The 71,299-nt window shown below is 39.4% G+C and overlaps 5 protein-coding genes and 1 long non-coding RNA gene across 13 annotated transcripts; 3 read left to right on the forward strand and 3 right to left on the reverse strand.

Annotated features, from left to right (window-relative positions):
- Positions 1–9,792: 9,792 nt before the first annotated feature.
- On the forward strand, positions 9,793–12,249 carry LOC123514220 (biogenesis of lysosome-related organelles complex 1 subunit 2-like). The gene is made up of 3 exons (XM_045271924.1): positions 9,793–9,945; positions 10,465–10,730; positions 10,917–12,249. Exons 2-3 carry the CDS (start codon positions 10,494–10,496, stop codon positions 11,184–11,186), a joined length of 507 nt encoding a protein of 168 aa, XP_045127859.1. The 5' UTR covers positions 9,793–9,945; positions 10,465–10,493; the 3' UTR covers positions 11,187–12,249.
- On the reverse strand, positions 11,523–19,394 carry LOC123514221. The gene is made up of 2 exons (XR_006677540.1): positions 18,867–19,394; positions 11,523–11,569 (listed from the first exon to the last, which is right to left on the reverse strand). It is a non-coding gene; the product is annotated as an uncharacterized LOC123514221 (long non-coding RNA).
- A 648-nt stretch (positions 19,395–20,042) lies between these two features.
- Positions 20,043–25,784, forward strand: LOC123514224 (ATPase inhibitor mai-2, mitochondrial-like). The gene is made up of 3 exons (XM_045271926.1): positions 20,043–20,201; positions 20,388–20,526; positions 25,390–25,784. Exons 1-3 carry the CDS (start codon positions 20,149–20,151, stop codon positions 25,513–25,515), a joined length of 318 nt encoding a protein of 105 aa, XP_045127861.1. The 5' UTR covers positions 20,043–20,148; the 3' UTR covers positions 25,516–25,784.
- Positions 25,785–27,879: 2,095 nt separating this feature from the next.
- On the reverse strand, positions 27,880–34,105 carry LOC123514223 (60S ribosomal protein L34-like). Its single transcript, XM_045271925.1, has 4 exons — positions 33,974–34,105; positions 33,754–33,821; positions 28,614–28,811; positions 27,880–27,992 (listed from the first exon to the last, which is right to left on the reverse strand). Exons 1-4 carry the CDS (start codon positions 34,079–34,081, stop codon positions 27,908–27,910), a joined length of 459 nt encoding a protein of 152 aa, XP_045127860.1. The 5' UTR covers positions 34,082–34,105; the 3' UTR covers positions 27,880–27,907.
- A 480-nt stretch (positions 34,106–34,585) lies between these two features.
- Positions 34,586–43,497, forward strand: LOC123514225 (alpha-ketoglutarate-dependent dioxygenase alkB homolog 4-like). 7 transcript variants are annotated; one of them, XM_045271927.1, is made up of 5 exons: positions 34,586–35,130; positions 40,210–40,318; positions 40,558–40,658; positions 40,964–41,078; positions 41,372–43,497. In XM_045271927.1, the coding sequence occupies exons 1-5, from the start codon at positions 34,871–34,873 to the stop codon at positions 42,098–42,100; spliced, it is 1,314 nt and encodes a 437-aa protein (XP_045127862.1). In that variant the 5' UTR covers positions 34,586–34,870; the 3' UTR covers positions 42,101–43,497. The 7 variants fall into 7 exon arrangements, with proteins under 7 accessions (XP_045127862.1, XP_045127863.1, XP_045127865.1 ...); XM_045271928.1 differs by having other exon boundaries at positions 34,588–34,967; positions 39,945–40,318; XM_045271930.1 differs by having other exon boundaries at positions 34,588–34,967; positions 39,989–40,318.
- Positions 43,498–49,443: 5,946 nt separating this feature from the next.
- Positions 49,444–59,489, reverse strand: LOC123514227 (transmembrane protein 256 homolog). 2 transcript variants are annotated; one of them, XM_045271935.1, is made up of 5 exons: positions 59,428–59,489; positions 58,807–59,033; positions 52,168–52,321; positions 50,718–50,836; positions 49,444–50,412 (listed from the first exon to the last, which is right to left on the reverse strand). In XM_045271935.1, exons 2-5 carry the CDS (start codon positions 58,912–58,914, stop codon positions 50,269–50,271), a joined length of 525 nt encoding a protein of 174 aa, XP_045127870.1. In that variant the 5' UTR covers positions 58,915–59,033; positions 59,428–59,489; the 3' UTR covers positions 49,444–50,268. The 2 variants fall into 2 exon arrangements, with proteins under 2 accessions (XP_045127870.1, XP_045127871.1); XM_045271936.1 differs by lacking the exon at positions 59,428–59,489 and adding an exon at positions 59,141–59,417.
- Between the last annotated feature and the right edge of the window lie 11,810 nt (positions 59,490–71,299).

The raw sequence follows: 71,299 nt of genomic DNA on the forward strand, positions 1-71,299 counted from the left end.
TTGGTAATATCTCAAGATGATGTTAAGAAGGCACTTGACACATTAGATCTTAATTCCTACGTGGGACCTGACAAGTTGCACCCTCATTTATTAAAGTCATGTTCAAGTAGTTTGTCTTATCCCATTTGGCTTTTATTTAAAAAATCATTGGAAACACTCATTAGTGGTTCCTATCTTCAAAAAGAGTTCTCATTATGTCCCATTGAATTACAGACCAGTGTCTTTAATCTGTATGCTTTCTAAATGTATGGAGCGTGTAATTTCTGAACATATATTTTCTTTTGGAAATGAAAACAATTTGCTAGATGCTAACCAGTATGGCTTCAGAGCTGGGAGGTCCACAGAAGATCAATTGCTCCTTACATACAATGACATTACTAAATGGATTGACCAAGGATGTAATGTAAATTTGATCTTATTCAACTTCTCTAAAGCATTTAATGTAGTTGTACATGAAATTTTATTTCAGAAATTGTTTGATTTAGGGATAAGAGGAAAAATATTGCAATGGATAAGAGAATTCTTAACCAACAGGGAGATGAGAGTTGTTGTTAAACATAAAATAAGCAGATCCCATCCACTTGTAAGTGGAATCCCACAAGGATCTGTTCTGGGTCCATTCCTGTGTTTGCTCTATATTAACTTTTTTAATAATGATGTTAATTGCTCAACCAAAATTTTTGCCGCTGACTTAAAACTATATGTACAGATACAATTATCAAACAGAGAAACAATAAAAGATAGTATTGTAACTTGTCAAAGGAATATTGACACTCTGTATCAAGTGGCTAGATCCTGGGGTTTACAAATGAATCCTACCATATGTGTTGTTCTCTGCTTTCGTTGCAAGTGTATTGATTGGTCAGGACTTGAAGATGTGACTCATTATTATTATGGAAAGGGATGGAAGATTCAGGACAGAGTAGGAGGAGGGGTAGCTATCATGTACAGGAAGGAAAGGAATTTTAGAGTAGAAAAACTAGATGTAGGAAGCTGTGCCATGAGTGAGGATATTCTAGCAGTGAAGGTAGAGTGCACAGGTGAGCATAGGAAGTGTGAAAGTTTTGGTGGTGATTGTAGTGTACATGACAGTAGAGGGTGAGAGAGTAGTGACAGAGAACAGCAGGAAGTATGGTATTCTAAGGAAGATCATGGGAGAATGTGCTGGAGAGAGAGTGATTGTTATGGGAGATATGAATGCACATGTAGGTATACTAGGCAAGCAAATGAACAGGAATTGAGAAATGCTTGACGGCTTTGTAAATGAGATGGAATTGGAGAACCTGAACGAGACCCTGGCTGAAGGACGATTGACTTGGTGTGCGAAGAACCAGGGGTCTGCGATTGATTATATGCTATAGTCTGACCATTTTATGAAGATCACTTAGGCATTGGCTTTTTCGGGGATTTCCCGGCCTGCGGAGCTGCCAAACCTTGTGCTGGGCAAATTAAGGGATTAGAGCCTATGTGTCAATGAGAACCTTGCTTCTCTCTCTCTCTCTCTCTCTCTCTCTCTCTCTCTCTCTCTCTCTCTCTCTCTCCATATAAAATTTACATTTCATGCAAATATATTTCTATCAGAGATCTATACTTACTTATAATTTACTAAAATTTTAGAAAAGAATCTGCCTGTCAGTTTCTCTCTCTCTCTCTCTCTCTCTCTCTCTCTCTCTCTCTCTCTCTCTCTCTCTCTCTCTCTGTTTCATCCTGGTGGTAGGGAGAGGAAGTGACCCATGGATTAACACCGTCACTTTGACCTGTGACCTCACTCGGTCACCCAGAGGGATGTGACATCGCTCGGAGGAAACGTATTGTTGTGTTTGCAAAAACAATGCAAAATATATTTAAAAATAAACACAAATTCCTCTAACTTGCCTTTTTAGAGCATCACAATGTATATGTACTACAACACTATTCAGTTAATAAGTATTAAGTACCTGACTTGAGGTGCGTATTGGTACAAGTGTGACACCGCCGCAGGCTGGGAAATCCCCAAAAAAGCCAACGCCTAAGTGATCTTCATAAAATGGTCAGATTATAATGAATAGGAGAATGTGTGAGATGGTGGACCACATGTGGATTGACGAAGATGGAACGATTGACAGTGTCTCAAGACCATAACATGCTGGTGTTGGAGTGTAAGTTGAATGAGAGACAGAATAGGAATATAAAAGCTAAAAGGAGAAGGTGGAGGCTAAGAGATACAGGATGGGAGAATTTCCAGGTAGACCTCAGTGAGAGATGCTGGGAAGATGAAAGCTTGAATGATATGGATGAATTGAATGATAGATTTGTTGAGAATGTGAGGAACGCAGCTACCAGCCAGATAGGATATGTGAGAACGAGTGCCAGAAAGCATACATGTAAGCCGTGGTGAAACGATGAGGTTAGGGATGCCAGGAGAGAGAGAGAGATTAAATAGGGTGTGTAGACAGTTGAGAAAGAGGAGGTATGACAGTGAAGAGGCAAAAAGTGATTACCAGAATGCATGGACAGCATATGTGAGGCAGCAGCGAGTGACGAAGCGAAAGATAATGAATGCCAAGGGTAGGTGTGAGAGAAGCGTGATTCAGTCCCTCACATAGAAAGGCGTGGAAGGGGGCAAAGAATGGTATAGATTTCTGAGGGGTGAGGGGATGTCTGACCGTGAAAATGTGGAGAGCCTCAAGGTGAATGGGACAGTGGTGACAGATAAAGAAGAGATGAGAAAGGTGATTAAAGAGTTCTGGGAAGAGATTGGAGGTGTAGGTGAGGTATTTGATGTGAAAGAAGGGTGTGTGACACTGGAGAGAAAGGACGCAGATGAATTGAACGAAAGAATCAGCAGAGAGGAAGTGGAGAAATGTGTGAAAAGGCAAAAGAATGGTAAGACAGCAGGGCCAGATGAGATACCATATGAGATGTACAAAAATGGAGAAGTTCTGATTGATAGGATGACTGAGCTTTTTAACCAGGTGTGGGAGGAAGAGAGAGTGCCAAGAGTGTGGAATGAATGTAGGGTGACTCTGTTACAAGAGTAAAGATGAGTTGAAAAACTACAGGTATTAGTGAATACAGTGGGTAAAGTGTTCAGTGGTGTGCTGAATGAGAGATTGTGTAAATGGATTGAAGTAGGCAGTAGTCACCTGCCGCCCGGTGGAATACTCCAGGAGAGGTACTTACGGGGATGTAGGCAGTGCTGCAGACTGAGTGATTCCCCGTGTCCTCTCTTCCCGGTTCCCTTTGTGGTCTCATTTATACAATTGAGCAGCTGCAGCCTGCCCTCTAAAGACAACTTCTACTACTTCCTACACTACACTACAACACCTTACACTTTTACACTCTCTTCAAATCAAAATTTAATAATGGCTTCACCACGCCCTGCCTCGGAGTCCCCTCTGGGAGGGACCATAAATGTCCCCAGGTCGGACTGCCCCTCTGCTGTCGACCTTGGGTGTCTTGACACTTCATCTAATACTTTCACTATCAATTTCTGCAACATTCGTGGCCTTCGTTCTAATTTTCAATCTGTGGAACACCACCTCTCCTCTACTAAACCTCATCTTCTCTTCCTAACCGAAACACAGTTGTCTGTGACTACTGACAGCAGCCCTTTTCTGTTCCCTCCTACTTGCTCTATCCTCATTTTCAATCCAAAGCTGGATGTTGCGCATACGTGCGTAACGACACCACTTGCTCGTGCCCACAATCTTGAATCTTCAGAATTTTCTACCATCTGGCTAAGACTTCAATGTCACTCTCTAACTAAATTCATCTGTGCTGTATACCTCTCACCTAATTCCTCTGACTATGTAAAATTCTTTGACTATTTGACTTCCAAGGTGGAGCACATCTTATCTCACTTTCCTTTGCTGAGATCTCCATTTTAGGGATTTCAATGTTCACCACCAGCTTTGGCTTTCATCTTCTTTCACTGACCAACCTGGTGAACAAACCTTCAACTTTGCTATCCTTCATGACCTAGAGCAGCTAGTGCAGTTCCCTACCCGTATTCCTGACCGCCTTGGAGACACGCCCAACATTCTTGATCTTTTCCTAACCTCCAACCCTTCTGCTTACTCTGTTAAACTTTCCTCTCCGTTGGGCTCCTCCGACCACAATCTAATTTCCGTTACCTGTTCTATCACTCCAGTGCAGCCTCAGGACCCGCCTAAGCGGAGGTGCTTCTGGCATTTTAACTCTGCTAAGTGGGAGGAACTAAGGCAGTACTATTCTGATTTCCTTGGGATGATTATTGTTTTCATGTCAGAGATCCTTCTCTTTGTGCCGAGCGCATAACAGAGGTGATTATCTCTGGCATGGAGCTATACATTCCTCATACTTTCTCTAACCCTAAAGCTAAAAAGCCTTGGTTTAACTCTGCTTGTTCTCGTGCTGTCAATGATAGAGAGGCGGCTCACAAACGGTTCCGTAGCCATCCAACTGCTGAAACTCATGCCCTATATATTTCTGCCCGTAATCATGCCAAATCTATTCTCCAACTTACTAAAAACTCTTTCATCAATAGAAAATGTCAAAGTCTTTCCAATTCTAACTCCTCTCGAGATTTCTGGCATCTAGCCAATAATATCTCTAACAACTTTACTTCTTCGTCTTTCCCTCCTTTACTTCATCCAGATGGCTCTACAGCTGTCTCTTCTTTTCTAAAGCTGAACTCTTCGCTCAAACCTTTGCTACCAACTCAACTTTGGATGATTCTGGGCATATTCCTCCTACTCCTCCACCCTCTGACTACTTCATCCCTAAAATTAAAATTCTTTATAAAGACGTTTTCCTGGCCCTCTCTGGCCTTGATTCTCGGAAGGCTTACGGTCCGGATGGAGTCCCTCCTGTTGTTCTCAAAACTGTGCTTCCGAACTCGCTCACTGCCTGGTCAAACTCTTTCATCTGTGTCTCTCTACTTCTATTTATCCTTCTTGCTGGAAGTTTGCTCACATTCAACCTGTCCCTAAAAAGGTGACCACTCCAATCCTTCTAACTACCGCCCTATAGCTTTGATTTCCTGCCTTTCTAAAGCCTTTGAGTCTATCCTTAATAGGAAGATAATGAGGCATCTATCAGCTCACAACCTTCTCTCTGATTGCCAGTATGGTTTCCGTAAAGGCAGATCTACTGGTGATCTTCTTACTTTCCTAACTGAATCTTGGTCATCCTCTTTTAGGGACTTCGGTGAAACCTTTGCTGTCGGCCTTGACATATCGAAAGCCTTCGATAGAGTCTGGCACAAATCTTTAATTTCTAAACTACCCTCCTACGGATTCTATCCTTCTCTCTGTACCTTCATCTCCAGTTTCCTTTCCGATCGTTCTATTGCTGCTGTAGTAGACGGTCACTGTTCTTCCCTAAAACTATCAACAGTGGTGTTCCACAGGGTTCTGTCCTATCACCCACTCTCTTTCTATTATTCATCAATGATCTCCTAAATCTGACTCAATGCCCTATCCACTCCTATGCTGATGATACCACCTGCATTATTCAACAGCGTTCAACAGACGCCCAACCCAACAACAATTAAATGACTCAAGGCGAGATGCTATAGGACGCCTAACTTCTGATCTTTCACTTGTTTCTGATTGGGGCAGAGAAAACCTGGTTTTGTTCAATGCCTCAAAAACTCAATTTCTACAACTATCTACTCGACATAACCTTCCAGACAACTATCCTCTCTTCTTCAATAACACTCAACTTCCCTCTCCTCTACATTAAACACACTCGGTCTATCCTTCACTAAAAATCTAAACTGGAAATTTCACATCTCTACTCTTGCTAAATCAGCTTCCAAGAAGTTAGGTGTCCTATGGCGTCTTCGTCCATTTTTCTCTCCCTCCCAGCTGCTTGCTCTGTACAGGGGCCTTATCCGCCCGTGTATGGAGTATGGCTCTCATGTCTGGGGGGGATCCACACACAGCTTTACTAAACAAGGTGGAATCTAAAGCTTTTCGTCTTATCAACTCTTCTCCTCTAACTGACTGTCTTGATTCTTTAAGTCACCGCCGCAATGTTGCATCTTTATCTGTCTTCTACCGCTGTTTTCATGCTGTCTGCTCTTCTGAACTTGCTAACTGCATGCCTTCCCCCTCCTGCGGCCTCGCTGCACAAGACTCTCTACTTCTTCTCATCCCTATTCTGTCCATCTTCCTAATGCAAGAGTTAACCAGTATCTTCACTCCTTCATTCCCTACACTGGTAAACTCTGGAACTCTCTACCTGTGTCTGTATTTCCACCTGCCTATGACTTAAACTCTTTCAAAAGAGGAGTGTCAAGACACCTCTTACGTTAACTGGACCCTCCTTTTAGATTTTTTTGTTTTTTCCTCTTAACAGGGCCTGGCAACCAGCGGGATTTTTTTTTTCCAACACTTTGTTTTCCCTTGGCCAGTGCCCTTGTAATGTAAAAAAAAAAAAAAAAAAAAAACTGTAGTGCTGGGTGAAGAATAGAATGGTTTCCGTGTGGATAGGAGAGCTGAAGACAACATGTTTGTGGTGAATGAGCTGAATGAGAGGAAAAGGAAGGAGGGTAGTAAATTATACTTGGGTTTTCTGGATATAGAGAAAGTGTATGACAGGGTGAATAGAAGAATGTTAGGCAGAGTCTTAGAAAAGATTGGACTGAGTTCAAAGATAGTTAGCATAGTGCAAAGTATGTATGTGGACACAAGGGCTAGATATAGACTAGGAAACATAGAAACAGACTAGGTAAAGAGTGAGAGAGGAGTCAGGTAGGGTTGTATTTAGTCACCAACCCTCTTCAGTTTATATACAGAGGAACTGGCTGCCAGAATGAGAAGGATGAATGCAAAAGTAAAGGTGGGGAATGATAGGGTATGTGTGCTCTTGTATGCAGATGATGTGGTAGTCATGAGTGAATCAGCAGAGGAGCTCCAAAGTCTCCTGGATGTTGTAGATGGCTATGGAAAAGACTTTGGGTGAGATTCAGCAGTGAGATGAGCAAGGTGATGGTTGTGAATAGGTCAGATGATGAAAGAAACTTGGTGTGGAAACTGGGAGAAAATGAAGTGCAACAGGCTGAGGAATACAAATATCTGGGGATGTGGATGAGTCCATATGGCTGTGTGAAAGCAAAGAATGAAAAGATGAGCTTGGTGAACCAGTGGGTGGGTCGACTAGGAAGTGCAGCAAGGATGAGAGCCAGCAAGTATGATGTGCTGCGAGAAGTCTGGAAGAGCATGGCTGCTCCAAGCATCATGTATGGTATGGATGTGATGACGTGGAATGAAAGTGAATTAGAGAAGCTAGAAATAAGACAGAACAGAGTAGCAGGAATGGCTCTAAATGCACCAGGGTCTGCAGCAATAGAGGCATTAAGGGGAGACATGGGATGGAGTACCTTCAGAGAGAGGCATGTGAAGGCAACACTGAGATTCAAGGCTAGGCTAGAACGAATGAATGATGCAAGAATAGTTAAGAAGGTGTTTGTTTCTATGGAATGTTAGGAATAGCAGGTGGGGGAAGAAGTGTGTCAGGATGGTAGTGAAGAGTGGTCTGGAAACTAGTTGGGCATTCCAGTGAGTTGAGGGGAAGCATGTTGAGAGTGACTGGAGCATGATTGTTGGAAATGGAGAGGGCCCAGACTGGGATGTAAGGAAGTGGAAAAGAGAGATAGACAGAAGGGTGAAGTGTATTGGATTGAGCGAATGGAGGAATAGGATGGAACAAAAGAGTACTCTGGAGTGGTATAGGGAGAAAGAGGCCCCAATGTATGAAAAGTGGTATGATGGCAGCCTGGGGGGTGATCTCCTCTTCCGAGCTAGGGCACAGTGCATGAATGTGAATGCAAGGAGTTACAGATGGTCAGAGTCCCGCAGCAAAGTGTGCCAGATGTGTGACTCGGGAGAGGATGAGACGGTGGAGCATGTGATGCTGGAGTGTGTGAAGTATGCCAGAGACAGGAATGAGATGATGCAAGTGGTGCTGAGAGAATTGGGGGATGCCAGGGTGGAAAAGACTGGAAGGGAATGGATGGTGTTGCTGCTGGGACTGTGTGGAGACACGAGTGAAAGGATGATAGAAGCTATCAAGGAGTTCCTGGAGAGAATGTGGAGTGCCAGATGCAGGGATTAGTAGTATTAAGGATGGTGTCTGGTTTAGGTTCTTGCCGCTTTTTTTTTTTTTTTCATCCCCTACAGGTGCTGCCAATACTAAGGCCTGCCTCAGGAGAAATCCTGGGACACCTATAGAATCAAGATCAAGATCATACTTAGGGGATGAAATGTTACCAGAAAAGGATATTTCTCAAGATTTAGGTATTTTTGTGGATACATCATTGAAGTTCTACAAACAAATCTCTACAATCACATGTAAAGCCTCTGCTGTGGCAAATAACTTGTTGAAATCCACTGTTAATCGTGATTGCACATTTATGACTACCTTGTATATCTCTGAGATATGCCCTATGTTAAAGTACAACTCAGCAGTGTAGAACCTTGGTTATATCAAAGATGTCAAAGCACTTGAGTCAGTTCAGCGTCGGTGGACTAAATGTATTGATGGCCTTGAGAATTTACCCTATTATGATTGTCTTAAAGCTTTGAATTTAATTTCTGTTAAAGGTCATGACATTATTAAGATGTGGCAAACTGTAAATGGAAAATCCTTCTTATATTTCAATGATTTCTTCTTCCACCCAACTTCGAACACCACCAGAGGCCATCAACACAAGTTGGTCCATGTGCGCACCAACCTATAGTTATTAGGAAACGTTCATTCGCAATACGAAACATTGGCCTCTGGAATTCCCTCCCTGAGTCTGTTGTTACATGTTCCAGTCTTGCGTCATTCAAATCTGCCTTATCATCCCCATCTTGAAAATCTATTTTTTTTTTTTTTTTTTAAATATTAACGAGGTTAATTTAGTTTATTATTTATGATGCACTCCAGCCCGTTTGTATTGTTATTCAAAATGTGGAGTACTTGTATTGTAAGGGCTGGCGCATCAGCCGAGTGCGGCTTCTTGCCCTTTACCTGAGTCGGGAGGAACAGGAAGCCCACCACCTAAGAGAACCAGGTAAGATCGGGTGGGACGTGTATATTTGGGCAGTGCCGAAAACCCTAATGAAATTTCAATTTTATTCCAATTCTTTGTTCTTTTAATAAGGAAAGGTCACGCGCTTTCAAAGCACAACTTGTCATACTGAAGGCCATATATAAGCTCTGACTTGTTTGTTCCCTTTATAAGACATGACAGTCCCCATCTTACCTTCCACAAATTCCTTGTTAGCCCGGCCGCCGGAGCAAGGTCATCGAGGACCACGGCTCATGAGATAGCAGGACTTCATATTGAGAGGTAAATATACATGAAGGAACTCCAGACTTCAACATGGTGGCAATTCTCTCTCTCTCTCTCTTGATCTTGATATTTGAAAAAGGTCAACTATTCTGTTCAGTAGATATACAGACAAAAAATTTAATCGTAAATCAAGATCATTCATATCTCACAATGTAAAATAAAGTAGGAAGGTAGACAACTTCACTTTTCGTATTTCCCTCATTAAAAAGAATACATGATAATAATGAAATTAATGAAATTAAGATGAAATAGAGATTATCTGTATACTTTCACTTTCTGAAATCACTTTATAATAATGAGAGAGAGAGAGAGAGAGAGAGATGCGTGTTTACTTCATTTTTCTTTCTAAAGCCATTGCATTACAAAAGAGAGAATTATCTAATAAGTTTGAACCATCAGTATTCCTTCATGTTCTGCCAATACTTATCTTCATGCTACATGTGCTATCATGTTCAAGAGAATAGCGAAGTCACCCCTAACTTGGCATGATCAAATTCTCTGTGTCGGCACATAAACAGTCAAGTGTCAACAAAACAGGGAGGACCAAGAAGAGAACTTCTCCGTCAGGAGTCAGTGTCCGGGGTAGGACGTCATACTCGAGGCTTTTGGGACAACGTATACTTTCTCTTAATTCCAAGGTGGGTGAAAACAGAGTAAGATGAAGCCCTAACATCCAGCACACGTCCCTGCCCGCCGCCCACCCACACCATTGGGGAGTGGTCGGTGCCCTTTAATGTTGCTCTACCTGCTCCAAGAGGGATGGATTGCTGCGAATCATATTGAGGGTTAAAGGGAGCAATAAGGAAGTATGACTGAAATGGGTCATGGAGTTCGGCATGGTCGTTCCATTTTTTTTTTTTTTTTTTTCATTAAGAATGGGTTAATGAAAGTAACAATTACTAGGTAGTATTAGCACTTATCTTGTTATGCAAAATAATAGCATTTTGAAAGACTTATCAGCTCTCTAATTTTTGATGATTTATGGTATAATAGCTTTTTTTCAAGGAATTATTCAATATTAAGTAGTCCTCAACTTTTATCTTAACTTATAGAGCAATGATTATTGAGTTATCCTGTATAATTGTGTTCTTCAAGCCTTCATGCAAAACTCATCTTTACCACTGGAAGAAAACCTGATATTTGTGTTGAACTTCCAGCTCTGTGAAACTTCTCAAACTATAAGGCAATGGAGACTAATCAGAAAGAGCCAGAAGGCAGGGAGCCTGCTGCCAACAACCAACCCCCAGATGCTTTACCTAGGAACCTTCTGGATGATGAGGAAAGACTCAGCAGCTTTGGCTCTCCCAAGCACGGCCCAACACTGTCCACGAGCACCAGCAGCTTTGAGGCACTAGACCCACATGACCCAAATCTGAGTCACCTTGCCTCACTCATGTTCTCCCACACTTCAAACTACCTTCAGGTTTGTTTCAAAATAAAATGTGATAAAAACTTCCCAGCCCTCAGCCATGGTCATGTAAATCATTCAGTATCTAGTGTCAGTATTTCAAGGAAGCATTTTACTTGATTCTGATGCAGAGCACTTGAGACAAATACCTTATAAAGTGTTGCAATGAATCAGGTCGTTCATTTTGTACAAATCCTTCAGGGGGAGTTGTCTGCTGTGCTGGAAGATTACACTCTACTGGAGCAGATGAACCGTGCAACTATCACCAAGTATTCTGATATGAGGCAGATTGGTGGAAGTGTCAGCCGAGCACTAAAGGATCTGAATGAGAAGTATTTGGCACTTCAGCCTTACCTGGAGCAGATTGACCAGATTGAGGACAGTGTTACCAAGTTAGAAGCTGCAGCCTATAAACTTGATGCTTATTCTAAAAGACTTGAAACAAGGTTTAAATCCCTGGAAAAAAAGTAAAGTTCCTTCCTATGTATAATTTTACAATCAGAGATTATTATAATTATAACTTTTTTTTTCCTTAAGACATCCACGTTTTATCTTTAAATATTGTTGATGTGTGATGTGTGTATAAGACAAATTTAATATATAAAAGTGGATGCACTGATCCAGTATTCTAATATTGATGTATATAATATTAACACAAGTGAGTGGATGCATCAGACCGACAATGGTAGAGGGTGCTTTCCTTGCTTCCTGCCCACCACCACAGCAAGATCCATAATCTCTTACCTGAATATCACTTGCTCACAGCTTCCCTCTGCCAGTGGACAATCCAGAGCATAAGATTCAGAAGGGGAGAGCAGTTGTCATCCATAGATCTTGCTTTGAATCTCACTTGTCTATAGAGAAAAAGATTTGTGTATAAGTTATCTACCAAAGTATATACTACCATGTTTTCAACTGAATGTTCTATTACATATTTCTAACATTATATGTTAAACAGGCAACTTTATTGTGGGGGCGGGAAAGATGGGGTGACTGTCTCTGAGGATAATAGAGGAATAACATGCAGCATTCCTATTACCTCATTAGCTGTAGATCTGTTCTTGTTTTTCCCTTCAGTGGTAAAGTCATAATGTCTAAATTAAATAGGTTGCAAGGATGGTTATATAGACAGTGATTCTTCTGAAATAATGTAGTACCTGATCTCTCTCTCTCTCTCTCTCTCTCTCTCTCTCTCTCTCTCTCTCTCTCTCTCTCTCTCTCTCTCTCTCTCTCTCTCATCTTCATCCTATGCAGCCATCATTATTTCTTGTGCATTTATTGACAGTAATGTGATAATAATCTTGTGGCATGTCTCATCACAAAATTCATTGCTCTCACCTTTATATTTATATTGGTAGTTATCTGGAGATGGAAGATTTTGATAAGAGAGAATGGTCTCAATTGTAACTGTTGTGAATGTGAAAGAAAGCATATTAAAGGTTTTGAAAAATTTTATGACTGGAAAAGGCAGAGTGTAATGTTGAAATTAGTAAGTAAAGCAATGTCAAAAAATATTAATATTATAAGTATACAGCATTGTCTTTAGTATTTCACCAACTGCTCAAAATGTTAATGAAGACAGAATTAATGTTATAAAGATAGTTGTGGAAATCATGGAGTGGAGTGGTTGCAGTAAAATTACAGTTACATGATGCATATTCATATAAATACCAAAAGGAATAAATGTTCTCTTTAGAATATTTATCAGCTAACAACCACAAATAGTTGGGGATGCTTGAGGCACTCTTGGCATCATCAGTGGATGCGAAAGTATACTGCAATTGTTGCTTCAGATAAGTACCCAAAAAGTATCCCCTTTAGCCCATAAATTCCCGTGAAAAGCCCACATGGTATAAATAATAATAAAAAAAAAAAAAGTGGCAATCATGGCAACAGCTAGTCAGCTTTTTTTTTTTTTTTGGGGATGTGGGGAATGGGAGGGACTGCTTGACAACTGATAGCTTGTCATATAAGCCATTATTTTTATACTTTATGGTATATTCTTGATAAGTTTGTTTTTTTCATGTTTATTTAATTTTGTAGTACTACACTGCAAACTGAATGTGTACACAGGTAAGTGCTTTGTAATAGTTATTATAATTTTACTTGCAACTTTATTATTTGATGGGAGAAGAAAGTGGAGAAAAATATCACAGCAAGTAAAGCTTGCCATTCCCAAAGCTAATCCTGGCATACGTTAAACCTATCAGGACGCGAAAATTGCCCTGAGAGGTTTTTATAAACGTAATTCGTTTTAACCAAGGAAGTTATATTGAATGAGACACCGCGCATATCCCGCTATACAAAAAAAAAAAAACAGTAGGTGGAGCTTACTATCGTAACTTACACCCAAAATATTGCCCTTTCTCGTGTTAAGCAATGGGAAATTGCCATTTTCTTTTTCAATACTAGAGAAAAACTAAGAAAGAACTGATGGTTTAACATATGTAAACCACATTATAGTTTCCTAAATGTCATGTATACCTGTTATTAATGGTGTTAATGCGAAATTGCTACAGTATTGAAAGAAATACAGCAGGACGTTTCCGGGAGAAATTATGGCAAAAAGATTACTTTTTTTCTCGTTTAATGCATGACAGGGAACAAATAGTGAAGTAGAATTTCAGTGATTAATGTTTTTTTTTCCATCGCACAGTGACATGGAATCACACATCATTCTAAATAATATATATATATATATATATATATATATATATATATATATATATATATATATATATATATATATATATATATATATCTTTTATTCAGAATGATGTGTGATTTCATGTCACTGTGCGATGGAAACATTAATCACTGAAATTATATATATATATATATATATATATATATATATATATATATATATATATATATATATATATATATATATATATATATATATATATATATATATATATATATATATATATATATATATATATATATATATATATATATATATATATATATATATATATATATATATATATATATATATATATATATATTTTTTTTTTTTTTTTTTTTTTTATTCAGAATGGTGTGTGATTTCATGTCACTGTGCGATGGAAAAAAAACATTAATCACTGAAATTATATATATATATATATATATATATATATATATATATATATATATATATATATATATATATATATATATATATATATATATGAAAAAGAGAGAGAGAGGGAGAGTACTTTGACGAATTGCTATACCAAGAAAAAATCAACTTTCAGGCCAAGTTTCAATTGATATGCAGTTTATTTATCCTTAATTTAAATGCACATATATAAGTACATGTTTACATCTACACGCACATGTATATTCACATGTGTACAGTACATGAAACTTGTTCAGTCATACGTTTGCCCCAAAGAAAGCTTCCCACCTCTCACCCAAATCAATCAAAGTTGGAAATTACTGTACTATCTCATTTATGTGCATGATTTACCGTCTAAATCTTCGTGGCACATATTATGGTAGGTAGCCTCGAAACATGGACATAAGACTTTCGAAAATAAGGAGCGTAACTCGGGCGTTCCCGTGCATTTTCAATGGGCTGTCGGCAATGTTTTGGGTGTAAAGGCGCGGTCACACGAGCGTTTTTTCCCGCAACTTTACGCCAGCAACTACCGAAGTGACTGAAAGTTGCGTCTTTTTAACGAAACGATCATGTTCGTCTGACGGCTTGCCCATTTGCCTCGCCGCTCCGGGACTCGAACCCGGCCCTCTCGATTGTGAGTAGAGCGTGCTAACCACTACACTACGCGTGTGTTTACTGTTTAGTGTTTCTATAGTGGATTTGAAATTATTGACTTTCGCACGGTGGTCGCTGACTCGTTGAGTCACTATGCATGGCAGGAAATGGTAGTGGACTGTGGTCTCAAAGCAAATGTATGATAATAATCGGATATCCCATATGTTTGGGTGTCTATTACTGGGACACCGAACTACCCTATAGGTAACACATGCAACCACACGTAACGAGTGCAGCTGGATACAGCTAGTTAACATTAGGCGTTTTCAGTAGCACTTTGCAAAAGGCGAACGGTTCTAAAAGCGTTCGCCCCAAAGGCGAACGCTTTTCAAAATATGATCATATAGGCGTTTTCAGTAGCACCTTGCCAAAAGCGAACGGTCCTAAAAGCGTTCGCCTTTGGCGCCCCAAAGGCGAACGCTTTTCAAGATATGTTCGCTTGTGTTAGCTCTCAGAGTCACGTGATAGCGAACACTTACGGTGATTGGCTGTGAGACGAGTTACCAACTCTGTAAGTTTTAAATCAATAAAATATGCTATTATGAGGAGCATGAAGATATGATAAGTATTATCATGTAAAGGAAATACATTTAGTAACGGTTTACTGATATTGAAATTCATAAGAATTCTCCTTGCAGTTTGAATTAAATGAAAACAGTCTTGCACTCTCGAGACATCTGGGACTACGCACTCTGGATTGACCACGGTTCACACTTGTTCACGCTACTCATTTCAAAGCTTGTGACTCCGACTTGGATTTTCAGTTATATGAGAATCTTGTATGTTACGCATTATCTAAGCACATTAATTGTAAAATATAAATATTATGTGATATTTGCACTGTTACTTGATAATGACATAAGGTTATAGCAATATTGCGGAAGATTTGGGTATATTTTTTAATGGTGGTGCTCTGAAAACTTTGGGCGAACGAACACACAACATCATATGGCCTCTTTGACAGTGCAATAATTTGAGGGGATCCACAACAAAAATGTTTCTGCCAATGACAAGCAGTCACTAGTGGTGTAGCGGCTTATTTGGCATATTGTGTATCAATGGATACTGGGTATATTACCTGTAATACCTTATAAAGTAGGAAAATGTGACAGGGGAAGTGATACCTGGGATCTTAAGGGCTCTATTCACCTCTATTATTTGGTCTCAACACCGCCATAGGCGCTCACGTATTATAAAACAATTTAGTTAATCTAATCTTTTTTAAAGGTCCGTTTCACGTACAAACACGAAACTCACATTATGTAGAAGGCTTGGTGACCTTGCCGTAAACATAAAAAAAATAATTGAGCCGCAAGCGTCTAGTTTGGCCGTCAGTTTCTAAGTCCAGCGAGCTCAGCACCAGTCAAGAGTAAACACTGAAATGATTTTCAATTGTTTATAACAGATTTGTGGGTATAAACAGGGATTTGTGGGTAGCGGCATATAAGGATTTCATGGTGTATTTATAGAGCTAATCCCTCCAATCACGCGCTGCCATTCGAGAGGCATAAGGTTATCATTTTTTAGGTTCCTTGTTAGCACTAGGTTAACACCCTAACGGGGGGTTCACTGGGGGCTGCGCCTCCCCTCCGTATAGGATAGCTTAGGTTAGGTTATGATAGGTTAATGCCTTAGCGTGGTTGGGGGAGGATCCAGGGGAGACACAGCCCCCACAATTAGGTTAGGTTAGCTTAAATTAGGTTAATGCCCTAGCGGAGGGGTCCACGGGGGCTAAGTTACATTAGGTTAGTTTAATGCCCTAGCAGGCGGGGTCCAGTTAGGTTATATTAGAAATTAGGTTATGTTAGGTTAGATTAGGTTATACTTGGTAGGATTAGGTTGGAAAAACTTGAAATATTATTGAAAATTTCCGCAATTTTTCTTTTTTGTTAATGCTCATATTGCGTTTTTTTTTTTTTTTCACCAAAACCCGATTCCCCACAGGCCCCCAAGCTTGTTTTGGGGGATGGATGGGAAGGGAGGGACAGACTTGTTATAAAGAATTACCAACAGTTTTTTTTACACTTAACAGATTTACCTGTGACGTCTGTGACAAGATGTTTTTGAACAAGGTAGACGCAGATCTGTGCTACAAAAATCATTTGGACATGTGCATTCAGCCTCTGTCGCATGTACCAGGGCCGTCAGAAAATATTCCCTGCAGAAATTAAATGTGTAATGTTTTATTTGAGCCTTGCCTTCAATTATCCCATTCCCATAATAATATCTTAATATTACGGTGGAATGAGGCTATACGTCTCAGCTTGGCGTGATCCTGCGGGCAGCGGGCTGCGACTAAAGAGTACAATAGTTTTTCCGTCGGGCGACGACGGACATTAATTGTAAAATATAAATATGATAGGATATTTGCACTGTTGGTTGATAATGACATAAGGTTATAGCAATATTGCGGAAGATTTGGGTATATTTTTTTAATGGTGGTGCTCTGAAAACTTTGGGCGAACGAACACACAACTTCATGGCCTCTTTGACAGTGCAATAATTTGAGGGAATCCACAGCAAAAATGTCTCTGCCAATGTAACTACTGAATAACAAGCAGTCACTAGTGATGTAACGGCTTATCTGGCATATTGTGTATTAATGGATACTGGGTACATTACCTGTACTACCTTATAAAGTAGGAAAATGTGACAGGGGAAGTGATACCTGGGATCTTAAGGGCTCTATTCACCTCTATTATTTGGTCTCAACGCAGCCATAGGCGCTCACGTATTATAAAACAATTTAGTTAATCTTTTAAAAGGTCCGTTTCACGTATAAACACGAAACTCACATATGTAGAAGGCTTGGTGACCTTGCCGTAAACATAAAAAAAAATAATAATAATAATTGAGCCGCAAGCGTCTAGTTTGGCCGTCATAGCACTTGAGAGTTCCGGGAAGTCAAGAGTAAACACTGAAATGATTTTGATCTGTTTATAACAGATTTGTGGGTATAAACATGGATTTGTGGGTAGCGGCATATAAGGATTTCATGGTGTATCTATAAAGCTAATCCCTCCAATCACGCGCTGCCACTTGAGAGGCATAACGTTATAATTTTTAGGTTCCTTGTTAACACTAGGTTAACACCCTAATGGGAGGTTCACTGGGGGCTCCCCCCCTCCGTATAGGTTAGCTTAGGTTAGGTTATGATAGGTTAATGCCCTAGTGTGCGGGGGTGGCGGTCCAGAGGAGACTCAGCCCCCACAATTAGGTTACATTAAGTTAGGTTATGTTAAATTAGGTTAATGCCCTAGTGGAGGGGTCAAGAGGGGGGGGCTAAGTTACATTAGGTTAGTTTAATGCCCTAGCAGGCGGGGTCCAGTTAGGTTACATTAGAAATTAGGTTATGATAGGTTAGATTAGGTTATGCTTGGTTAGGTTAGGTTGGAAAAACTTGAAATATTATGGAAAATTTCCGTAGTTTTTTATGCTCATATTGCGTTTATTTTCCCCACCAAAACCCCGATTCCCCACAGGCCCCCAAGCTTGTTTGGGGGATGGAGGGGAAGGGAGGGACAGACTTGTTATAAAGAATTACCAACAGTGTTTTTACACTTAACAGATTTACCTGTGACGTCTGTGACAAGATGTTTTTGAACAAGGTAGACGCAGATCTGTGCTACAAAAATCATTTGGACATGTGCATCCAGCCTCTGCCGCGTGTACCAGGGCCGTCAGAAAATATTCCCTACAAAAATTAAATGTGTAGTGTTTTATTTGAGCCTTGCCTTCAATTATCCCATTCCCATAATAATATCTTTATATTACGGTGGAATGAGGCTGTACGCAGGGAGTCTTTGCAGTACGTCTCAGCTTGGCGTGATCCTGCGACTAAAGAGTACAATAGTTTTTCCGGCGAGCGACGAGGGAGATTCGTCGTTTTCAGTAGCAGCGTTCGCGAAGTGAACGGTCCGTTCGCCTTTTGCAGTGCTACTGAAAACGCCTATTATCACTAAATTTTCGATCATGATTTACGGATTCGATCATATGTATTCACGCGTGCGCATGTGTATACCCCTAAGTAAATTCAGCCACATTGATTACAATGTGTGCTACACTGCACAACGGCAAGTATAGATCGGGATTATACCAGGCCGCTCCCAAATGATGTTGATCGATGATGATGGTATGTCAGTGAAGACATCATTAATCACACATCTACCAGTAAACGGAACAAACAGTACTAGGTTTAATGGATCATTGATTCCATCAGTATCAGAACTTCCTGCAGTTTGGTACATAATTAACAAGGACCTGCACGTTGAGATTTCAACAATCTTTAATATTCCAATACCAATATAAGGCTATTACGTACAAACACCGTACAACTGAGTCTTTACATACACAGACACGAACTAAACAGTAATTAAGCAAATACATACCTTATACGTTACACATATCACGTAATATGATGCGCCTGCCGGTTATAAGAGGCCTTGACACGTACGTGTCTTCACTTTTCAGTACAGTCCTGCAGGGCACACACTTGCCCACTATCATGTCATGGAGTGTCCCAGTCACTGTCCCTTGCTGGTGCGTTTCCGCCCACAGGGGAACTGGGACCTGCCACCAATGATAAGCTGGTTCTTCAACAATGACATCATCCCTGCCATCCTCAAGGATTTCCCACTTTTTGCTCCACCTTTGTAAATAATGTAAATATACTTAGGGTTATCTATTTTTGTACTGCAATACATTAGTTTTCTATGAACATTTGTTTGGAGGATGGGTGGCCGGCTCCTTCCATCTCCTTTGTTGTATTTTTTTTTTCAACAATAACTTTATCAAATCAAATCAAAACTTTTCAGTACACACCACGTACAGTACAAGCAACGTACCATTGGTACAGGCCGCGGGTCCGCAGCTTGTGGTACAATTTACCAAGGAATTTTTGGTATTTGGGGAAATTTCCCCAGGTCTGGGAATGCGTTGCTATTTTTAATATATATATATATATATATATATATATATATATATATATATATATATATATATATATATATATATATAACATTTTGAAAAAACATTCTTCCCACAAATATAGCAGGATGAAAAGTTCTTCCAGTGTGGTAAAGTGTAAGTAAGTAAAGTAAGTAAGTTTATTTGGATTCTTCATGTGCATTACAGGCATAGTATAAAACAGTGCTGTGCAAAGTAATTAATTCACAGTATATATGCTGCCTACCTACGTGACAATTAAGTCCGCGCAACACTGCGTGGAATACATACGCTAAACTCGAGAATCTCAGCAGACGTACTTTCCCAGCTACTGCATGACACAAAAAGCAGAAAACATAATTATACATCACTCTGTGGGACCATTTGGTACGATGATACACTACCACTTCGTTTATTATTATTATTATTATTATTATTATTATTAGGTAGGTATTACTTGTTTTTACATATAAATAAAAGTTATAATACAGATGTGCCTATATATTCTAATTTCAAAAAAAGAACATAACCAAAACAATATAAAACGTATATGAAGGATTTAGATTAAGTCTAGGGAAATATTAACGTAAGCTAGGGAATTCTCACGTATCTACTTTGGGAGGCTGGGAGCACGACTGCTCGCAGTCGCAGACCGCAGCACCAAGCAAGTCAGTCAGCTGACGTCACCACACCTACAGCATTATTTCCAGAGTAACCCGAGGTATTATGTCCGCACTTAAGCCAAGTACCGTTCTACGTCTCCGTTCTCCCTTGGCATTGTGAGTATTAAAGAACATATATATATATATATATATATATATGTCTGTAACAATAGGCGGTATAGTATTTATCTTTAGCGAAATCTGCAAAGTCATGATAACAAAATGGGTGGGTCTAAAATCACCCGGCTTCCTTTCTTGTAGCAAAGGGTGTATAGGGTAACGCTACCTTGTGTTGCCCTGCAGGTGTGTAAGGACCATGTCAAAGGGCGAACCAGGCTCAGGGGCTGGACAGGGTGGTGGTACCGGCGGCACCATCAGGGACGCCGGCGGCTCCTTCGGCAAGAGGGAGGCAGCGATGGAGGACCAGTATTTTAAGAAGCTTGTGAGTACAGGGGATGTAACGATGGGGAAGGACAAACCAAGAAAATGCTTTGTAGCTGAAGAAAAGATCATGAATGGCGCATAAAATATAAATAAATTAATTAAAAGTTCACAGGGGATGCGTCATCACCCCCTAATAACAGAATGAAAGGTTGTTCTAGAACAAGTCGGTGATATGCGGATAAAAAAAACCCAGATCGCAAAGTAATTCTTAATGTATTAAAATCTGTCCATAAACATACTTTCGTCCATTATGTCCGAGAATGCCTACTTCAAGTAACGAGTAACCAAATTTTTCCTGATAATAATTCATAGTTGCTAATCACAAACCAGCAAATTATACCCTGCAGGTGCCGTAGTCTCACACCGTGCCCCCTGTCATTCGTCTTACATTCCTCATGTTGCTGTGTGACATCCTGCTACATTGACCAATGACCTTGTTGGTAGTGTGTGGACAGCATGTTATATCCATGACAGTTGTGTCGTAATTTAGCAGTATGTTGGAGCCTTGCCAGTTGCCACATCACTCAATACAGTAGTGCTGTCCACTTATTTGATGTCAATCTCTCTCTCTCTCTCTCTCTCTCTCAAAACCAATTTTTTTTTTTTCCATTGTCATCAGGACTAGTCCTGTTGACAATATGCCTAGGGACTTATTAGGAATCAGCAGAGACCTTCACTCCAAATATTCAGCATTGCCAGAGTACTACAATACCCATCCTAATCACAAATGGAAAATGGCTAAATTAGCCTTGCATTCAGCTGGATACATTGCCTAATGCTAATTGATGATTATTAATGAGTAATGTTCTTTCCAAATTCTACTTTGTTGTTTTCTATTTTGACTTTTTTTTTTTTTTTTTTTTTAACCCTACCACATTGTACTTCACTCTTCCCTTTGTATGGAATCATGGTAAAATTCTAGTTTCTGCCCATACTCCCCCTTCCACCCCCTAACAATCTTGGGGACAGGTAGGAATGCGGGGTTTTGGGTGGGGTACATGAAATGCGTCGGAAATGCGTATTTTTTGTGTAAAATGGAAAAATTCCCATTAAAAAGTCTACGGAATTTTCATTACAAGTTTCCTAATTTTACTAATTTCGGTAATTCGGTAAATCTATAGAACAGCAACTCCTTACATATTCTTTTCTATTACCCCCTTCCCCCCAACAAGCTTGGGGGCACGTGGGGAATCGGGGGTTTTGGCGGGGGGGAGCCAAAAGAGGCGAGATATGGCAATCCAAAAAACAATCTACAGACAAAAACCTAACCTAACATAACGTAACTTAACCGGGGGGAGCTGTGCCCCCCCGGATGCCCTCTACAACATTAACCTAACCCTAACATAAACCTAACCTAACGTAACCTAACCTAGCCGGTCGGGGCTGCACCCCCTCCGGGACCCCCCCCCTGCAACACTAACCTAACCCTAACATAAACCTAATCTACCTTAACCTAACCTAGCCAGGGGGGCTGCACCTCCCCCGGACACCCCCTGCAACACTAACCTAACCTTAACATAAACCTAACCTAACGTATCCTTGCTTTGGGGCAGCTTCCCTCCCCACACAATGGTTCTCTTATAGCTTCACACAATATGCCCTACCTCTACCAATACCCCTCCTCACAATACCTTAACGTAAGGATGAAGGTCCTGGCTGGTCCTCTTCTCGATTCTACACTGATTTGCATCGCAGGAGCGATGATTTCCCAGTAATCAAATTCGCAACCTTTACAACTAACATCACTGGTGGCCATGGCTCAACTGCGCACCGGTCTCTGTGCACCTGTCTGCCCAGCTGTGCCCCGCCTTCGAATACATATAGCAAATTCCCATTGGCACAGCTTGTGGTTTTAAGAGGTGGTGGCATGTCATTGGACAAAAGAACTATAGACACCAGTTACCCAAAAACCCCAGCTATAAACAAATGCAAGTCAGTGTACTGCTCATTTCCGAGTGTGATGGAGCTCCGTGGCTTGTTGTTGGCTTCATCAACGTCATGAAACTTGTAATGCAAATCCCATAGACCTTTTAATGGGATTTTTTTTTCCATTTTACGCAAAAAATACGCATTTCCGACGTATTTCATGTACCCCACCCAAAACCCTGCATTCCCACCTGTCCCCAAGCTTGCTGAGGGATGGAGGGGGGAGTATGGGCAGAAACTAGAATTATACCAGAATCCTTCTTGTCTAATTTCCATAAGTACTTCTGGAAGCTTTCTTTCTTTTTTTTTTTTTTTTTTTTTTTTTTCAAATTCTTCAAATTAATCATTTTAGGAGAATAAACTTTGAACAGCTTCAGTGCAATACCATAACCATAATTCACTTGCAGTTGCAATAAGTTTTATCTATTTTTACAAGATCTGTATCATGGGAGGTTTTAATTATCATATATAGTGGACCCTCAGACTTCAAGCTGAATTCATTCTAGAAGGCTGTAACATGTCCAAATTGTTCCAAATCCAAAACCGTTTTTCCCCATAGGAAACAATGTAATTAATTTTTATCCATTCCAGAAGCCCAGATTTTTACTGAAATAAATAAGAATTAAATTATGTAAAATCTATATTATTTACCTTCTGGTGGTGAGCTTCATGGCGAGTGTCACTAAACCAGATACAGTGGTACCTTTGAGTATGAACAACTTGGAGTACGACGTACTTTGCTTTGGAGTGCGAACAATAACAAACGCGATCAACAGATTGCGTGCAGCGCTGTGCGATCAGCTGACTGCATGCTGGGGCACCACGCTGCCTCAGTGCCTCAGGAGTGTTGTTTGAAGTTGTTTGCTTGTTGTTTTGTAGTGCCGGGATAATAATATTAATTTTTTTTTTTTATTAAGATCATTGCCTAGCGTAGCAACACACATGGTCACGAGACATACAGACAGACGTATGGAAGATTCTGGAGGATCCGAGGGGAAGAGAGAGTAGCCAGCTCATGAATTAAAAGCCTTAACCCTTATAGCCCGTCAAGCACGATTGTGACTCTTACGTTAGAGCCTGTCAGGCATGATCGTGGCGCTTTTCAGAAGCCACACTCCTTTATGCTGCACAGTTTGTGTATGCTTGAGGCTATCTGTCATATATCGAGGCCTGTCATTGGCCCATTTTCAAGATGGTGGACGCTTAGCCAATCATATATCAGCTTTTACAATGATATGTTTGTGTAGGTGTGAGGGTGCCAAGCATGAGGATGGTGAGAGCACTTATGTCAGTATGCTGTATTTTATCATTTTTTATGTATTTCTTGGTGAGATATAAGATATACGTGTATTTCTATGGATAAGTAAACTGTTCAGAAACATATTATGATACATGGCAATATTGGAATAATTATTTTTTTATTTCATTATTGGTTTAGATAAGAGTGCATAGTGCTGGCTTGGTGGAGTCGTCTGAGGAGGATGTGTTGACGCTTGTTTCTAACCACAAAGAAGTGGAATTTTCATATTACAATTTGCTTACTTCCCTGATTTATTTTCCATAATGAATGCAATATATCACATGAGGAGGATGTGGTGATGCTTGTTTCTGACCACGAGAAGTTGAATTTTCATTATATTACATTTTGCTTACTTTCCTGCTTTATTTTCCTATCTTTTATAGTTATAGCATAATAGTAGTAGTAGTAGTAGTATATATAGTAATAGTATGCAAAAAGTAAGAAATTAGGTGAAAAAAAATTTTTCGGTCTTGGAATGAATTATAATTAATTTCTTCCATAAGAATACACATATTTTGATGCTTTGCAATAAGGACAAAATTTTGAACGGATTAAGTTCATATTCCAAGGCACCACTGTATTAAGAATATACTGGGTGCTGGCAGCACTACCATTAGTAGTCAGTTAGTTTTATGTGGATTCTTTGTTTCAAGTCTGTTACACCTTGTCACTACAGGACTAGTAAAGAAATATTTTTGCTAGTAACAAGATTAGTGTACTTAAATGAAATATTACTCAACCATCCTACCTGATTAAGTGACTGGTCAAATGCCCTTACCCCAGCTGGGAGAAAGAGCAAGGCGAGATCATGGAATCAAAACAAAGTGAGAAGTGAAGTTTACCTACCCCCAACAGCGCTAGTGTCACTCAGATTTGTTCCAAGTCCAGATTTTGTTCCAACTTGTGTAAAAATTACAGTAAGCTCCCGCACTTGGTGAATTAATTAGTCTGGGAAAACTACTGCCAAATGCGAATTTCGCCAAGCATGAGTTCTTTATGCCATATAAATTGACTAAAAAATGCTTCAATCAGTCTTTGGTCATTGCTAAAATCCCTCTTTTGATCCCTAAAATACCATCTTTTGAGCTGAAATAAGATCTTTTGCCTTCACTTATTAGAACACATGTACAAAAAAGACCAATAGACAATAAATAAAGCTAATAAAACACGATATAAAGGCTGTAACTCATTTTTCCACACGTTTCCCTCGACCACTCCCATCCTTGCTGCCACCACCATTGTCCTTACCTCCACTGGTACCACCTGTTGCGCTGGTAGAGGCCATGTTGGCGGTAAATCGCCAGAATTCATTCCCACGTTAGCAGAACAGAGGGTAGCACAAACAAAATAGTTGAAGGGGACACTGTGTTCTGATAGGTTTAGAGAGGGGTCTGATGTCACTAGGAAGGAGCGTGGTTCGCCATGTGGCTGCCAAGTTTGAATTCAAATTGCCAAGTGTGCAACTTGGTGGTCCATGGCCAGCCTACCGCCAAAAGTAAATTTCACCAAGCTGAAATTCACCAAGTGTGGGGGCTTACTGCACTTCAATTTTTTTTCCAAGTCTGGGGATCCACTGTATTTGCTTACTATTTACATGTTGCTGATTTATTTTTTTCTCTCTCCTCTCTTCCTCAGGAAGCAGAACAGCTGGAGAAAATAAGGAAGGGCCTTAAACAAGAAGTGGATTTTCACAAAAAGCAAATCAAAGCTCATGAGGAGGCCCTTAAGAGGCACAAGGAACGTCTAGATGAGCTTGATTAAGTAGTTAATAAATGTTCATTTCTTGCCTTGGTTTGTATGGAATATTAAATTTTGGATCTGTCTTAGGAAAAGATATGGGTGATAAGTACTTACTGGTGATATAATTATAATCTATAAAAATTTTTGTGATATGTATATAAGGCACTGTAGCATAGGAATGATATGCCTCTACCTTGATAATGGAAAGTAACCATGTTCATTGATTTGAAGAATCTTGACATATATAGATGTACAGTTACTGCAAGAAAATATATTATATACATACTTAATTCTTGTTGTTTCTATCATACAAAAGGAAGAGTAGCCTTTTATAAAAATTGTGATATTGCTCCTATATAATACTGGTTTTTTTTTTTTTTTTTTTTTTTTTTTTAGTAAATAAACTTCTCATGGGCAGTCAGGCCTGTCATACATATTGTCTGTAAGTACTGGCACTGGTGGAATCTTAGCAAAATTTTAGAGATATTTTTTTTTACCACAAGGATTCCATTTCTGCAATAAAAACTTATCTCAAACCCAGCTGCAATGGTGGCACATGTAATTAAAAATGAGGCTGCAGGCTGTGGGTTAAGACAAAGGGATAGTTTGAGGCTTTGTGGAACAGTTACTTCAGGTAGATGATGCTCTACTTTTTTCATTTGTCTGAATTTGGTATGGAGAGAATGTGGATGATGTAGGACAACTACAAATTGCAATAAGAACAAAAGGCAAGACATCATTGCCACAGTGGAACAAATGTTATTGTTGACTGCATATTCTCTGTAACAGTCTGTCCCCTTTTCTTTTTTCTTTCCCAAATAAATACCCATGCAAAAGGAGATCATTCACAAATCATCTAGACCCATTAGAGAGTACAAGTAATTTTCTCTATTTTAGGTTAGAAATATCATGAAAGCCACATACCCCTCCCCTACATGAATACAGTGTTACGGCCAAACAATCAATTCGAAAGTTGCTGCTCCTGGCAATGACTTTCATTAAGTTGGCAATTCTGTCACAGTCTCAGACACTCCTGACTATACATGATGGTTCTGTTGTTCTGCCTCTACCCAGCCCTCCTATGTGGGTCGTTCCTGACAACCCTGTATGGCTCAAAGCTCCCTGCTGCAGATATAACATTTAATCTACTGTAATCATATCTAGGGTAGCAGAAATTTTTATCCTTTAAATAGGACTGGCCTTTTTTTCATGGATATTGGTTTTAAACTGCTAGGGAAAAGGAGAAAATTAAAGGAAACTAATACTGAGTTAGGCTTTCAGGAAGTTAATCAGGGAACAGAGGTTACTCGTACGAGAAGAGACCACTGTGCAAGTATTGTGCAATTTATTACAAATGCCATGAGATGAATATTGTGAAGCCTTAAATGCAAATAATTTCTAACAGTTTAATAGATATCTCTTTGGTACTGAATGTTTAATATAAGCTATACTCCCGTTATACCTTACCATCCTTTTATCAATATAACCATAGTGCTTGTCATCATTGAGGCTTTACCCATCCTTAACTCACTCCTTTAATAAACACAAGAAATAAAAGTGTAGAAGACAATTAGTCACTTACTCAAGTAATGACAAAAAAAATATCCAAGGAGGTGGAAGGATTTAGGGAATAACATTCAACCCAATATGAACACATTGCCTCATATTTTTGGTCCCAAGGTAATAAAGATGAGAACACAAAAGAAAAGCAACCAAGTACAACACTACTACTGTCTGGCAAATCTAAACCAACACAATGTTTAATCCTTCCAGAGTTGTAGCCTTTACTGTCAAACTGGCCTGTTGCACCAATCCACATCATTTCTCAAGATAATTCAGTCCACATATTTTCACTGTGCTTGTTTGCATACTCTATACACTGTCCCTTAATTCACTTGTGTTGCTGCTGCTGTCTGAAACCAAACCTTTGAAGTACCAGGAATTTATTCTTCCCTCTTTGAAGATACCAATCTACCTCATAATACACTTTGACTGTGAGTGATGGTTTTAGAAACTTCCATTGTAGTAGATCCAAGTACTGCAGATGTGATTACCTGACCTTCACATGACCTGGTATTCCTAGCAACCATCGTGCATGCAAGTTATATTCACAAAAATGTAATATTCATAAAAATTGGATTGTATAAAAAATAAAGAATTTTGACAAAATTTACAGAGAAAATCAGCAGGATGATGAGGGAAGAGATGATTTTGAAAAGGGCTACAGTCCATCTGGAAAATTAAACATCACAAGCCAGTTTTGATTTGTTATACCCTACTTTTGCTTGGTGCTTTTCTGGAAGGCCATAAATGCCTCCCTTCACACATACCTCTAAGTTATTAGTGCACTGAGGCAAAAACTCGGGGAGGAAAAAAAAATTCCAGTTAATGCATTTTTTTCTTTATTAAACCTTTACTTTGCCTTTGCTGCAGCTTTTTGGGCCTTGAGAACTTTGACTACAATCTTCTGTTCTTCGATCAAGAAGGCCCTCACGACTCTGCCAAAAAAGACTAACCATTACATTTGAGGTGCATAAAATATATCACATTCACAAATATTTCCCATGTTCTCACCAAAATTGCAATATAATTTCCACCAATACCCATTTCTAACTCTTAAAGCAATCTCTCTCACAGGCAATGTTTCTACTAACATAAAAGCATACAGAATGGCCGGTACCAACTGTTTACAAGACTAGGTTATCATGAGTTTTCATGAGATTAAAATAAGACTATATCCAGATAATTTACATAGAAAATATCAAACATTTCTTATACAGAATGAAATAAAATAGATAATCCAAGTATTTCTCTATCATCTACTCTATCATCTAACCTTGAATTTTTTTTTTGTAAATATTTCATGAATTATACCTAATAACAAGTCTATTTCACTGAGTTCTTGGTATCTAAATACAACTAGCAATTCTGAAGATCACTATGTCATTAACAGCTCAGAATAATGTTTAGAAAACCTAATCACCACAACACTCTATCTTCATTGTATTCACACATACTTCATCACCATTATCTTCCCCCCTCCAGCCCAATCATTTGTAATTCAACTGTTTTCATCTACTACACAATTCATTAAAGTGAAAGGACGAGCGGACACTCACCTCTCACGGACACATTTGTGGCAAAGGTTGCCACCATATGCCCGGGTGACCCTCTTGACACGCTTAGACAGTCGGTGCAATTTGTGGGGACGGGCTACCACAATACCAGGCAAACGCCTCTTGCAGTTGCCACATGCTGGAGCCTTGCCAGGCTTCTTCTTGTAGTGGTACACCAGACGGCCTCCAGGGGTCTTGACACTGCAACACCATCAACCATTAGTCTCAGAGAGAGAGAGAGAGAGAGAGAGAGAGAGAGAGAGAGAGAGAGAGAGAGAGAGAGAGAGAGAGAGAGAGAGAGAGATTGTGGCAGTTTTAAATTATGGAAAATCTTTGAGTAATACATGGGAGATTGAGAACTGAAATTGAGGCGCCTCCTGCTATAGTGAGGGTCAAGACTGAGTTATCACATGCATCAGATAAGGCAATTCCAATTCTGTTACGGTAGCTGACATTCTGAAATTCCATAACATCTATCACCATGATAACTTGTCTGCTGACCAAGCTTGACCTAGTATCATAAAGAATTTTGATCAATTTACAGTGCAAGGAAATTGAGTTGACAGTGCTATTCACTTCCCCAATACAGTAGCAAAAATGTTCACCTTGCTTAATACAATGTGGTTCTCTCTCTCTCTCTCTCTCTCTCTCTCTCTCTCTCTCAAGGTAAATCAGCCATTGGAATAAAAACAATTAAAAAAACTAAACCATACATTTCCAAAATGAAAATGAAAATTAAGAGAGATGGAACTACTATAAATATATCATGATCTTTGCCAGCTGTTTACTTAGAAAACATCTGAATTTTCCATTTTTAACTTTTTCTCATCCTTGGCCAGAACCCGGTAATGGCCTGGTACAACTCCAGCACCTTATTTTTTTTACTATTTCCTTCCAGACTCTAACAAAACACAATGTACACACATAATACCATAATATGATGTACATAGTGGAAAAAAAATGCCACCAAATTTCCACCTCCATTAAGCTTGGCCACCTGTGAGAATGTGGGGGTTTTCATACAGGATAAGATGAAAACATGTATTTTCCAGGCAGAAAATTATCAGAACCACTTAAAACATGGTACATTATGTAAAGCATAATAGTTATGGTTAGGTTTAGTTTGGAGGTTAGATTAAGTTATATCACCCTGTCGTGTGTCATATCATTAGTGAATGCAATACAAGGTCCCACTACACACTAAGAATAAATATATTGTTGGCCACCATACCCTTACAAGAATCTCCTCAAACATAACCACTGACAACTTATCCTTTGTGAAGCTTCAGGCTGATATTGAAATAATACTAGAGACTAACATTTGCACTTACGGTGACATCAACAAATCTTTACAATGTGTGGATAACAAAAATTTTTTAGGTATTAATATTATAGTGTTACACCAAAGTCAACCTGGCTTTCCTCAACCTCCTCATCTTATAGTGCTTTTCAATAAGTAATTTAAAACCCATACATACCTGTCACAAATTGTTTATAATGTTGACATTTTTTTAAGATTTATCAGTTTTGGGAACAAGCAAAATGGCACATGTGACAGACACGGTCACAAGTATGTTTGTGTGTGCAAGTTGTCACATTACTTGCACAAGCGTGACATCAATCGTGGTGATTGTTTCTTTTCTTTGAGCATGCAGCCACTGACCAATAAAAATAATACATAATAAATCAAACCAATCAGAGCAGTTTGTGGATAGAAGCAACTCCATTTGAATCAGTCTATGGAAGATGTCTGAACAGGCAGGATGTTGCCTTGATTATTTCCATTTATCACCAGATTTTACAGGTAGAAATAAGGTAACAGCTTCATATTAATTTGTTTGCATTGCTACTTAGGTTAGGCAGTACTTTATTTATTTTTCATTTATTATTATTATTATTTTTTTTTTTTTATGTAATGGCCTATAGCACCTGTAGATCTACTTGACAAGTATAGGAAGTCCTGTCCAGCTTTCATCCATTAGCGACACAGGCAATTTTATTTATAATGGTACCCATATTAGGGCCCATACCACCACCCAAGTGTATCTTTGGTGTAACCACCTAGAACCTTGTAGATAATTTTAAAACACTCAACAAAAGACAAAGTTTCAAGGCAGCTCATGGTGGGATTCAAACCTACGCATGGACGTCTGCCCGATCCCACACTCACCACCTCATCCACTACGCTTTGGCTAAATTAGTTTAATTGTATTAGATAGAGTTACTTTGTTCTGAGGAAGACATATCAACAATGTGTGTCACTTCAACTAGCAAGGTTTGGTTAAGTTTGGATTAAGTTTCAATAGGTTGGTTTGGGCAGCAGTGGCAGTGAGCAGTGGTGATGAGCTCTCTCCACAGCAACATTCAAGACATTGGACTGTTACTATTGTGGTATTTTGTGATAACGAATCTATTTTCTTCTTGTACATTTGGCTTTTGAGTTTTGCATAAGGCATTTTTTTTTTTCACAATGCAGTACTATGAGGGGATAAACCATATTTTTGAGGTGAGGGGGGGAAGGGGAGGACTAAAAATGATACTGATTTGCAATAGAAATGAAGTGCAAATTCAATCAAAACAGGTTGTAAACTTCCAGAAAAAAGCAATTTCATGGTGAAAATAGAGATTGGCGAAAGACTTTAAATTCACCACTCTTTAGACTCAAAAAACACAACTGGAAATATATAATGAAAGTGGTTTGGAAATAAAGATGACACAGTTTTTACTCAAACAATTTCTATCATGAGAAATACATAAATATCAGCACTACCATAGTATAGACATCCCGTCACTTACCTCTAAGCAGTACAGTTTTGGGGGATAACAGCAGTCACCAGATCTTAGCCAGATACTGTATACCCTATTGCTAATCTAGCGAAAGAACTCTATCCAACCTCTCTCTCTCTCTCGATATTTTATTTACAGCGTCGTGAACATAATATTCTATAGCTTGATAAGGGAGAAGACCAAAAAGGATACCTCTGTTAAACGTTTTCTGGTCAAGACAGCCCCTGACCACAACGGCCACAACCACAACATGTTTCTATAAACAGACCTGATATTGACCTGTGCTCAGTTTGACCTTGCTTGATGTTGGTTTGACGATTGAGCTCGTTTAATTATCTTAACACGTTAACTGCAGATGGCAACTCAGTGTTCCTGAGATTGTGTTTTGTAGTATGGAGTGTTAAAAACCATAGCGTATTGGTACACCAGTATACCCTGTGCATATAGTGCATAAAGGGTGTAACATGACTTTCTGTAAATATTGAAAGAGGTGAAAGAATGTGCATTTCTAAGCAGAAAATGTTACATACGCATATGCATTTTAAGGTTTTGTTTACCCGTAAGATGATTCTAAAACTTTTGAGAGGTGAGTGATAGTCCATTGTGTTTATTATGAGGTGAAGATGACTGTTGCTGGCTTGCTGCAGCAGCCAGAGGTGCCACTTGGCTAAATATAAAATTTTTTAATGTTGTTTTGCAATCTGTGGAATGTATCAATATCTTACATTTAAGACCGATGGTATTAACAAGCATGCAATTTACTGATAAACATTAAATGATAACAGTACATTATTGCGGTGACTAAAAGTAAGTACTCACATACTACGTGGTACAGTACCTATCACTCGGCGAGGAAGGAAGGGGAGGGATGGGGAAGTGGGGAGCGATTGATTTGTTAATACAATCTGTCTTGGTATAAGATGCTGTTTTAACAAGTATAATTTCAAACTATCTTATGGGTAAAAAAAAAAGATGAGGCTGTCGTGGTCTGTGGTGTGGGGCCGTCATGGGGGACCGTCGTGATCAGGGGCCGTCTTGACCACGACCCGTTACACTATTATGAATGTGTGTGTGTGTGTGTGTGTGTGTGTGTGTGTGTGTGTGTGTGTGTGTGTGTGTGTGTGTGTGTCAAACAATCTCTCTCTCCAATCTAATTAAAGTTGACTAATCATGACTTCTAATGCACAAGTACGGTATTACTCCAGAGTTTCACCACAATCAGCTACGTGTTTTTTACCCACCTCAAGAGATAGAGGCCCTCATTACAAGTAATTTGAACCCCATATATACTAAGTGCAACCTTTTATAATGGCGACACAAATTTTTTAAGATTTAAGCATGTTTTGGTGATCAGCCGTAGCCTCCCGCATCAAACCCTGCCAAACACTGATGCTGTAACAGCCCGTCACTCTCGAGGAAGGCTCGGATGACGAATAAAGTAACTGAATCTTCTATTGGGGTTAGGTTTAGGTAGGTTAGGTTACGTTTAGTTAGGTTAGGTTAGGTTTTGTTAGGTAAGGTTAATTTATATTAAATAAGGTTCTTTTCTGGACGAAACTAATTTTTTCTGGTAGATTTTGGATTGCTTTTAAATAATTTACCAGTTTTTTTTTATGCAAATCATAATGTTTCGGGACTGTAAAAAAAAAATTGGTTGATTTGCGCCAAAAACAAGTGGTATTTTAATTAAAGCAAGCCGAAATCTACCAGAAAAACTAGTTTCGTCCAGAAAGGACAAGGTGGTGAAACTGGAGGTTTACCCACACTACAGCATCGTGATCATAATATTCTATAGCCCAACAAGAGAGAAGACCAAAAACGATACATCTCTGTTACGAGAGAGAGAGAGAGAGAGAGAGAGAGAGAGAGAGAGAGAGAGAGAGAGAGAGAGAGATTGGAGTAGAGTTCTTTCACTAGATTGGCAAGTCTATATCTGGTTAAGGTCTGGCGACTGCTGGCATCTCCCAAACCGTGGCAAATGAGAGGTAGGTGACGGGATATCTCTATCATGGTAGTGCCCAAATATTGAGGAATGATCAGCACGATGCCAAACTAACAAATCTCGGAGAAACGCTTCGAAAAATCCTTATTGTACTAGTCGATAGCACACTTATGAATAAATACACGGAAAAGACGTCGTATAAATCACTTGTGCAACAGGCAGGTTTCTAAAGAGTAAGACACGGCTAATGCTCGGCAAGACTCACAAGGCCAGGCCGCGACACGCACAAACACTTGCACGCAAGATGATATTCCAGACTCAAAACTCACATTCCTGTCCTACAATATCCTCCCAACCTTCACCAGGAGCACAGTTCTAGCATGCAGCACCACGTAAATAACTTGTAACACTCACATTTTCCTCCTGTTGCTGGCGGTGTTATAGGAGAGCCGCCTGCGGTATGTTAGCCTCACCATTTTGACCTGAAACCACAAAAATCAAAGCTTTGTTAAACTTAATTGTGGTGCACTGAATCATCCAGTGACTCAGCTATTCAGTATCATACACAAAATGTTTGCTAATGTACAGATGATAATGATAAACAAAGATAAATAACAAGGTATCGTGGCCGTACAGGAGGTTCCTGCTGAGGGTGGCTGGGAAGGGAGTCAAGATTGCCAACTGTGACGAGAGTCAACAAATGATCAAATATATATAGAATGTTTCCTTCTGATATATTCATATGGTATTTTTTTTACGAATATTAACTAGTCTATGGATAATACAATTATATATATATATATATATATATATATATATATATATATATATATATATATATATATATATATATATATATATATATATATATATATATATATATATATATATATATATATATATATATATATATATATATATATATATATATATATATATATATATATATATATATATATATATATATATATATATATATATATATATATATATATATATATATATATATATATATATATATATACTGAAATAAACAAAAGAATAAAACATTTATTCATATATAACACTTTTTCTTGAAAGAAGCTTAAGGTATATATTCTTTATATATATATATATATATATATATATATATATATATATATATATATATATATATATATATATATTTTTTTTTCGAATAACGTAGATTTACTCTAAAACACATTATAGATTCTACTGAATATTAACCAATAGCTGTAGTTTGCTAGCCTGTGGGTAGCGAGGTCCGTTCGCGACAATCCAGAAATTTGTTTACGTTCACCGTCACCCTGTCAGCTGGGAATTCAATACATAAGAAGTGAGGACAACTACCCCGCCTGTGATCACCTCACAGGCCTCCACCAGGGCTCATAGGATCTGTGGGATCGTCGAAGCCCGAAAACAACAACTACAATTCAATACATTACACAGACCCTGTAAAGTACTAGACTTGCACGCTCTAGTCAGGACTCGGCACCAGTGATGACCTACATGCTTCGTAGACAAGCATCGTATGTGCAAAAAGAGTAGTGTGTGTGTAATTCATCACGGTCACCCAGCCAACATTCCCCATTACGTAGCGAGCTCAGAGCTGATAGACCAATATTCTGGTAAGACTAAGACCACAACACACTCCTCACGCCGGGATAGCGAGGCCGCAACCCCTCGAGTTTTATCCCGTACCTTCTTGCTGCTAGGTGAACAGGGACTACACATTAAGAGGCTTGCCCATTTGCCTCGCTGCACCCGGGACTTGAACCCGGACCCTCTCTGGTGTGTATTTACCTATTCCTATTTTAAAGGATTCAAGCGGGGCTCATAGTGTCCTGTTTCCACGTCTCCAATTAATCAATTTTTCTTTAAAGTTATACACATTATGTGCTGTAACAACTTTATCACTCAATGTATTCCACTTTTCCACCGTTCTGTGTGGAAAACTATATTTTCCAATATCCTTCACACACTGCTTAATCCTAATCTTTATGTTATAAATAAAATGTCACCAGCACCAGGTCTTGCTTGTCTATCTTTTCAATGCCATTTACTATTTTATACATTGTTATTAGGTCTCCTTGTCCTCTTCTATCTTATAAGGTTGGCAGTTCTATTTCCTTCAGCCCTTCTTCATATGTTAGGTCCTTTAGTTCTGGCACTTTCTTTGTGCCTATCTTCTGAATCCATTCTAATATCTTCTCATATCTTCATTGGAGCTTGTTGACCTCACCACTGATACTTATTCCAGCTAAGGACATATCATGCTTGTGATGATTTTTTTTTCATCATATCTTTATCCTTGAATTAAAATGCCACTTTTATATTAGTCAACATTTTATATGCCAATCCAAATATTGGTAAATTTGCAGTTTCAACCAATGCCCTATCTTATATTTCTTTTTCCCTTATGGCTAATAAGCTTGGGGACCTCCTGGGAAAGTGGGGTTATAGGGTGGGGAAACCTAAAACCTAACATAACCTAACCTAATGACTGACAGACTGCTACAGTGCCTGCGCAATATTAATAACAAACACACGAACACACTCAGTACCCTCTAACTGACTACTGTAGAAGGATCCAGAGCTAAGATCGAAGTAAATCTTAGAAATTCTTTCTTAAAGTTATTATTAATTTCTAATAGGGTAAAATGGTTAGAAATGCTTGTAGAAGTGTGGTCTAGACTGTGAGACTAGACTGTGGTGTATTGGTTGAAACTGCAATAATTCCCAAATATCTTACTTATGTGTTTTTTGGGGTTCAAATTTTCCTTTAAAATCACTCCCAGATGTTTTTCCTCTGTAGTCTTCATTATTTGGTCCTCTCCCATCAGATAGTTCGATACCAGTCTTCTCTTACTCTTTCCTAGTTCTATTATGTGACATTTCTTGGCATTGAACTCCAATTTCCACTTCTTACTCCACTTGTAGATTTTGTTTATATCTTCCTGCAACAGGAAATAGTCCTCTTGGGTTTTGATTACTCTTAACAGCTTTGCATCATCAGCAAACAAATTAATATAACCCCATTGTGAATGTCATTTACATATACATATCTGGAACATAATGGGGGCTAACACTGACCCTTGTGGCATTCCACTTGTTACTTTACCCAAAGATGAGTATGTATCTCTGATCACAGTTCTCATTTCCCTATCCTTCAAATAATCTCTTGTCCATTCAAGCAAGGTTCCTCGCAGTCCTCCTATGTTCTCTAGTTTCCAAAGTAGTCTTCCATAAGGGACTTTATCAGAAGCCTTTTTTTATGTCCATGTATACTGTGTCCACCCATCCATCTCTGCTTTCCAGTTCTTCTGTTTGATAGAACCTGTTCTTCTTCCAGATGTTTAACCCACTTTTCTTTGATAACTATTTCACATAACTTCCCCACAACACTTGTAAGTGACAGCTATCTGTAATTTAATGGCTCAGTTGCCTTTCCTCCTTTAAATATCAGTATTACATTGGCTCTCTTCCATTCTAGTGATACTTGCCCATCACTTAATGAACTTGCAATCATTTCCCAAATTTTATCTAACAGCTGCTCTTTAGTACATTCTTTTAGCACCCAGCCTGATACATCATCCGGCCCCATTGCTTTTCTGACATCTAGATAATCTAATAATCTTCTAATATCTTTGTGCACTATGATTTCCTGCAATCCTTGGCAATGCAATGTCTTATTTGGTTCTGCAAAATCCTCTTCAGTGAACACAGTTTTGAAGCTCTCATTCATTAATTCACTCATTTCCTTTACTATTTTGGTATGTCTTTCCTCCTTAAATTTTTTTTTCTTTTGTTTCCTTATTCTTCATCTTACCATTTATAAATTTGTAGAAAAGCTTGGGTTCATCTTTGCTTTTTCGCACCACGTCTTTCTCAAAGTTTCTTTCTTCCTCTCTCCTTACTCTGATATATTCATTTCTTGCATCCTTATACTGCTGTCTGTTATTGTCATTTCTCTGCTTTTTTAGTTACTTCCAAGCTTTATCTTTTGCTTTTTTAGCTTCTGTATATCTGGCATTGTACCAAGCGTGTATACTTTTCTTAACTCTATAGATAGGTACATATTTCTTTACTCGTTCATTATATTTCTGTAGGAATATTTTGTATTTCTCTTGTATTGTCCTTCTGTTCATAATGTTCCTCCATTCAGTATCAGCAAAAAATTTTCTTAATTTTTCAAAATGTGCTCTTCCATAATTTCATTTATCTTTTTTGTAGTCATCCTTGTATCTTATCCCATCCTCCTCTTGCATTTCCAACTCTAATATCATATGATCACTTCTTCCCATTGGACTAAGGTATTGTATTCTGGGAGGGGGCTCTGGCTTCTTTGTGAATACTAGTTCAAGCAATGATGGTTCTTCTTTCCCCCCTGTACCTTGTTGACTCTTCCACCCACTGATCCATTGTATTTACCATAGCCAACTGTAACACCTCCTCGCTCCATTTTCCAACATTACCATTACTTCCATCTCTCTCCAGTTTATTCTTTTAGTTAAAGTTTCCTACTATTGTATTCTTCCATCTCTTCTTATCATATTATTTTATATCACTTAATCACCTCTTTGCATATCCTATGTTCCTCAGTTCCCAGTGTATTTGTCTTAGGTGGCACATATGTAAGTATGATTTTCCTATTTTTTCAGTTCCTCTGTTTTGATTGTTCCCATTACTTCCATCACCATATTGCACTTTCTCCACACACATATTATCACGAACCATTATTAGCACTCCTCCCCCTTTTCCCTTCCTGTCTCTTCTCAAGCTATTATATCCCTCTTCTTTAAAGCTAACCTGGATCTCCTCTTTTAGTTTTGTTTCCACGATGCATATTACATCCGGTCTTTTTTCTTTCAAATAATCTCTAACCTTCAACATGCTGGATAACAACCCATCTATATTAGTATACACTGCTGGCCAGAGCAGAAGGCATGGTACCTGTGACTTCCTGTGAAGGAGATTAATGAATGTTTGAACAAGTGTATTATTCCAATCTGCGGTTCAACTGGGGTAGATAAGTCAGTGTGGCTGCGATAGTGTCAGCTGGAGCCGCAGTGTATTATTCCAATCTGCGGTTCAACTGGGGTAGATAAGTCAGTGTGGATGTGATAGTGTCAGCTGGAGCCGCAGTGTCCATTGTCCAGTGTCCCAGTGTCTGCTGTTGAGTGATTACTTACAGTGTTGTTTACAGTAGATGTCATATATTAGAAGACCCAGACACTAGGTAGGGACTTTACATGAATTCTCATGTTTCCATTGTATTGTCATTTTCTTCACTAAAAACTTGGGGATACTTGGTTATTAATGGTACAGGTACATATATATATATAATTTTTTTTAACCCATGTGGTATGTTGGGGATCAGCCCAGAACGCATCCCCACTATTTCCATTCTTTCCTATGGGAAAATTACGTCCGCTTAACGAATTTTCGCTCTACAAACAGCTTTGACACCCCCTATCCTGTTCGTTAAGTGGAGTATTGCTGTATCTCCAACCAGTGATGCACAACACCAATAGCGTTGTCTCCAGCACAGTAACACACCACACGAATGTAGGAGCCATGAGCGAACATCCTTTCACCAGCTATGTTTGCGGTGGAATGAGAGCATTGCAGAGTGCCTTCACTGAGGGTCATCCAGCAAAACTTAAGGAACGAGCTATGCCTTTGGGAAGGGAGGTGTCAGCATGATACCTTTCCTGCAGGTCAAGGGAGGCATCAGCATGGCCCCCATCCCACAGATCAAGCTGTTGTAGAGCAAAAACTCAAGGGACAAGCTATGCCTATGGAGCCTAATGAAGTTGCTGATAAGGGGAAGAGAGGCGTCAGCATGATCCCTTTCCCGCGGATCAAGGGAGATGTCAGCGTGGCACCCATCCCGTGGGTCAAGCTGGAGTAAAACACTTACTCTCTCACTCTCTCTCTCTCTAGCCGCTGTTAACAGCAGCTACAGTCTTGTTTTTCCATCATACTTGACATCACCTCCTTCATGTATCTTATTTCTCTTTCTACATTTATCAGCCTCCTCATGTTACTTCTTTTCTCTCTAAATCCAGAAAATCCTTGTCCATATTATCATCAGTCGATCTCCTCAATCCAACAGGTGTTTTGATAAATCTCAGGTTTTCACAACGTGGCATTGTTTTGGTCCCGTACGTTTGTCTACACCACCTAGCTCCACCCCTCTCTCCATTTTTCCGTTCTATATGGTATCCAAATGTTATTTATTATGGAGACAGGAGAACCCTATGGCTACCTACCCCCCCGTCTAGGTCAGGCTGCAACACCTGCTAACGTGCTTTCCTGGGGAGCTGCTTTGCAACATCTTGTGTGTGTGTGTGTAAATATAAATACATACCTTACGAGCTCTCTCTCTCTCTCTCTCTCTCTCTCTCTCTCTCTCTCTCTCTCTCTCTCTCTCTCTCTCTCTCTCTCTCTCTCTCTCTCTCTCTCTGCAAAAAGCTACAACTATTAGCTGGTTACCACCACTCTCCTTTGCTCATTATTGCCACTCCACTTCACTTACTAACATCAGTATTCTCTATTTCCAGCCACCACTATACTCACTAACATCACTGTTATCTCCATAGACAAAAACCATCAGATCTCCTGGGTGACTCAAGCTTCCTTCCAGCTTGATCTTCAAGACACTCCAGCACACCAGTATTTTCCCTCCAGGGGACTACACAGCTCACCAGAATCTGGCCAGCTAACCTAACAGCTTCCAGCACCTTTAGGGGACTAGAGGTGGTGGCACTACAGTCTACACAACCCATTAAGTCTTCACCAAGATTAATTTTTAAACAAAGTGAAAAACCCACTGTCACCAAGATTATTTACTATCTTTATTGAAAGGATGTTTCAGCCAAGGCCATGTGGGTGTAAGGGCCAAAGGACATGTCTGTTGTGTGAGAAGGAGATGGGAGAGCAAGTGATGCCATCCTGGGTCACACAGAGTCAGAAGGTAACATGTCCACAGCTTGCTACTTGGCTGAGAGAGAGAGAGAGAGAGAGAGAGAGAGAGAGAGAGAGAGAGAGAGAGAGAGAGAGAGAGAGAATCAGTTCAATACTCAAATGTGTTCTAATAATAATAATGGCAATAATAATAATAATAATAATAATAATAATAATAATGATGATGATGATGATATAGAAAGCCACAAAATATGATTTGTGCTTACTTAGTCATTTTGTTTGTTTCAGGAACATGCTATTGTTTACTGTCCTGAGTGTGATCTGGCCTGGCCTGGCTGGGATACCAACACTTGGAAGTGCCATCCCAATCACCAGGGAGAAGGAACAGTGTGGGTTGAGACACTCTTAAGACACTCTATCAGAACAATATTGTCTGGTTCAGCAATAGATGAAAGTTTTAAATCACTAATTTATAAATTTCCATTTCTTCCACTTATCTTTTATTTTCTGAATATTTTTTTTCTGTTGCCTTTGACTCTTGCCAAATTAGCTTTCTGAAGATAGATTTTTGATATTGACCATAATTTCCCCTCTCAAATTATATATATATATATATATATATATATATATATATATATATATATATATATATATATATATATATATATATATATATATATATCAATAATTTCAGATTTCCAGGAGTGAAAATAATTCAGAACTTTATTTCTGAGGAAGAAGAAAGAACACTCATGGATTCCATTGATGAGGTGCCTTGGGATTTGTCTCAGAGTGGCAGAAGGAAACAAGTGAGTGAAAGTATTACTCGCTGCACAAATTACTTTAACATTAAAAAAATTCTTCTGTGATCAATGTCTTGCTTCTGTAGATTACGTTATGATGGAACTTTTATTTTGCTTCCTTTGTGAATTAGTCACTGGTTCATCTCCAGTATATAATAATACCTTAAAAAATCAGGCCCAGTGATCTTGCTTGTAAATAACTAAAACATACTATTTAGAACTTTGCACAAACCTAAAATTTTGATGAATTGCATTTGGTGAAAATAAGTTGTATATTTATAAATTTTCATCCCTTCTAGAATTATGGACCAAAATGTAACTTCAAGAAGAGACGTGTGAGGTGCAATACCTTCTCAGGCTACCCAGCCTTCACCAAGTACATACAGAACCGCTTTGCCTCAGTTGATATCCTCCACAGTTTCCAGACAGTGGAGCAGTGTTCCCTTGAGTACTCTCCGGAGAGAGGTGCATCCATTGACCCACATATTGATGATTGCTGGATATGGGGTGAAAGAATACCAACACTTAGTCTGCTACTTGACTCTACTCTCACCTTAAGAAAATTTAATGGACCTGAAACAAAATATAACCTACTGGACCGCAAAACCTATCCTTCACAAGTGGGAGAAGATGGCAGTGTTAAGGGATATGACACATTAAGTAAAGACTATGCAAAACTTCAAACACAGACTGATAATATGCAAGCAGCTGACAGTGCTGAGGAAAAGTACTCCAGCTTGATGACACAACCAACAAGGTGCTCAATGCCAGATGTGGTGCGTGTACCCATGCCTCGACGCTCTTTGTTGGTGCTGTATGGGCCACCTCGATATGACTGGGAACATGGAATACTGAGAGAGGACATTCCTTCCAGGAGGGTGTGCATTACCTACAGAGAATTAACGCCCACTTATCTTCCCTGTGGCCCAAAAGCTGAAGTGGGTGAGGCTATCCTACAGGCTGGGAAAGTGTTCTGGGATCACCGAAGTTATTATTCACTAGATCAGGAAGGTACTGTTGTAACGTGACCAAAGTGACACTTACATTGAACCAAGAGGAACTTATGTACAGTCCTGATCAGAGTGAAAGGTGCAGGAGGGTTCATCCCTTCTGCTCTGACCAAATTTAAATTACCTACTATAACTTTTAAGCTTTACAGCAGAATTTGAATATTGACATCTGGCAACTCTACAGCTCTAGTAGCTAAAGTAATGCTATATTTTGTTTGTTTCTTTCGTCACCCTTATCTTCTGTGGGTTTTTTTTTTTTTTTTTTTTTTTTTTTTCCTCTATGTGTTTTTGCAGTTGCACAAGCATACCATCCTTTGTTATCTCCTATTATGGGACCCAGAAAAGTTTTTACTAAATCCCAAATTTCAGTTATATGTGCCTTAGTAAGAGAAAATAAGTCGAATAAGGAAACTGCAAACACTATTTTACCTCTTAAAACTGCACTGTTGGACCAAAACTTTTCGGGTGGGAGATGATACTTCATCATCTCACATCTAGCAGGGCATAAGCACAGTGGGCCACAGGACTCTGAACACTATTTACAGACAGCTTGAGATCAGTTCTCACATAAAGGCCATTTCACACCGGAGACGAGACACCCAACACACGAGAGTAAGGCTGACTTTGGTTGCTATGGGTATGTTCACACTGGGCACGATGCTAGGTGAGTCATTCACTGCAGTGGAGGCTGGCTGACTGGACAGTTCCTTCTGCAGTGAAGGAAGACAGTAATCTATGGTCCTCTTACATGGATGAGGAGGAGTTTTTAATGTTATCTTTAGCCTTGAATAATAAGTGGAAAAAGAATTAGGTATATGAAGGAAATATAAAATTACTAAAATGTGGTGAATATTATCATCTTATTCAAGAGCTAGAAATGGATGAGGAAAATTTGGACACTATTTCAGACTGATTCCACCTTAGTTCTCTGAAGTTCTATTATTCAGTGAACAAGATATTACGAAGCAAGGCACCAACTACAGGAAATCCATCAGTTCAAAGTGAAGGATAGTCAAGGAGTTGAGTCAGGTCAGTGTCAAAAAATGGTGTGGGCCTATAGAGACAAAAGAACAAAGGTGGGAGTCCCAAGGGAGCATGAGTCATCAATGCTATGGCAAGAAAAATCACCTGCCTGGTGATCTTGGAATCGATGCATGCAGTGTGGGTGGCATGTGTCCCAGAGTTTTACATCCGATGTGAACACTCTTATTTAAAATACACTGAGGTGATTTTAAGCCACGCAGCTCCACACTGCGTGTGTTGGGTGCATCATCTCCGGTGATCTTGATCTTGATGCTACAGGTGGCTCGGGATCGCTCCAGAGCCAGACCTTTGGATCAGCTACTCCTGTAGAGGACAAAAAAGACAAAACAGAAAAAAAAAAGTAGCATTTCTCTTCGTTAATGATCCCTACACCTCGCTCGCCACATTCTTTCCAGATACTCCTTCACAGCCTCCATCATCCTTTCACTCGTCTCCTTACACAGTCCCAGCAGCAACACCATCCATTCCCTTCCTGTCTTCTCCACTCTTTCATTCCTATTATGCCCTAATTCACTCAAGATCACTTGCATCATCTCATGCCTGTCTCTCTCATACTTCTCACACTCCAGCATGACATGCTCCACCGTCTCGTCCTCCCCCATGTCACACATCTGGCACACCTTGCTGCGGGACTCAGACCACCTGTAGTTCCTTGCATTCACATCCATACACTGTGCCCTAGCTCGGAAGAGAAGGTCACCACCCAGGCTGCCATCATACCACCTTTCATACATCGGGCTTCCTTTTCCTTGTACCATTCCAGGGTACTCTTTCGTTCCATCCCATTCTTCCATATATTCAGTCCCACCCACTTCACCTCTCTGTCTATCTCACTCTTCCATTTCCTTGCATCCCATTCAGTTCCTACCCTGCCTCCTCTTGTCACGATCCATTCACGCTCACTTTGATTCCTCCCAGCCATTCTCATCCCCATACCACTTGTAAACCACTCCTCTCTGTCATTCTCATGCACCTCTTCCTCCACTGACTCCACTTTCATTCCACAGGTACACCTTCCTCACTATTCTTTCCTCATCCATTCTTTCCAGCCTGACCTTGTATCTAAGTGTGGCTTTAACTAGTCTTTCCCTAAAGGTGCTCCATCCCATATCCCCTCTCAAAGCTTCTACTGCTGTGTACCTTGGAGCATTCAGTGCCATTCTACCTATTCTATTTTGTCCCACTTCTAGCTTGTCAATTTCACTTTCATTCCATGCAATCACATCCATACCATACATTATGCTGGGCACCGCCACACTCTTCCACACCTCTCTCAGCACATCATATTTGCTTGCTCTCATTCTTGCTGCACTCCCCAATCGTCCTACCCACTGATTCACTAAACCTAACTTTTCATTCTTTGTCTTTTCACACCCACTTGGACTCACCCACATCCCCAAGTACTTATATTCTCGTGCCTGATTCATCTCATTCTCTCCAATTTTCCATACTGCATTGCTTTCATCCTCAGACCTATTCACTATCATCACCTTACTTTTCTCACTACTAAACCTAACTCCAAAGTCTCTCCCATATCCATCCACAACATCTAGCATTCTCTGCAACTCAACTGCTGACTCACTCATGACCACCACATCATCTGCATAAAGGAGCACACCTATCTTCTCATTTCCCACTCTTACTCCTGCATTCATTCTTCTCAATCTGGCTGCTAACTCCTCTGTATACAAACTGAAAAGGGTTGGTGACAGAATACATCCTTGCCTAACTCCTCTCTCACTCTTCACCCAGTCTGTCTCTATATCTCCTAGTCTGTATTTAGCTTTGGTGTCAACATACATGCTATGCACTATGTTGATTATTTTTTCACTCAACCCAATCTTTCCTAAGACTCTGACTAGCATTTCTCTATCCACCCTATCATAAGCTTTTTCTATATCCAAAAAACCTAAATACAATTTGCCTCCCTCCTTTCTTTTTTTCTCAATCATTTCATTTACCACAAACAAGTTATCCTCAGCCCTCCTGTCCACACGGAAACCATTCTGTTCCTCACCTAACACTCCAGCTCGCTCAATCCATTTACACAATCTCTCATTCAGCACTCCACTAAATACTTTACCTACTGTGTTTAATAATGCAATCGGCCTATAGTTCTTCAGTTCATTCTTACTCTTGTGTCCTCCCTTATGCAACAGAGTCACCCTGCATTCATTCCACATTCTTGGCACCCTCTCTTCCTCCCACACCTGGTTAAACACCTCAGTCATCCTGTCAATAACAACCTCCCCACCATTTTTATACATCTCATATGGTATCCCATCTAAACCTGCTGCCTTCCCATTCTTCTGCCTTTTCACACCTCCTTGCTGATTCTCTCATTCAGTTCATCTGCATTCTTCATCTCCAGAGTCACACATCCTTCTCTCACACCAAACACTTCACCTACACCACCCACCTCTTCCCAGAACTGTCTAATTGCCTCCCTGATCTCATTCTTCTCTGTTATAACTTCCCATTCACTTTCAGACTCTCCACACCAACATTCTCTGACATATTCTCACCTCTCATGAACTTGTACCATTCACGGCCACCTTCCATGCCTTTCTCTCTTAAAGATTCAATCACACTCCTTTCACACTTCACTTTAGCTTTCATTATCATTCGCCTTGTGAGTCTCTGTTGTTTCACATATTCTTCCCATGCATTCAGGTACTCATTCTCTGCCTCATCGCTTTCATGTCTCTTTTTTCTCAACCATCTACACTGTCTACTCATTCTCTTTCGCTCCTTCCTGGCCTCTCTGATTTCACTGTTCCACCATGGTTTGCATACTCTCTTTCTCCTACCTACTCTCACATACCCTATCTGATTCTCGGCAGCACTCCGCACATTCTCAACCAGTCTCTCATTCAGGTGCTCCACATCATGTACCCTTACATCATCATCCCACCTTCTCTCACTCAGATCTACCTGAAAGTTCTCCCACCCTACATCTCTCAGTCTCCACCTCCTTTCCTTACCTGCCACTTTCACTTCATTCTCACTCTGCATCCGGCACTCCATGACCAGCATATTGTGGTCAGACACAATATCCACCATACCATCCTCATCTATCCACATGTGTGACACAATCTCACGCATTCTTCCATTCACCAGCATGTTGTCAATCGCTGATTCATGCTCCCTTGCATTCCAAGTCACTCGCCCCTCAGCCAAGGTAACATTCAGATTCTCAAACTCCATTTCATCCACAAACTCTTCAAGCATTTCACCGTTCCTGTTCATTCATTCACCCAATAAACCTATATGTGCATTCATGTCACCCATAACAAGCACTCTTTCCTCCTTATGCTCTCTCACCACTCTTCTAAGTACATCAAACTTCCTCCTATTCTCCCTGTCAGCTCTTTCTCCCATAACAGTCATATAAACTACCACCACCACCATCTTCTCTGTTCTGCCAACTTTATTCTTACATTCTACTCTCACTGCCATCACATCTTCACTACTTTCACACCTCCCCACATCTATTTCCTCTACTTTCAGTCCTCTTCCTTTCTTGTAGAGTAAGGCTACGCCTCCTCCCAGTGTCTCCTGTGTCCTACGGCCCTTCCCTATCATGACATACTCACATTCCTCCATTCGCACGTCATCTCTCAGGTGAGTCTCGGTAAGCCCAACTACGTCGAACTTCCACTCCTCAAGTTCCCTGCATACATCCTCAAACTTCCCCACACCCCATCCTCTCACATTCATACAGCCAAACTTCACACATTCACTTGCCTGGTTAGTTTGTTCTATTCTTTGTCTGCCGTCATCCATTGGTCCTCCTCGTCAAGCCGTCTCCACGCAGCACACCTGCCTTGCCCTCATCCACTCAGCCAGTCGCCGTCCCATCTTTTGGTTTCCATCCTGGTTGAGGTGGACGCCGTCTCTGCTGAAGAGCCTGTCTTGCTCCAGGATCCCGTCGAAATCCAGGAAGCTGACATTCCCCTTCTTCTCTGCAAGCCATTCCATTTTAAGCTTCAGGAGTTCCTTGCAGAGCATCCGGTTCGTCTCTCTTCTTGTCTTTTCATACAGCGCCCCTTCACGCGGGCGCCGCAGGACCCCCACCACAGCCACACTCATCTTCTTGTCTTCAGCTGCTCTGACTGCCTCTACCACTTCTTTTACTGTTTCTTCAGCCCCAGTTGCCTCTAGGTTATTTCCTCCTCCTTGGATCACCAGCAGGCTTCTTTCTTCCATTTCTTTAACTTCTTCCAGAACTTTCTTCTTCACATCGGTGTGAAATGGTTGATGATCTTGATCTTGGTCTTGATGCTACAGGTGGCTTGGGATTGCTTCAGAGCCAGGCCTTTGGATTGGCAACTCCTGCAGAGGAAAAAACAAGACAAGCAAAAAAAAAAAAAAAAAAAACATTCTATTCACCAGTTATCGCTACACCTCGCTCGCCACATTCTCTCCAGATACTCCTTCACAGCCTCAATCATCTTTTCACTTCTCTCTCCACACAGCCCCAGTAGCATCACCATCCATTCCTTTCCTGTCTTCTCTACTCTTTCATTCCTATTATGCTCTAATTCAGTCATAATCACTTGCATCATCTCCCTCCTGTCTCTGTCATACCTCTCACATTTCAGCACCCCATACTCCACTGTCTCACCCTTCCCCATGTCACACATCTGGCACACTTTGCTGCGGTCTGTAGTTCCTTGCGTTCACACAGCTTGGGGTATCATATTTGCATGCAGCGCCAAAACCTTTTGTTACACATGCCCACTGTATTAAAAGGCTTGCGTTTGTCACTCAGTATATGGAATGGGATAGGATACTTAAGTCAGATGAGGCATACTTTAACCTCATTAGAAAATCAGACAAACCATGTGTGCCAGACTTGTTAGTAATGCTTATGACCTTTGGTACCCAAAACACTTTTAAACACCCTGACTCTTTGATGGTGTGGGCTTGTTTTCCTTATCAAGGTTAGGAAAATTTGTTTTTGCCAAAGAATGTTCAGATGAACCACCATAAATACTTCAAGCTAATTGAGGATTAGTTAGAAGACTGTATGGAAAAGTGCAATGCTAATATCTTTATGCAGGACGGTGCACCATGGTAATGGTAAACATAAGCTCAGGGACAGATATTTCCTCCTTCCTCTAAGCTGCTTTTCAAGATTAACCCTCACTATCTCCAACACCTAGCAGATTCACTTCTGAAAAAGACTCTAAAAGATCAGTTATCTTTTGTTGAATACCCCAATGAAATGTGTTTTCTATGCCATCAATCTCTCTCTTAAGCTCTTACGCACTTCACACCAACCATTCTAAATGTTGTGCTACCATTTGCTCACTTTTTAGTCATGAATTTCCAGTGTTTAAAAAAAAAACTAGTCCAATATATGACCTGGTATTTTTTATTTATTTTTTTTATATATATATATATATATATATATATATATATATATATATATATATATATATATATATATATATATATATAAACAGGTAACTCAATTTATGTGATAGATGTGTTTCAAGAGGCATCGCGTATATCAAAATTCATGTAAAAAACATGTAATTCTCATAAGAAACAATAGATAATAGAGGGATGCGGGATGTGGTAAAAAAAAATAGTACAAAATACTCTATTTATTTGGCTAAATTAACATGTTTTTATTATTTATCATTCTGAATACTAGAAGTGTATTTAAAGTAAAGGGAAAAGCAAGAAATAATAAGAGAAAACAACAAAACAAAGGATAAGTAAACACAACACTCACTGCATCACTGCCTTCACCACTCACACCACAGTCAGTCACCATCATCCTCTGAGCTTTACCACTTTATCAAAAATCCACTTATCAAAAATAACCCCACATGCAGAAGAAGATGAAGGACATTTTGAGGCCATCTTGGTGAATTATAGGCAGATTGAAGAGATTCCGTCCGTACTCAGTGCCTATCGGCCAGCTGCGGAACTCTCTGAAACGCAGTTTGAAATTGCGTCTGGCGCTCAGTTTGAAAATGCGGTTGGGCCAAATCGCATATAAGCAAACTGATCGCGCAAATTAAATTAATTATATTTTTTTGGTCACGTTATAACAAGAACATGTAAATCGAGTTACCTGTGTGTGTGTGTGTGTGAATATATATATATGAGAGAGAGAAATTTTATGAGTATAACATGGCTGTGTTACATCCTGTTCTATGTTTACTGTACTTGGTAACTTGTGTTCTTTCCTGTCACATCATTATGATGTATTATGAAATGGATAGTCTTGTACACAGTTGTGTATTGTATCACAGATGGAGTGAAAGTGTGAAATGTGTCCCATATCACAGGATGAATTATTTTTTTTTTTCAAAATTAATATATAATTTTAATGCATCCACCTTCAATACATTCAATACATTTGCAAAAATTTTATAAATCATAATGTACATTTCAACAACCTCCATAAAAATAAACAAATTTACTCTAAAGATGCCCTTACAGTAAACCTCCTGTTTCATAAGCTATGAAACATGAACTTTTTTTAGGCTGATATCTAACTTTCTATTCTCTATCTGCCCTTAAACTTCATGTTTTTACCTAATTCTGCTAGATGCAGACAATATACTTCACCACCATATTCAGTCACTGGAAGGCATCAGTTAAGCTAAGAAGGCAGAAAATCAAGCAGAGGTAAAAGTCATCCTTATGCAGGGAATCAAAATGATCCCAAGAAAAGCTATTGTCACGTATTGCAGGTTATCATGAGGCTTCAATATTTTCTCCTCAATATTTTAAATTGTTTGAAAATTTGAAGATAAATTTTGACAAGCATATTTGACATTTAATAAAATATTAACCACTATATGCTGGTAAATATCATTGCTTTAAGCTGACTTTATATGTTTTTATATATCACTACAATGATCATGTACACAGCCTGTATTCATGATTTACATCCATTTCACTTATGCAATGCAACCAAGGTATATATTTTCACAATATTACTATTAAATAGGAATTCACATTAACATAAGATGGTGATGAATACCAATAGAGATTCCAGTATGAAACATACCTAACTTTCATCAGAATACCAAAATATGCTTCTTCACTTGTCTAACTGGTTTCTGTTCAATTTGTTCATCTGTTTCATGAATTCCTTTCACATGCATGTAGTACAATTAAAGAACCATGGCCAGCCAGCCTGCAATCAGCAACATTCCTCCATAAGGTGTGTACTGTCTGATGTTTTTGGACCCCGTCATTGCATAAAAGTAACAAGTGCCACAGAAAATGGCTGTTCCAGTGACTATAAGTGTACCAGCCTGAAAACAAAGATCACATCAGTTTAAAGTGCCATCTTAATAATTCTACAGCATAGTTGTTTAAAGTTCCATCTTAGTCATTCTAGACCACAACAATTTAAATATGAACTTGCAAAATCTATGCATGTAAAGTTGGTATTCTAAATATTGAAGATTTTCTAATGCAGCAAAAGATTTGAACAAGAACCTTTGGCATATAGCTATGTAATAGTCACTTCCAGACAAGAGGAAGTTTGTGCATAACATGATGGAAAGGATTTACCTATGTTAATTTCTCTAATGCCATTAGCTAAGCTCTTTCTCACCAGTTTGGGACGTCGGCAGAGAGGTACACCAAGCAGTGCTAGCGTGTGTAAGAAGTGGTATCTGTTGGCAGTCTCATACACTTGCTTTAGTTCCTCTGGGTAGTCTCGCCGATAAAACACTGAGGACCAGAGTTAAATGTTCTCTATGTAACACCATGAGGTGCTGCATGTATTACAAACAGATATTGAAAATATTACAGTTTAATAGAAAACACTAATGTAATGTGAAATAATTGATGATTTATCTAAATATCTGAAGACTATTTATCATTATACTAGGTTATCATTGCCTTCACAAAATAGATAACTAAGAAAGCATTTCTTTATTCATCATAGAGCAAAAAATACTGAACAAAAGGAGTGTTTTACGAAACAGAATCTGGCTGTAAAGTGTAAACTTAACCCATACAATGTTTAGTACACATATGAGTATACACAACTCTGAGGAGAGTGTTTAGTATATGTACAATTTCCTTTTTGAGCAATGTTACAGCCTTCAGTTTTGCTTGTAATCAACAATAACAAAGAATATATCAACAAGTCAAGAGTGCATTTTTCATATATATATATATATATATATATATATATATATATATATATATATATATATATATATATATATATATATATATATACGTACTACCTATCTTTTGGGGTCAAAATTATAATTCACTATAGTCTGAATATTCCTGTGGAAAATTAAACATACCTGCCAATTATTATTATTTGTTTTATGGCTTTGTCAACATGTATATAATATCAAAGCAATAAAAGTAAATTGTAAGTTATGATACAGCAGAAGGTTAAAGATTTTGGTAATAAATACTTTGACGAGCTGAAATTGTTACTGAGCATGCTACACAGCATGGTCCCAAAAAATTATCACATAAAAAGATAAATTACTTTTTCCTAAGAAGTTTCTTCCTTAATCTATAATCCATAAAGCATAATAAATAGGAAAAGAGACTTCACCATAATGGAAAAGGAAAACTAGGTTGTAAAATTAACATTATATTCAATTCTTTGAGAAGTGGGAACAGTTGCCATGGCTTTGAGATATGGGGATGTTACCAAATGTACATCCAACCATTTTGTTGAATGTGCAATTCTTTTTTACTTGTATACATATATTTGAAACTTACTTATTACACATTATAAAACTGTGAAAAGTGTATGTAAAGGTGAGAAAAAGCTTTAAAAATATATAAAAATAAAATTCCCCATCTCTAGTCTGATATCATGAGCTCTGGACATAAATAAAAAAAAGTATCAAAATTGTATGGTAGCCACATTTCCATTCATACTATGAGAACAATATACATATCAAACAATTTGTACACTGCATGAGTTAAGCAATATTCGCCACCACATCAAAGTTTCCTCATAACGTACAAAACAGTTTGAAAAATAAGCCAAAGGGAAACAGTGCAAAAACACTCTTAGTACATACCATGGGCACCATATGCCCCAAGAGCAACAGCTGAGGCACCTGAGATACCAGCAAGGCGTACAAACCAGCGTGCATATGAGGGGATGTTAAGCATGTTGACAGGAACTTCAGGGACTTTCTCAGACACCTGCTTTACCACCTGATGACCACCACCCTGAAAAATGCAAATGACATTGAATATTGTATTTTTAAATGTTTTTCCTAAACAAGAAATTAAGAAAATATTCATAATTGACTCCATCTTTATGAAAATCACTCCATCTTTATGAAAATCATCATAATGGACATCTTTGTAAAAAAAAAGTCCCAAATAAGAGCCTCCCATGAGACTAGGTGCTCTTTTACTCTTTCACCAGTCTCAACATGTTTTTTCATACTCTTCTCATCAGATAGAGCTTCTCATTCTGAGTAATTTGAACCCCATATACTCTATACCTACCACAAATAATTAAAAATGCTGAAAGTTATTTTTTGGGGGGTTAAGGGGGAAACCAAGGTCAGTTTGGCTAGGTTATGTAAATTTACTTAAGTTCCATTAGTTTGGTGAGGTTAGGTCAGTTTGGTAAGATTTGATTATTTTGGTTTGTTAGGTTATGTTAGATTGATTAGTTAGGTTAGGTTAGGTTAATTTATTTGTTTTAGGTGGAGGTGCATGACAGCCAGCATGGTGATTGGCAGACAGTCCTCTTAAAAAAGGAAGATTGGCAGGGAGTGTTATGACAGGAAGGTCGTTGACTTTTCTGAGTGTATGGTGTGTAGGCTCAAGAGCGAGAATTTAGTTCTTTCTCTTGAGCACTGAGAACTGCGAGAGGAAATGAGAAAGCTAAGTGAGGGGAAAAGTGCGAACGAAGTTCTCATCTTTGAGTTGAAGGAGGAGGTTAAGAGGCTTGGGGAGGCAGTGGAAAAAATAAGGCAGGAGATCAGTGTTAGGCCGAAGGTTGGACCTTCTGAGGGCGACAGGGTGGCTTGGCCCTCTGTCGGCAAGAGCAGAGTGGGGAAGAGGGAGCAGACGAGCCAGACTGGGAAAGATAGTAGTCAGGATGGGCAGAGATGGCAGGTTGCGAGGGAAGGAAAGCGGAGGCAGTTAGGGAGGATAGGACTAAACCTGTTGAGTGTGAAAATAGGTTCGGTTTGTTGGAGGGGGAGAGTGAGAGTGGAGTGAATGAGGTGGTTGTGGTGAGTGAAAGGAGAGAGAAGGGGGTAGAGGAGAGGAGGAGGAGGGTTGTGCCTAGCACACCTCAGGTGTGTGTGGTGGGTGACTCTCAGGTTAGGTACTTAGATAGCACTTTCTGTGGGAAAGACAGGGATAGGAGGACGAACGTGTGTATGCCTGGTGCAGGTGTGAAGGCAGTGAGTGAGGAGGTGCAGAAGAGAGTTGGGGGATGGAGAGGGTAGTAGTTTTGCACGTAGGTGGGAACGATGTCAGAGCAGGTGGGTCGGAGGAGTTAGTGGCAAGATTTCGGGAAATGTTAGGCAAGATAAGGGAGAGTGGTAGGAGGTGTGTAGTGTCAGGAATCTTGCCTCGTGTGTATGTTAGCAGGAATGGTTGTCTAGGGCCATTGGTGTGAATGATCGGGTAAAAGGGATGTGTAAGGATGTGGGTGTCAGCTTTGTGGATGTATGGGATAGGTTCTATGGGCGAAGGGATTTGTATGCTAGGGATGGTGTGCATCTGAGTAGGAAGGGTGTGGATGTGCTGAGTGGATGTCTGAGGGGGAGTTGGGATGGAGTGTAGGGGTGAGGTAGCAAATGCATTCCAGAAGAAAGATGTTAGACATAAATTAGATAGGATAAACAGAGATAGTGAAAAGATTAGGAAAGATTTCCAGGTGCAAATAGGAGAGAATAAGATTAGGATTCCAAATAAGGAGACAGCATCTAGGAAGGTAGCAGGACTTAAATGTTTTTATGTAAATGCCAGGAGTCTTAGGAACAAGAAGGACGAGTTATCTAGTTATATAGTTGAGGAGGACTTAGATGTTGTATGTGTCACAGAGGCATGGGTAAATGAGGAAAAGTTTAGGAAAATAGGAAAGAATATGAAGTAGATGGATACATTATGTATTTACACCAGAGAATTGGTAGGATAGGTGGAGGAGTAGTTATTTATGTAAAAAAATCCTTCATTTCCAGTCAGGTTAATGGTATTAAGGTAGATAACAGAGTAGAGTCCTTATGGCTGGATGTTAGAGTAAACAAAAGTAAGGTTATTAGAGTAGGAGCTTTTTATAGACCACCTAACCAGTCAGCAGATGTAGACAACCTTATGGTAGATGAGATAAATAGGGGTGTACTAGTCAGACAATTATCTTAGGGATTTTAATCTTAAGTCAGTAAACTGGGAGAGGATGGTAGGAGATGCTAGTGAAAATAAGTTTATGGAAAGTTTTCAGGATAACTATTTAGTGCAGATGGTAGATAAACCTACTAGGGGGAGGAAGGTTTTAGACATAGTACTAACAAATATTGAGCATTGTTTAAAGGAAGTTGAGGTAGGAGAGACTTTAGCAAACAGTGACCATCATATAATTAGATTTATCATTAATTCCAGTAGGGATAATATAGTGAATAAGACTAGAGTCCCAAACTATCAGAAAGGCAATTATGGTAGGTTACGTCAGTTATTAGGAGAGGTAAACTGGGAAGATAGTTTTGGAAATAAAACTGCACAGGAGATGTGGGATATTTTAAGGTTGTAGTAAAGGGTATAGTGATGCAGTGTATCCCTTACAAAGATATAAGGCAGAGAAACAGGAAGCCATTATGGTGGACTCATGAGATAGGTAGACAGATCAGAGAGAAGAAGAGGCATATAGAGAGTTGCAGAAAAGTGGGAAGATGTAGATTTGATTAGGTACAGACAGGTCAGGGATGATTTGAGTAAGGTTATAAAAAAAGTAAAAGGCAGGCAGAGATAAAACTAGCTAGAGCTGGGAGTAAAGATCCCCAAAAATTATATAGTTATTACAAGGTCAGTGATAAAAGAAATAAGGATAGGATTGGACCACTCAGAAAAGATGGTGTAGTAGTGGATCAAAATGAAGACATAGTAGAATTATTGAATGAACAATTTTCTTCAGTATTTACTAGGGAAAGAATAGGAAATTCTGTTACAAACAGTGCAACGAGTACTTTAAGAGCTTTACAAAATATTGATATAAAACCGGGGAATTATTAGGAAATTTATTCTTGAACTAGACGATAGGAAAGCTAGTGGTCCTGATGAGCTACATGCTAGAGTACTTAGGGAGGGTGTAGACAGTATTTCTGAAGCACTAAGTTAATCTTTGAAAGATCACTTAGGTTTGCTGAGTGGAAGGAAGTGGTTAGTGGGGTAACCCAAGGATCAGTGCAAGGACCTCTTCTTTTCTTGGTGTACATTAACGATTTAGATATAGGAATTAGTAGCAAAGTATCAAAGCTTGCAGATGATACTAAGATAGCATGTGCAGTACAGGGTGAAAAGGACAATTACAGAATACAACAAGACCTGGACAGGCTGATGGCATGGGCAGACAGGTGGCAGATGGAGTTTAATTCTAAAAAGTGTCAGGTTATGCATTTAGGTAAAGACAACACAAACTTTAGCTATGAGATGGAGGGATGTTGGCTAGAGGGAGTAGAGGAGGGAAAGGATTTAGGAGTAGTGATAGACAGGACTATGAAATTTTCAAAGCAATGTTTAGAAGCAAGAAATAGGGCAAATAGGATCCTGGGTTTTATAAATAGAAATGTTAGTTATAAAAGTAAGGAAGTGGTGCGTAGCTTATATAATTCCTATGTTAGGCCCCATTTAGAGTATTGCATACAGGCCTGGTCACCCCATTATAGGCAGGATATCAACATGTTAGAAGCAGTTCAGAGAAGAGCAACTAGGATGATACCAGCATTAAAGTGCCTGGAGTATAGAGATAGATTAAAGGAATTAAACATGTTTTCATTTGAGAGGAGATGTATAAGAGGGATATGATAGAGTTATTTAAAATGTTCTCAGATACAAACTACATAGATGTGAGATCTTTCTTTACCTTAGAGGAGGGAAGTAGGACTAGAAATCATGGCAGGAAGATTAGAAAGCAAGGCTGCAGGTTAGATATAAGAAAATATTTCTTTAGTCATAGGGTGGTACACTTCTGGAATGCATTGCCAGAGAGGGTTGTAAATAGCACTAGTTTGACAATGTTTAAAAACAGATTAGATAAGCACTTAAATTTATTAGATTTATAATTATGTATAGCGCTGCATGATAGTTTTATAAGAAATTTACAATAGTTAAACAAGACATGATCCCCATGTATGGGGATCACAGATTGTAGAGGAATTCGCTGCAGGACTGAGCCCTGTTAATGGACCAAATACATATTTAGAATTAGTATATAATGTATTGTGTACTTGTAAGTGTATCTTTAAGTACTGATGATGAGGTTGCTGTGCGACTGATACAGGATAACCTAGATGGGCCCTGGTGGCCCTTTGTTATCCTATTATTTATGTTATGTTATGTTACTGTATAAGAACCAAGCTACTCTTTTTTTTTTTTCTAGTACTATATATACATTTTGGTCCATTTTATACTAATCTGCCTTCTGTTATTATGACAAATCTTTAGTTTCAGAGGGGGTAGTCAGTGGGAGCAGAAAATTTAAACCAATAACCAGGGGCAGATTTAGGAATTTGGGGGTACTAGGCATGGGGGCCCCCCACACACCTAATCCAATGTACAGTTGCGACAAAAAAAATATTAACATTCATACGATCTGGTTAATAAAAGACAAATATTTCACTTGCATGTATTTTATTGTGATTATATCCTCAAAGTTAGTACTTAGACATATTGCCTTCGTTCTTTATCACCATCTGAAGTCTTTTGGGCATTGATTTGGCGAGCTTGGCAAAGTAGGAGATGTCCATATTGATCCATAACCCCTTCAGTGCCTCCTGCAGGTCTTTGATGTTGGTTGGTTTGGATGCTTGTACCTTGTTTTTCATAACATTCCAAGCATTCTCGATGGTGTTCAGATCTGGCGAATTACCTGGCCAGTCTAACACTTCAATTTCTTTGTCTGCAAGCAACTTTCTGAACACTTTTGACTTGTGTACAGGGGCTCCATCATGTATGAAATAATTACATTCATGAATACTCCAAAAACATAGCAAATGTTCCTTCAAAACATCAATGTAATTGCTCCACCCTTCATGGTAACATTCTTGGGGAGGAAGTACAGCCCTGCTCTGCCCTTCCCACCACTGAAAGAACCCCACACCATTACACTGTCCGGATGTTTTACCATCTTCACTGTGTACCGGGGATCAAACCGTGATACACCTCTCTAGACCTGCGGTGTGAAGCCCTAAAAATGAAGATGCTCCTACCGGAGGTATAACAAGATGAATGTGGTATCAAATTAAAGCTAAAGTCTTGTAGTTTCCAAAAATGGAGTTCTACTTTGCAATATCCCCGTACAACGTTTTCTTTTCGCCCGTTTTCTAACATAGACTCAAGTAAAATTAGTCACACCATAATACATACCATTGGCCATATCTACATAACTACATTATATTTGAGCGTTAATAGAACATGGTTTTATATGGTATAAAAGACGAGGAATCAGAATATGACCATCAATTTATTGTAAAGTACACTCAAAATGCTATAATTGTGATTTGAATTACGAAAATGGTGAAAATTTTTTGCTAAATAACATTACCTTTACGCTCACGAAAAAACCATCACAGATATCAAAAATACTTCTTTAATAAACATTTTAGAACATTTCATTAGCTTTATAATGAGCCTAAACTCAATATTCTTATTTACCACTTTTACTTCATTCCCACCATGCATCAGGCACTCCACAACCAGCATATTATGATAAGACAATATCCACCATACCAAAAAGCAAGGATACAGTAGGTTAGGTTTATGTTAGGGTTAGGTTAGTGTTCTAAGGGGGGTCTGGGGGGGTTGCAGCCCCACCTGGCTAGGATACGTTAGGTTAGGTTAGGTTAATGTTATAGGGAGAGTCAGGGGGGGACGGCTAGGATACTTTAGGTTAGGCTTATGTTAGGGTTAAGTTTGAGTTATAGGGGGAGTCTGGGGGGGCCGCAGTCCCCCCCGGCTACCCTACGTTAGGTTAAGTTTATGTTACAGTTAGGTTAGTGTCCTAGAGGGGAAAGGTTATGTTATGTAAAACTTCCCTACATTTAAGGTTATTTTCCTAAATTGGGAGAAATTCCCTTAGATTTAAGGAAATATCCTTATATTTAGGGAAATTCTTCAAATATGTAAGAAAATTTCCTTAGATTTTTCAAAAAGCCATATATCACTCATATAATATATATGTCTCCCCCACCCAAAACCTCCCAGCTTGTTGGAGGGGTTGGGGGTGATGGTAGAGATAGGGGATATTGTATTAAACTAAAAATTTACCCGAGTTAATAATAGCCGGCACCGAGAAAAAAAAAGTCAATCATAAACAATAGTGAATTTACTACCACAACATGTATTCATGCCATGAGCTACTGACAAGGACCAACAGTAAACATAGACTGTCCTGTAGCAAACTATGCTCTTTCTACGTACTACCTTCACCCTAAAAACACCTTTATTACTACTTACGCACCAGTCCTCATACTCACCCAGTGATGATTATTGCCCCACACCAGGTCGCCGAATCTCTTGGGACACCGGGCCACCTCCCGTGTGACAGGATTATTCCAGAGCCAGCTGTAGCCGTCCCCAACCATCACCTCACCTACTTGCTGTAACTGGTGCACAGAGACAGAGCCCTTACTCCCCGAGCACCACAGCTCTCCGACTCTGCGGGCGTGTTATGTATAATGTCTTGGAATTCAGCTCTTCAGTTCTGTAATGATGCGGTTTTCATTGCACGTTAGCAGGTAACGTGATTATCTAACAGACGCTCAAGCCGCACTTATGCATCCTCATCTCACACACGAACGCAACCCTCACCTGTGGTTATTTTGATTGTTAAGTGTTAACTGGTAAATTCAGTGGCATTGACACACCACTTTGTTGCCAAATATAGCAAATGTCAGAAAAGCTTAGGATTATTTCCAATCTCAAAATAGTCTAGATTGGCCTTCTTTAGTCTATTGGAACAACCAGCAGAATCTTGAAAGCAACAACTTTCATCGTGATCTTCTCAAGCAGTCATTAAAATTATGGTGTGATTCTTGGATCCCTAAAAGAGGAGGATTGATCACAGTGTATATATGTGTGTGTGTGTGTGTATTTACCTAGTTGTAGTTTTACAGGGCCTCGGCTTTATGCTCGTGTGGCCCTGTCTCCCATATCTACACTTATCCAGTCTTACTTTAAAAGTATGCACACTCGTTGCAAACACTACTTCTTCATTCAAACTGTTCCACGTCTCAATACATCTTTGCGGGAAACCATATTTTTTAACATCTCTCAGATATCTTCCTTTTATCAGCTTTTTACTATGCGATCTTGTGCTTCGAATGTCATATTCTTCTCTCAGGATCAGTTTCTCATTATCCACTTGGTCCATTCCGTTGATCAATTTATAAACTTGTATCAGATCTCCTCTCTCTCTTCTTTGTTCCAGTGTTGGTAGATCCATAGCCTTTAGTCTCTCCTCATATGTCATCCCTTCAAATTCTGGAACCATTCTTGTAGCCATTTTTTGTAGTCTCTCCAACTTCCTTATGTGTTTTTTTTTATGAGAGGTCCACACTACTCCTGCATATTCCAATCTGGGTCTTATTATAGTACTTATCAATTTCTTCATCATTTCTTTATCCATGTAGTGAAATGCTACTCCAATATTCCTTAGCAAATTATATGTTTCTCTAAAAATTCTATCAATATGGCTTACCGGTTGACTGTTTTCTTCCATCATCACTCCTATGTCCTTTTCTTTTTTTACTTTCTCCAGTGTGTGTGTGTGTGTGTGTGTATTTACTTAGTTGTATAGTACAGGTCCAAGGTTCGAGTGGGGCTCATAGTACGTGTCGTCTCCATATCTTCATTTATCTATTTTTCTTTAAAGCTATGCACATTACTTGCTGCAACAACTTCATCATTCAAAGCATTCCACTTTTCCACAGTTCTATGTGGAAAACTGTATTTTCCAATATCCTTCACACATTGCCTCTTCCTGATCTTCTTTGCATGTCCTCGTATCCTTCCAGCTTCTTCTGTCACTTCCTGGTCTATCTTTTCAGTGTCATTAACTATTATATACAATGTTATTAGGTCCTCTCTTTTTATTCTATCTTGTAATGTTGGCAGTCCCATTTTCTTCAGCCTTTCTTCATTTGTTACGTCCTTTTTAAGGCGGGTTCACACTTGCTAATTTGCGACTGTTTTTTTTTTTTTTTTTTTTTTTTTTTTACGTACGTAGAGTTTTCGACTCGCAACCGACGCCTAGCGACTTCAAAAGCAGTAGCAAAATAAAGATCAACATGTTGGTCATGCTGGTCGATTTGTGACTTTATTTAAGTCGTGACGTCACGGAGCAATGGCAGGTTCACACGTGCAAATTTGCCAGTTTTTTTTTTTTTTTCACGTACGTAGACTTTTCGACTCGCAATCGGCCCCAAGCGACTGCAAAAACAGTCGCAAAATCAAGATCAACATGTCCTGCTAGTCCATCGCAGAGTTTATATGCGTCATGACGTCACGGAGTAAGCTTTGAAAAATTAATGCGGTCTCCAGAGATAAAGATGTTAGAGTTGGTGAGGGAAAAATAATACATCTGGGATCCCAGAAATTAATTATACAATAAAAAAAAAAAAGCAAATCTTCGTTCGACTAAATAGCTGTCACTCTACAAGAACTGTTTCCCTCAATGCAGGGTGTTGTTGGAGATGAGGATTGAAGACTTGTCAGGATTTGATTTGGTCGCAATTGAGCATAATTTTAAGATTAACAATTTTCATATGACAAATGTAGGCTAGTTTAGAGTGGAGTTGACACTCCTTTCTTTCCTTCTACTAGCCAGGGACATATCCATAGGCATTTCCTTTTCTGTTGACTCTTCCGGTACGCTAAAAGAAGAGTAACCACAGCTTTAGCCACGGTTCAGATATATAAGGTCACGGTCACGTGTCTATGACTCATGTGGGCCCCGGGTCGGTGTGATGCAGCCCAGCTATAGCCAGTCAGACCCACCTCTGCCCACGCGTCATACGCGCCCAAGCAACCGTGAGCCAAGCCATAATCTGACCTCGCCATCTTGAGACCAACTTTTATTTCTCTTTATAATGCTCAATAGTTGTGCTGTGCGTTGCTGCCATAATACACAAAGAAAGACAAAACCATACCTACATTGCATTTTTCCATACACTCCTCTAAAGGGGGGCTTACACTTGGCAATTTTCGGGAGGCAATATTGCCGAAACGTGTTGCCGATAGCATTTTGGGTCTCGGTCTGAGACTGGGAGCGCTACTTGCAGCTAGCCGACCGTGATGGTCTTGTATTGCCGCTATTACCGACTCGCGGCAATATAAATAAACATGTCGGCACCCAGAAAAGCATCCCTGATGAATGCAGACAACTTCATTTGGAGTCAGGAGGCCGAGGTGGCCTTGCTGGAGCAAGTTAGGGAGGTGAAACATTTGTGGGACCCACAAGACGAGGTTTATAAGTAGCATAGTCTTCGAAAATACGGTTTCCAGAGAGTGGCTGATTCACTGAAGATGTGTATCCTCCTTCATGATAAGAGGAGTCACAAGCCGTAGCAGCTCTTGATTTGGAAGGCGTATCCATTGTCGCAGGGTCTCGGAGTCTTCCAGGCGAAGTTCGGCCAGATGAGTATGGTACACACTCTTCGTTTCCCGTCTTTTCAGCCACGAGCACATTCACAGACGATTCCTTTTTCCTGCCATCGTCAATTCACGTAAAAAAGAAAAGCCATCGCTGCCTCTTCATCGCCGGAGGAAGAATCAGGACTAAAAAAGTTCTTGCGGAGAGCCATCTTGTTGGTTTGTTTACGTCCTGCCAGTAGTGTGAACGTACTTGCTCCTGAGAGCATCCAGCCGGAATTGTCCGCAGCACGTTTCGGCAATATTGCCTCCCGAAAATTGCCAAGTGTAAATCCCCCTTAAGGCCAGGTCACACGGGCGTTTATCTCATTCAGAATTACCTCAAAGTAGTTATTTTGGTTCATACGAACTTTCTTAGGCAAAAACACTAATTTTCCAAGACCATAGTAAGAAAAACAACCCCACACCATCAAAGAATCTGAGTGTTTTACTATGTGTGTTGTGTAGCAAGTCTATTGGTTAGGTGAGCATGTGTGTAGTAAGGTTTTGAAACTGTGCAGAAACTCTGGTATCCCAAGTTTTACACATCTTCGCACAGTCCTTTCACTCACTCTAGACAGCAAAGCAGGGTTCCTGGGCCTTCAAGTTCCTTACTGTGTATGCGAGGGTTGGCCTCAAGCTGTCTTCAAATAATGTTCAGAGTTCTCTGGCTCACACTGCGCTTACGCCCTTCAGGCTTGTGAGGTGGTGGCAAAGCGTCTCTACCTCCCTCACGATAAATTTTGGTCCAACATTGAACAGTTCTGAGAGCTATACCAGTGTTTGCGGCAATTTCTTGATTTGACTTATTCTCCCTGACAAAGGCACAAATTACTGAGATTTGGGACTCACTAATTAGTTTTCTAGGTCCCATAATAAGTAGTAACAGGGCAGAATGGTAAGCTCACGCATTCACAAAAAGGGGTCGCGAAGGGGGATGAAAGAAAATTCAAATTCAAGCACACAAGCGACAGGCGAACGTTGACTGGGGCTCACGTGACGTATATGCGCGGCCGAGACCAAAATAAGCCAACCGGATGGAAGACCTTGTACATCTGGCCAAAGACTATATAAATAAACAAGACTGGAAAGCATCAATTTACCATGTAGCCTAGGGAAACTGGCAACTCTTCTTGTTTGCGGTTCACTCACGCGATGGCGCTGCTGTTGCAGCTTAAGATCAAGATCAGCACCGTTGATCTGTCTGCATGTTTTCATTTGTCAACACTCAAACAAGTGGGCCCACAGCAGTGACAAGTTACACGCCGCATGTTCTCAAGAAATCCGCAAAAATGAACACTAGAGTGGGGCATCCATGTGTTATTTGTTGCAGGACAAAGGGCACCCACCCACACTTGGTCTTCCATCGCTTTCCTAAAGATCATGACAGGTAAGTACTGGTGTTTAACATGTGGATCGTAGTATACTTGATTTGGTTGAGACCTGTGTAAATCAGTATAAACCTGCATGATATTTGTTTGCTTATGCTTGCCTGCTTCTGCTATATTTGTAACAGCTTCCATTCTAAAATCTAGGCCTGTTGTTTTGGTAATTGTTTATGTTTATAATTTCCAATGAACTTATTAAACTTGCTTAGATATGTGCTTTTCCTTTCATGAGAATTCCAGATTTCTGGATAACACTTAACAAAAGGATTCATTGCACTCAAAATTGGCAAATAAATAAAAAATATGACTTACAAAAACATTGTGTTTGTATTTACCATTAATATGCAGAAGTAATCCATGTGTAGAGCACCAAACAGGTACAGTATGTACGCATATTACGTTCTTACTGTGCAGTACCCAACGCCAACAAAAAACACCAAACACAACAGTTACAAAAACACAGCAATATTACATATTTTCAGCGTACTGTTTTATCTCTTTTCAGTACATAAAGTATGCATATCAAACACTGTTCTGTATTTCCATATAAATGAAAGAAACTGAAGAATTCAACTACAAAAAACATACTTTGTGAAACTTTAATTTTTTTTCCCGATTTTAATTGTTATTTTTTTGGCCCTAAAAATCTGGATTTCTGGCCTTTTGAGAGTATTAAGAGCCGAATTAATGGAGTTTGTATGCATGTATGTATATATATATATATATATATATATATATATATATATATATATATATATATATATATATATATATATATAATCTGTAATTTGGCTTATTTGAACCAATTTGAGAGTATGTAACTAAGTAGGTGACATGTAATTTACCAAAGTACATTATAAATAGAGAAAGTACACACACACACACACACACACACACACACACACACACACACAGAGAGAGAGAGAGAGAGAGAGAGAGAACAGTGGACATCTGGAATAGCTTAAGTGAAATAAGTGAAAGGGTGGTTACTGCAGCCACCATACACATCTTTAAAGACAAGCTATATGCATAGCTATAGATATGGAGACAGGATAATGTGCCATGCTGTACAGCACAACTATAGGTAAATAAACACACACACACACACACACACACACACACACACACACACACACACACATACACGACCCGTTTAGACGTGGAAGTGGTCAACGCAAGGAATATTCATGATTTTAAGAAAAAGCTGGACATTAGTAGATATGGAGACGGGACAGTACGAGCATAGCTCTTTTCCCGTATGTTACAATTAGGTAAATACAATTAGGTAAATACACATACACGGCCCGGTAGCTCAGTGGTTAGAGCGCTGGCTTCACAAGCCAGATGACCGGGGTTCGATTCCCAGGCCGGGTGGAGATATTTGGGTGTGTCTCCTTTCACGTGTAGCCCCTGTTCACCTAGCAGTGAGTAGGTACGGGATGTAAATCGTTGAGTTGTGACCTTGTTGTCCCGGTGTGTGGTGTGTACCTGGTCTCAGACCTATCCCAAGATCGGAAATAATGAACTCTGAGCTCGTTCCGTAGGGTAACGTCTGGCTGTCTCGTCAGAGACTGCAGCAGATCAAACAGTGAATTACACACACACACACACACACACTACCAATAATGTACTGTAGTACAGTACATATCTACTTCATCCACCTGTGACCCCGTTCAAGCTCCCTTGTATCCAACTTGAGTTATAAGTATATCATAAAGATATATGTATATTGTACATGTGCGATAACTATTTATAATTAGTGAGGCGACACACGTTCACTGTTTGATCTGCTGCAGTCTCTAACGAGACAGCCAGACGTTGCCCATTACGATCTGAAAGCTCATATGTGTGTGTGTGTGAAAGAAGAAAGAAAGAAAGAAATATATTTATTGCTCAGACTTTTTTACAAAGTATGGAGCACAGCCCCTCAATATGTACATAATCTTATGTATCACCTAAACATTCGCAACAATGCATTAATAAACTGTGCCAGATTTATTAACAAGTTTACATTACCACTTTGCATCAGCTTGACAAATTTAAAATTATTTGGTTGCAATCTATAATATTCGGGTATGTATCTATTTCTCAATTGAAGAATTTCTTGATTTTGACAAATCAACAAAGCATGGTATTCATCCCCTATCAATTCATTATTACATTTAGTACAATAACGCACCTCTCTGTCTGTTTGATTATATCTACCAACAATGATTGGTAATTTATTATTTCCGTGCGAAGCTTTGACAAACTTATACGATTATTTTATTAAGTTTAAGCAGGTATTCTTCAATTCCATAAATTTCTTTATATAATTTGTAAGTATTACAAATACCTTTATTTGATATGTTTTCGTACCACTTGTTTATCCATAAGTCTTTTAATTTTTGTTCAATCGCTTTTCTGAACCATTTAGGGTTACTAACTGTCTGCGCCATCCACACCCATGACATTCCACACTCTATACAAATATTTTTGATGTATTCTATCCATGGTGACAAATACAGACCGCTCGTATATAACTGTAATAAGCAATTATACATTATATAACTTAATTTAGTGTTCTTTCCCGTCACTAACCTAGACCAATAACTTATCATCTTACACTTAATAGTTATATCAAGAGGGTAAACCCCTAGTTCACCGTATACCATGTCTGTGCTGGTGTATCTATGTACATACAAAACGTGCTTCAAAAACTTCATATGTAGTAATTCTATTTCCTTATAGTACAATCACCCCATATTTCACAGCCATATGTAAGTACAGGTACAACCATCGTTTTAAACAGTTCTATTTGAATATCAACTGGCAAGTCATATTTACGTGAAGTACCAATGATGGAATACAGAGCCCTGGTTGCCTGTTCCTTAAGAGCCAACTCCCCTTTCCTGAATCTACCATTGTGGTTAAACAAGACACCCAAATATTTGTACTCGTTAACAACCTGAATAGTCTCACCCCTAATTGAAAATTATAATTACTTGTTTGTACCTGTCCTCTACTAAATACAACAATTTTGGTTTTGTCACAGTTAACCTTTAACTTCCAATCTAGACAATAATTATGCAAAGATGTTAGCGCCTGTTTCATATTCACTTCACTATCACATAGCAATACTGTATCATCTGCGTACATTAGCACAAATAATTTCAAATAGATATTAAGAAATTCGTTATCAAAATCTAAATATTTACAATTAAGTTCAAGAAGTTTGTCCTGCAAGTCATTAATATAAAAAGCAAATAACAATGGTGACAAATTTTCTCCCTGCCTTACCCCCATATTACACGAAAATGTGTCCGACAATTTTGATTCACCATCACACAAGATCTAACATTTTTATACATACTCTTAACAACATGTAACAATTTACCATTAACATTATCTCTAACCAGCTTAAACCATAATGCTTCCCTCCACACCATATCAAACGCCTTCTTATAATCTACGAACAAGCAAAATAATTTTTTCTTTTTCCATTTAAACAAATCAATAATACATTTGAGCAAATACATATGATCCAGGGTTGAATATCCTTGTCTAAATCCTGCCTGTGTTTCATTGATGATGTGGTTCGCTTCAGAATACTGATTCAAACGATTGTTCAAGATGGATGTAAATAACTTTCCCATACAGCTTAACAAGGTAATTCCCCGGTAGTTATTTGCGTCTCTGACGTCTCCCTTGTTTTTGTATAATGGTATTATTACTCCAATGGTCCACTCCATTGGGAAGACTCCTTCATCCAATATTTTATTAAACATCTTAACATAAAGAGGGATAATAGGTCTTGAGTACTTTTAATATATTCATTGATGATATTGTCAGAACCTGGTGATTTGTTATTTTCCAACTTATTGATGCATGTTTTTATCTCTTCAGACGTAATAGGGTTGTTCAATATGGGCACATTCCTCTCTTGGTTAATTTCATAGTCAATGGTGTCATTTCCCTCGTTATCAATAGTTAATAATGCTTTAAAGTGGTCGTAAAATATCTCAAGATTAAGTTCACTCTCCTTGTTTCCTCCTTGTTCACCTTTTAATATTTGCCAGTATGATTTTGGATCTTTGCTTTTGTTTTCTCTCAGTTTTTCACAACAATGGAATTTTCTTTATTTTTCACCCTTGTTATTTCTTTTTTGTAGTTTTTACTTTTCTCTCTCATAATACTATACGTGACAGGATTTTTTTGTTTATTGTGCTTGTTCTTAGCTTTGTGGTATTGCTTTCTGGCATTATAACACTGTTTATCATAACCGTTCATATTGGTGTTATTGCTCTTTTTAATGTATTTACTTTTACTTTTGTGGGGAAATACCTTCATAGCAGGTTCTACTAGTACTAATTGTAATTGGTGTGTTATGTCATCCACAGATAAAACGTCAACTGTATGAAGTAGTTCATGCACTCTACTGACATCCACATGACTCACATATTCCTCTTTTCTCTCATGACTCCATTTACCTGGTCTTGCTCTCACTATTTCCTCCTCTTTATTACTCTCTCGTTGTCTGTCTTACCACACATGCAAATTCTAGCACCGTCTGCAAACCACAATGCACATCCGAAAACAATGGCTCAAAATCCAATACCTCAAAATTTTTAACATGTTTCACAACATTGCAAGTACCTATAACATAATCAATACTTGTATTGTATGTGGTAGTATATTCACCAATTCCCAAGTCATTGCCAACCCTTCCATTAAAAATAACGGCGTTATTGTTTTTACATACTTCTACTAATCTCTTACCGTAGGAACTTCTGTCAGGGGTATTGTCTTTATTACTCCTACTCATTAAACATCCTGCAGCACTTAACACAGCGTTGACATCAACTACTGGCAATATATCGTCCTCAGTTATATCAGCAACATCTGACAGTATACCAGTATGTGCGTTAAAGTCCCCACTGACAACGTGAAAACAATCTGAATGAGACAGAAAAAACTCATCAAGTTCATTAAAATGTTCTCTCTTAGCATACCGTGAGTGGCTTGGTGGTATGTAGATACAGCTAATAAATAAATTCTTTTCCAATCCAAGATCTTGTCTGTTTACGCAGATAGATAATAAGGTTTCCTCACTACTTTTAATTTCTTCTTTGTGTGTGTGTGTCGACTCCCTAATTATAAATAGTTAGCGCACATGTACAATATACATATATCTCTATGATATACTTATAACTCAAGTTGGATACAAGGGAGCTTGAACGGGGTCACAGGTGGATGAAGTAAATATGTATTGTACTACAGTACATTATTGGTAGTGTGTGTGTGTGTGTGTGTGTGTGTGTGTGTGTGTGTGTGTGTGTGTGTGTGTGTGGAGGAAGGAACTCAAAGTGATTATTCAAATCGTGGCGCTGTTTGTTTACAAAGGCGTTAGTTTGCGGTTCACTCAATGGATGGCGCTGTTATCCACTATTCTAGCGGTATCTGGCATCTTTACTGTTGACACGAATTTCTTATGGTGAATGGCAATCTTTCCAGTCTTGTTTTATCTATAGTCTTTGCATATGGCTTTAGCATCGTCACTGGAGGAAGACATCTGGGCAGGTAGCTGTTGTTTGTTTACATTCACTTCCCGCCAAGGCAGCAACTTGTTGATACTTTGCAAGCGCTATGTCTGACGCTTTCCACCTAGAAGGGATGAGTCGGAAACTCTACATACGAAAAAAAATAGTCGCAAACTGGCATGTTTGAACCCGCCTTAACCTCTCCAGATATAGAGAAGATGTGGTGAAGGGAAAAAAAACATCTGAGACCTCAAAAGTTCATTATACAGTATAAATAAATAAATAAAAAAAATTCGTCGTTCAACGAAATAGCTGCCACTGTACAAGAACAATTTCCCTCAATGTAAGATGTTGTTGGAGGTAAGGATTGAAGACTAGTTAGGATTTAATTTGATCGCAATTGTACATAATCTTAAGATTAACAACTTTCTTATGAGAAATGTACATTTAGAGTGTAGTAGAAACTTCTTCCTTTCCTTTTATTTAGCCAGGGACGTATCCACAGGATTTTTTTTTTTCTTTTCTTTTACTCTTCCTGTACACTATAAGAAGAGTAACCACATCTTGGTGAGTACCTGTTGTTTGTTTACATGCACTTCCCGCCAAGGCGCCAACTAGTCGATATTTTGCAAGCGCTATGTCTGACACTTTCTGACTAGAAAGAATGAGTTGTTAATTGATTCACAAATTGGCACGTGTGAACCCACCTTAGTTCCGGCACCATCTTTATAGCTATCTTCTGGATCTGCTCTAATTTTCTTATATCCTTTTTCAAGCTTGGCGACCACACCACTGCTGCATATTCCAACCGTGGACATATCATACTCGTAATAAATTTTCTCATCATATCCTTGTCCAGGTAGTGAAATGCTGTGGGCATCCTAATATTAGTCAACATTTTATACGTTGATCCAAATATTTTACTTATGTGATTTTCGGGGCTTGGATCTTTTTCTTCTTTAGTATTTATTATTTGTTTCTTTCCCAACAAATAGTTCCATACTGATCGATCTTTTTATTCTTTCCTGATTCCGTTGCATGGCATTTCTTGGCATTGAATTCTAACTTCCACTTCTGTGTGTGTGTGTGTATGAAATAAAATTGTCTGCGCCAAGAATGGGTGGTGCTGAACAGCACTTCCTATAAATGTGTGTGTAATTCACCTCAGTCGTCTGATGGTCACCCAGCCAGTCTTTTCTATTACGGAACGAACTCAGAGCTTATAAACCGATCTTCGGGTAGGACTGAGACCACATCACATTCAACACACACCGGGAAAGCGAGGCCACAACCCCTCGAGTTACATCCCGTACCTATTTACTGCTAGGTGAACAGGGGCCTCACTTTAAGAGGCTTGCCCATTTGCCTCGCCGCTTCCCGGGACTCGAACCCGGCCCTCTCGATTGTGAGTCGAGCGTGTTAACCACCACAATACGCGGTGTGTGTGTGTGTGTGTGTGTGTGTGTAATTTCACTGTAATTCACTGTTTGATCTGCTGCAGTCTCTGACGAGACAGCCAGACGTTACCCTACGGAACGAGCTCAGAGCTCATTGTTTCCGATTTTCGGATAGGCCTGAGACCAGGCACACACCACACACCGGGACAACGGGCTGCGTTCCGTTGGAAGTTAGCACGCTGCCCCCCCCGCAACCCCCAACGGAACGCAAGGGAACGCGCAAGCCATACGGGTATTGTTGACAAAGATGGCCGTCCAAGCTGCTCTCCTCCTCCTCGCTCAAGAGCTCGCAAAAGACCCTCTGTTGGACGCTGCAGAGCTCCTCTTAGCACGAGAGGAGGAAATATTGCTGAGGCAAGAGGAAGAGGGAGAAGAGAGGTTGCCAAGGCAAGGAGAAGAGGGAGATGATAGGCCGCCAAGTCCTGTGAGGGTCAAGGACTATGCAGAGATGATAGTGCCTCTTTACTCCGGGAAAGACTTATAGAACACTTTCGAATGCAAAGGGAAACTGTCCCTGCAGCCACAGGTGCTGGAGGGGCCTCTGCAGCAGCTACCATGGCGGTAGAGGCTGTCTCTTCTGCCTCAGAGGCTGTGTGAAGAAATGCGACACATATAACACCGTCTTTTATTGCTATAAATACTAATATTTTCGTCATATTGCCTTATTCCAGCATTCTACAAGGGATAACAGACTTACCACATTGTTTTTGATGTTCTGTGACGTCGCATAAGCTGTCAAAATAGCATTTACATCCCCCACACTGATAATATAGTGGTGAAGCGGCGGACGTCTGCGGTTTGTTGATAAACAATAGTTGCCAGACACCGCCAAGCATTCACCTCCGAGGAGCGCAAGGTCCCGCACGCTCCCGCAAGGCGAGCCGTATGCTGGTCCCCCCCGATTCGGGGGAAGTATGCCATACTGTACGCCATACGGTCCCCAACGGAACGCGGCCATGGTGGCCTCAGGCGTCC

The sequence above is a fragment of the Portunus trituberculatus genome, chromosome 37 (assembly GCF_017591435.1).
Source record: "Portunus trituberculatus isolate SZX2019 chromosome 37, ASM1759143v1, whole genome shotgun sequence".
Lineage (NCBI taxonomy): Eukaryota > Metazoa > Arthropoda > Malacostraca > Decapoda > Portunidae > Portunus > Portunus trituberculatus.

What these genes read in the sequence shown, in the direction of transcription:
- LOC123514224 (XM_045271926.1), top strand. Translation starts at nt 20,149, where the DNA reads ATGTCCGCACTTAAGCCAAGTACCGTTCTACGTCTCCGTTCTCCCTTG. An exon ending in CTCCGTTCTCCCTTGGCATT is followed by an intron (nt 20,202 to 20,387) that starts GTGAGTATTAAA and finishes GTTGCCCTGCAG; the next exon opens with GTGTGTAAGGACCATGTCAA. An exon ending in ACCAGTATTTTAAGAAGCTT is followed by an intron (nt 20,527 to 25,389) that starts GTGAGTACAGGG and finishes TCTCTTCCTCAG; the next exon opens with GAAGCAGAACAGCTGGAGAA.
- LOC123514227 (XM_045271935.1), bottom strand. Translation starts at nt 58,914, where the DNA reads ATGGTTGGGGACGGCTACAGCTGGCTCTGGAATAATCCTGTCACACGG. An exon ending in GGGGCAATAATCATCACTGG is followed by an intron (nt 52,322 to 58,806) that starts GTGAGTATGAGG and finishes TGCATTTTTCAG; the next exon opens with GGTGGTGGTCATCAGGTGGT. An exon ending in TCTGCCGACGTCCCAAACTG is followed by an intron (nt 50,413 to 50,717) that starts GTGAGAAAGAGC and finishes CTTTGTTTTCAG; the next exon opens with GCTGGTACACTTATAGTCAC.
- LOC123514225 (XM_045271927.1), top strand. Translation starts at nt 34,871, where the DNA reads ATGTGCAAAAAGAGTAGTGTGTGTGTAATTCATCACGGTCACCCAGCC. An exon ending in TTGAACCCGGACCCTCTCTG is followed by an intron (nt 35,131 to 40,209) that starts GTGTGTATTTAC and finishes CTTTATTGAAAG; the next exon opens with GATGTTTCAGCCAAGGCCAT. An exon ending in GGGTCACACAGAGTCAGAAG is followed by an intron (nt 40,319 to 40,557) that starts GTAACATGTCCA and finishes TGTTTGTTTCAG; the next exon opens with GAACATGCTATTGTTTACTG.
- LOC123514223 (XM_045271925.1), bottom strand. Translation starts at nt 34,081, where the DNA reads ATGAATATATCAGAAGGAAACATTCTATATATATTTGATCATTTGTTG. An exon ending in ACCCTCAGCAGGAACCTCCT is followed by an intron (nt 33,822 to 33,973) that starts GTACGGCCACGA and finishes TTGTGGTTTCAG; the next exon opens with GTCAAAATGGTGAGGCTAAC. An exon ending in GCCAGCAACAGGAGGAAAAT is followed by an intron (nt 28,812 to 33,753) that starts GTGAGTGTTACA and finishes ATGGTGTTGCAG; the next exon opens with TGTCAAGACCCCTGGAGGCC.
- LOC123514220 (XM_045271924.1), top strand. Translation starts at nt 10,494, where the DNA reads ATGGAGACTAATCAGAAAGAGCCAGAAGGCAGGGAGCCTGCTGCCAAC. An exon ending in ACACTTCAAACTACCTTCAG is followed by an intron (nt 10,731 to 10,916) that starts GTTTGTTTCAAA and finishes CAAATCCTTCAG; the next exon opens with GGGGAGTTGTCTGCTGTGCT.